Genomic DNA, 61429 nt, shown 5'->3' on the forward strand with positions numbered 1-61429 from the left:
TTTGAGACAGACCCATGATGAGTGACAGGGGCTACATTCCATATGTCAATGGCATGGTGTGGTCCATTATCTTGTGTAGTAATTTGAAAAACCTGCAAATGGCTGGTATGCGATTTATTTGTTGTTGTTTAAAACTGTATACGTTTATGAGCGTCTAAAAGAGACAAGACAGAGACAGATTTAAGGTGGGAGATTTTGTTGACAAAAACCAGATGTTATTTCTTTAGACACTAAAAGGTCTGAACAACCTCTTAAACTGGATCATATCAGTACCATTTTTAAGTTTTTTTTACTTAATCCATTTCATAATGTAATTTTACATACTGATATGCTAAAAGTTTTAAGTGTTGTATGTGCATACAAAAGGTTTTTATGAAATGCAAGATGGCTTTTTGGTGCAAACTTTTTTACAATGATGTCTGTCTTTTTTAGTTTTAAATTATCTTAAAACTCTGATCTTTTTGAGCCTTTTGATGTCTTTTCACTTTGCTTTAATTTATTTTTGAGTCATCTTTCTCTATCGACACCCCACTAGTACTAGCCCCCTTTCAGCACACACAAACCATTTAGTTATGACATGCAGTAGCTAGAAGCACTCCAATGTTTGTGTATTTTACTCATTAAACAAATAATCACAACATCAAAATACAAATGGATGCTTTTTTTTTTTTTTTTAAATCGAATGAATCAATTTGACGAAACGTTACATCCCTCGAGTTTTTAATTATTTTTGTGTACACCCTAGTAATCATGTTAGAACAATGTGGTAACAGTGGTCAATATAATCAACAGTCTGCTTGTTCTACCCAGTAGAAGTAGTAAGTACACAAGAGCTAACATAGGCAAAGAGATGATGAATAAAAAGAAAAAAAGGAGTTGTCGTCAGCGGAAAACAAAACAATTGACGATAAGCAGAATAAAAAAAAAACTGAAGTACAACAAAGCATACATAGCCTTTTGGATTTACCATGAATATGTTAGGAAATGAGGAAAGGCAGGTGTGTGTTTTGTACCATCTACTACACTTTGTATTATCCTATCTCTTTGAGATGCCTTTTTTTTTTTTTTTTTTTTTTTTTTTACTGTTGCTGCAATAAAAACAGTACAGATCTAATCTTAATACAGAGGACGATACAACAGCGTTTGGTTTAGGAGAGAACACAACGAAGCTAATACAAAAATTAAGAAAAGAAATACCACTAGTTTGACAAAAACAGACTTTCCTCGAACCATGGTAAAAACTGAATGTGTTCATACAAATAAATATGTTCCTATAAATTAAACACTGTTAAACACTGTTAAAAAAGTTTGAAATAATTAATTACATTGTAATTTGGGTTTTATTTTAAAAAATGCTCAAACTAATGCAGTGCCTGTTTGAAATGTTTATGGGTCAAGCTTTTTAAAAATTGTATTTTGGAAAAATTAAATGTTTAGGGAAAGCAAATGCAAAGTTGCACATTTATACCGTAGAATAAGCTACGATATAGGCTATATTAGTACAAATTTTGCATTAAACAAAATTTAAAAAAACAAAAAAAACATAGCTCTTTTTAAAAAGAAAAAACGATTTTAATGCTACTGTGCTATGTTTAAAGAAGTGCACAACTTACGGAATCATTTGCACTTTTTTATGTATTAAAATCACAGACATAGGGTTTAGTTCAAATATAAAAAACGAGGATCTTTAATTTGACCCGCTGTTGTACTCCGTCTCAAATTGTTAACATGTGCTTTATGTTTTACTACCATTATTGCTATGTTGACTATTACTATTGTTGGTATATTTATTATTTCTACATTGTTGATACAAATTATTGGTTCCCTTTTAGGCAAAACTGAACAATCATGCATTACATACTATACATTGCCTTTTGTTTTTATTTATTCATGAGAAACAACACAGTGTATCTAAAACATTTTGTTTGTATTCATAAAAAACAACACATTGTATCCAAAACAATTTTCTATAAACTATAAACTATAATCAAGGTTTGATATAAAACAGGTATACCGTAGGTACATTTAATCGCATTATGTAGTTTTTGCAGTTCAAACAAAACGTTAACGGGGATGTTGCGTCGCAGGCGATACATCGTCATATCAACAAACAGAGCATATAAAACAAACACATGACAAGGTGAAGGTTAAAAAGACTTTTCTTTAGACCATTCAGACAAAATCATTTCAAAATGTCAAAGTCAGAAGCATGACAAACAACAGTTTCCCAGGTGGGCTTAGAGCGGGCATAGTCAAGAATGATTTGTAGTTTTTGAGGTTTGTCGCGTTTTAAAATAAATGCTTCTATCACGTCCGTCAATGGGTATATAACAGCGTGGTTCTCGACAAAGTTGACAAGTTTTCCCCAATAATTACCCATCTTTTTTTTAATTCTTCCAACACTCTGTCACCATATCCAAATGTGCCAAAATCGTTTCATCATTTCCTACCACCTCGTTGTACATGTCATCTATAGCCCCCCAAATATCTGTCTCGGATTCCAGTTGAGACAGCAAAGAGTCTGCATAGGCTTCGACCTTTGAATCCTCAGCCTTGATGCAACGAAGCATCAGCAAGCATTGAATGGCCTGAATGAATTTAGGTGTACGCAGACTCTTGATGATTTCGGCGTAGTTGGACAACAAAAAGTCCTGCTCGTACGGTTCCAGGCATGGGTGTTGTCTTTGGCTCGGATGGTTTACCCAGCAACCGTAGCACTTGCTTTGCCTGAAATTGTAGATGGTGTGGCTGAGGAGATGAAACACGGCCGTTTTCACCGTGCTGGCGAAAAACAACCACAGACCCCCGTCGGTTTCGGCGTCAATGTGCAATGTAGGGTCCAAGAGTGACAGTGATGGTGGCTGGGCTGATGGAGGAGTTATGTTTACAAAACAATTCTCCTTTTCCTCCTCCTCCGTATCGTTGTCTGACAAAGACGGTGTAGCATCGCTGGTTTTCGTCCCTTGTCTGCCGAAGCATCTGCTGAGGCGACACGGTGGGATTGAAGGGGTCTCTTTGTCGTTCGCATCCTCCGTCGTCTCAGGCGGGATAAAAATCTCAGCCATGGTTGCTTTATCAGCCGTAATGCCGGATGGTTCATCAGCCGTGTTTACGGTTGGTTTAAATTTGTCCTGTGGTATAAAAGAGGTCTGTACGCGTCTGCTTGTCTTGTTTGGCATTTTCTTGTTTGAGAGGTCCGTATGTTCAGAAAGGAACCGTTGTGGTTTGGTCAAAAATTGCAGGATTGTCTTGTTTTTAAAGGGTACAAAAAAAAAGGAACCGATGCGGATTGGTTAAAAAATTGCGGGGCGTATTGTTTTAAAGGGGGAGGAGTCAAAAAAAGTTTTGACCGATCAGCCTATATCGTAGCTTATTCTACGGTATAAATGTGCAACTTTGCATTTGCTTTCCCTAAACATTTAATTTTTCCAAAATACAATTTTTAAAAAGCTTGACCCATAAACATTTCAAACAGGCACTGCATTAGTTTGAGCATTTTTTTAAAATAAAACCCAAATTACAATGTAATTAATTATTTCAAACTTTTTTAACAGTGTTTAACAGTGTTTAATTTATAGGAACATATTTATTTGTATGAACACATTCAGTTTTTACCATGGTTCGAGGAAAGTCTGTTTTTGTCAAACTAGTGGTATTTCTTTTCTTAATTTTTGTATTAGCTTCGTTGTGTTCTCTCCTAAACCAAACGCTGTTGTATCGTCCTCTGTATTAAGATTAGATCTGTACTGTTTTTATTGCAGCAACAGTAAAAAAAAAAAAAAAAAAAAAAAAAAAGGCATCTCAAAGAGATAGGATAATACAAAGTGTAGTAGATGGTACAAAACACACACCTGCCTTTCCTCATTTCCTAACATATTCATGGTAAATCCAAAAGGCTATGTATGCTTTGTTGTACTTCAGTTTTTTTTTTATTCTGCTTATCGTCAATTGTTTTGTTTTCCGCTGACGACAACTCCTTTTTTTCTTTTTATTCATCATCTCTTTGCCTATGTTAGCTCTTGTGTACTTACTACTTCTACTGGGTAGAACAAGCAGACTGTTGATTATATTGACCACTGTTACCACATTGTTCTAACATGATTACTAGGGTGTACACAAAAATAATTAAAAACTCGAGGGATGTAACGTTTCGTCAAATTGATTCATTCGATTTAAAAAAAAAAAAAAAAGCATCCATTTGTATTTTGATGTTGTGATTATTTGTTTAATGAGTAAAATACACAAACATTGGAGTGCTTCTAGCTACTGCATGTCATAACTAAATGGTTTGTGTGTGCTGAAAGGGGGCTAGTACTAGTGGGGTGTCGATAGAGAAAGATGACTCAAAAATAAATTAAAGCAAAGTGAAAAGACATCAAAAGGCTCAAAAAGATCAGAGTTTTAAGATAATTTAAAACTAAAAAAGACAGACATCATTGTAAAAAAGTTTGCACCAAAAAGCCATCTTGCATTTCATAAAAACCTTTTGTATGCACATACAACACTTAAAACTTTTAGCATATCAGTATGTAAAATTACATTATGAAATGGATTAAGTAAAAAAAACTTAAAAATGGTACTGATATGATCCAGTTTAAGAGGTTGTTCAGACCTTTTAGTGTCTAAAGAAATAACATCTGGTTTTTGTCAACAAAATCTCCCACCTTAAATCTGTCTCTGTCTTGTCTCTTTTAGACGCTCATAAACGTATACAGTTTTAAACAACAACAAATAAATCGCATACCAGCCATTTGCAGGTTTTTCAAATTACTACACAAGATAATGGACCACACCATGCCATTGACATATGGAATGTAGCCCCTGTCACTCATCATGGGTCTGTCTCAAAGAGAGAAAAAAAAAAGACCCCAAATCATGCAATTTGGTCAAAAAACAGTAAATTAGCTCCGCTTCTTCATACTCCTGTCCGAGTGTTAATCTGTAATGTACTTCAATACAACGTTTAGCGTGTTAAAAATAAACTGTGCCAAACAACAATAATAAACAATACAAACTTTTCCTAATGCTAAAACACAAAACAAACATGGAGGCTTTACAACAAGTTTATGTAAATTAAAAAAAGTTAAAATATAAAGTCATATCGCAGTTATTGTAACCAAAATATTGCGGTTATCATTAATTGTCAAATGTGCTCAAAATAACTAACACCTTAAAATATTTTAACAAAGTGTTGTTTAAAATAAACACATGTATAAAACATTAGCACCACACCTATATAATATACTTTCTTTAGCAAAACAAACATAAATATTGTTCTGCTATTAATGTTTTTTCTTTGTTTTTTCTTTATGCTCCCACTATATACGCCCTCTAGATCACTAAGATCTTCTGAGACCAATCTGTTAGCGGTTCCAAGAGTAAACTCAAATCAAGGGAGATTATCATTTAGTCACTATGCAACACATAGCTGGAATAAACTTCCTGAAGATGTCAGACTCTCCCCAACTCTCACTACTTTTAAAACTAGACTGAAGACTTTTATGTTCACCTTAGCTTTCAGCTAAATCTTTTAATCTTTTAACTTTTAACGTCTGCACTGTTTTTATTTTTATTGTCTGCATTTTAATTTTGCTTTTATTTTTTTTTCATTTCACTTTGTTGTCTGTGAAGCACTTTGAGTCTGCCTTGTGTATGAAAAGCGCTATACAAATAAAGTTGCCTTGCCTTGCCTTGCCTATATGTTTTAATTTGTAAAGGTTTTAAAACGTTTATTGTTAGAGGCAAAACGCATGTTGTTTGTAAGACGTTAATGTGTTTTGTATTTCTGATAAATTCCCGAAGCTGTCGTTAGTGTTGTTTTGTTTGTATTTATTGTCGCTATTTTGACCGTCCTCAAAACATGGATTACTAGTTTTTTTTTACCAGCACTTTTCTCGTCATTTTTACCTTTCAATGTTTTCTTAAACCTTAAAAAAGAACTACATGTCTTCAGCTCCTCACTGAGCTTGTTCCATCATTAAACTCCTAAAACTAAAATACATTTGTATTTTATATTCGTTTTTACTTTACCTTTTTTAAAAATCAATATACCCCGTAAATTATAGTTTTCTCCTCTTAATTTAAATAACCTAAGAATACAAGCTAAAAGGCTAATGTTCTTTACACAAAACATAATTTCCATTGTTTTTAAAAACACAATATTTAAACATTTTTAACACCTTAAAACTTATAAATAACAGATTGGTATGTTCATAGTAGCACACTTTGTGTATTATTCTAACGACCCCTTTTTTAAAGTTTAATTAATGGGTCCATGTTTGTTTTATAAACATTTCCCCAAACTTCAACACAATATGTTAAATATAAAAAATAAAACAATAATATAACATATGCAAAATACTCGCCACTTTAACACTCGCACCCAAAAACAAACCCCCACCTCTGAAATCAGACCCCTCCTACTTTTCCGCGCGCCAAATTCATTTTGCAAAAAGACGGTCTAGTGTGAACATCTCCTACAGCCGCTTAAAAAAACATGCAAAAAGCAAAGAAAAACTTGTTAAATGTTGTGTTTGGATTGCGCCCTTACTCATTGCATTACGGTACCTATTGTGTTGTGCTGTATGTTCTATATGTTTACGGTACGTACACAGGATGTGACATCATTACGCTCTCTTTGTGAGACGCGCCATTTTTTTCAGCCGCTACTTGTAATAAATATGCCATTAGGCTAAAGATTAAGAGTATTACTTTATTCTTCGATACGTGTGGACACTGTGCACTGAAACATGACAGGTTATGGGCCCAGTAAGAGTTGGAGGAAGTTTAACGTGACGGGTTAACACGGAGCTTCTGTGGACAACTTGGAGATAAAGTGAGTAAAGCTCGGAAGAAGTTTTTCGCGACGCAATACGCGAGATGGCTAACAGAATGGCGACACCAGCCCCGCAACTTCTTTTTGATGGATCAGATGAAAAATATGACCTGTGGGAAACAAGATTTTTAGGTCATCTACACATTCTAAAATTAAAAGAGGCGATCCTGAATGCGCCATCTGGCAATGAAGAAGCTCAAGCTGAACATAGGAGGAAGAATACTGACTGTTATGCTGAACTGATCAGACTCATTGATGACAAAAGCTTATCCTTAATAAGACACGAGGCTGCAGATGATGGCAGACAAGCCCTGAAAATACTGAGAGAACACTACTCCGGAAAAAGTAAGCCGAGGATCATCAATCTGTACACATCACTCACCAAGCTACACATGGGAGAAGGTGAGAATGTTACAGACTACATTATAAGAGCAGAGAACATTATCATGGCCCTAAAAGACGCTGGTGAAACCATGAGTGACGGACTAAATGTAGCCATGGTGATAAATGGGCTACCAGAATCCTTCAAGCCCCTAGCAGTCCATGTAACACAAAATGAAGATACAGTTACATTTGCAGACTTTAAAAGGAGACTAAGAGTTTATGAAGAGAGCGAGAAAATGAAGAAGACAGAATCTACAGACAATGTGATGAAGACCCATGTAAAACAGGGCAGAGGTCCACCAAGGGCACAAGCTGGCAATAGAAAAGATGAAGATGCCAACGTGACGTGCTACAGATGTGGAATAAAGGGGCACAAAGCAAGAAAGTGTTCCAGAAAAGTATGGTGTGGATACTGCAAAAGTAATACACACGAAGAGTCGCTGTGCAAGAAAAAGGGGGAACGAGATGGCGCGAGAAAGGTCGTGGAGGAACGAGACAGCGACCGAGAGGACCATTTCTTCAAGGCAAACGACGCAAGGAATGAGAGACCACCAGGCAACGTGAAGATGAAAGGCATTATGGTCGACGGAGGAGCAACATCACATATTGTGAATGACATAGAAAAGTTTAAAAGCTTCGATGACACGTTTCAACCTGACTCTCATTCAGTGGAGCTAGCAGACGGAACCAAATGCAGTGGAATAGCACAGAGAAGAGGAACAGCGACCATCTGTCTGCAGGACAGCGCTGGACGACAGCACAGAGCACAACTGAGGGATGCTCTGTACATACCCACATATCCACATGACATATTTTCCGTGGCGCGTGCCACAAATGGAGGAGCGACGATCACCTTCGAGAAAGGGGACAATCGCATGGTCACAAGGGACGGTAGCAGGTTTGACATACACGAAAGTGGTAATCTGTATTACTTGCCTACTGTTCAAACTGATATTGATCTATGTAAAGTGTGTCATGATGTACAAACATGGCATGAAATTTTAGGCCATTGTAATTATGAAGATGTGCAAAAATTACAAGGTGTAGTGAGAGGCATGGAGATAAAAGGGAGTGCGGCTAAACCAGCACAATTATGTGAAGTGTGCACAAAAGGAAAATTTACCCAGACGAGAAACAAGGAGCCTGACAGGAGGGCTAAGAAACCCTTGGAACTAGTCCACACTGACCTAGCCGGTCCCATGCAAACGCCTAGCATTGATGGTCACAAATATGCACAAATATTTACTGATGACTATTCTGGTACCATGATGGTGTACTTTCTAAGGTCTAAAAGTGATGCAGTGCTCGCAACAGAACGTTTTTTAGCTGACGTAGCACCATACGGTGAGGTTCGGTGCATCAGATCAGATAATGGTTCTGAGTATACAAGCAAAGAGTTCCAGGCACTGTTAATAAGGAATAGGATTAGACATGAAACGTCTGCACCCTATTCACCACACCAAAATGGCACGGCCGAGAGAGGGTGGAGAACCCTTTATGAGATGGGCAGATGCTTACTGCTAGAAAGTAACTTACCAAATAAGCTGTGGAACTACGCTGTACAGACGGCGGCCTATGTACGGAACAGATGCTACTCTAGGCGTACACAGAAAACACCATACGAGTTGTTCGCAGGGAAAGAACCAAACATTTCCAAAATGCAAAAATTTGGATCAGTGTGCTATGCTTACCAGCAACAAGCCAAGGGCAAGCTAGACTCTAGGTGTGAGCAGGGTGTTTTTGTGGGTTACGATAAAAACAGCCCAGCCTACCTAGTGTACTACCCAGAACAAGAGAAAGTTCAGAAACATAGATTGGTAAAATTCACAACCAAAACTGCAACAGAAAAAGAAACACAAACATGTGAGTCATACATGGGGTATGGTGATGTACAACCCAGGGTTAATGAAAGAGAAATTTGTGTTGATGATGACAAGGTTGAAAATGTACCAGATCAAGGTTTACAGGGTGTTTCTGAGACTTTACCTGAACAGACTGAACGCACACAGCCGGGTAGAGTCACTGACACTGTAAACAGAAGGAACCCATCGCGAACCAGGAGGAGGCCGGTTCACTTACAGGAGTTTGAGACTGAGGATACAATGGACAAATTTGTAACATGCGTGGACTCTTGCTACAGAGCAGTATGTGACATTCCTCAAACCTACAAGGAAGCGATAATGTCAAACAAATCAAGGCAGTGGAAAAATGCTATGGATGATGAGGTGAAGTCACTGGAGGAAAACGACACCTTTAGCCTCACCCATTTGCCACCGGGCAAACAGGCAGTGGGGGGAAAATGGGTCTATGCCCTCAAGAGTGACATTGACGGAACGGATAAATACAAAGCGAGGTTCGTAGCGAAAGGCTACAGTCAGAAAAAGGGAACTGACTACAAAGAGACATTTTCACCCACAGCAGACATGACAAGTGTGAGGGTGATCATGCAAAAGGCGGCACAAGAGGAGCTAGTGCTGCACCAGCTTGATGTAAAGACTGCTTATCTTCACGCCCCGATCGATTGCGAAATTTATATCGAACAGCCAGAAGGCTATGAGAAAGAATCAGTCACAGGTGAAAAGCTAGTGTGTAAATTGCACAAGTCTCTCTATGGTTTGAAACAGTCCGGTAGAAATTGGAATGCAATGTTGCACACATGTCTAACTGAGAATGGTTTTGTACAAAATTCTGCTGATCATTGTGTGTACTCACGAGAGGAGCATTATGAGAAAGTGATTTTACTTGTATGGGTAGACGATCTCATCATAGCATCTAAAAACAATGGTGTACTCAACAGTGTGAAAATGATGCTCACTGAAAGATTCAAAATGAAGGATCTAGGAAAATTGAAACATTTTCTGGGAATAGATTTTGACCAAACAAATGGTAAAGTCACAATGTCTCAAGAGAGATATGTTCACAAAATCTTAGAGAGATTTGAAATGCAAAATTGCAAGTCCAGAGAGACTCCATGTGAACCAAAACTAGAGTACACAGGTGATGCAGACAAAATGACAGATCAAAGAAGGTTCAGGGAGGCTGTTGGAAGCCTAATCTACTTGTCCACATGCACACGTCCAGACATAAGTTTTGTGGTCAGTAAATTATCCCAATACTTTGCTGAGCCAACAGTCGAACACTGGAACACAGTAAAACATGTGTTTAGATACCTCAAAGGTACAGCAGAAAACAAGTTATGTTTCAAAGGAAATAAAACTGAAAAACTGGGATTGAGAGTGTACAGTGATGCTGACTGGGCGTCAGATGTGTCTGACAGGAGAAGCACATCAGGTTATTGTGCTAGTCTAAGCGAAGGTAGCTCTCTAATCTCATGGAAAACAAGAAAACAAGCTACTGTTGCTTTATCTACATGTGAGGCAGAGTACATGTCTTTGGCATCAGCCATTCAAGAATGTATCTACCTAGGACAGCTACTCAGAGGCATTGACAAATACCCTTATACACAAACAAAGGTATTTGAAGATAATCAAGGCACTATTGCACTAGCCAAAAACCCAGTGAAAAGGCAACGGTGTAAACACATAGATATCAAATACCATTTCATAAGGGAAACTATAAAAAGTGGCAGAGTGATTTCGGAGTACTGCCCTACTGAAAATATGATTGCCGATGTTCTGACAAAGCCAGCCACCAAGATGAAGCTAAAAAGGTTCAAACAGGACATGTTTGGCACTTAGAAGTGCAGTGTGTTTTTCTGTTTATTGGGGAAGGGACAACATGTGATCCCTATTTTCTTTTCTTGCATTGTAATTTTTTCTCAAGGTAACCAATTGAGTTAATGGCGAGTGGGGGTGTTAAATGTTGTGTTTGGATTGCGCCCTTACTCATTGCATTACGGTACCTATTGTGTTGTGCTGTATGTTCTATATGTTTACGGTACGTACACAGGATGTGACATCATTACGCTCTCTTTGTGAGACGCGCCATTTTTTTCAGCCGCTACTTGTAATAAATATGCCATTAGGCTAAAGATTAAGAGTATTACTTTATTCTTCGATACGTGTGGACACTGTGCACTGAAACATGACAAAACTTACAGCAGTTGCATGTAAGACTTTCGCCGTCTTTTTCAATGATGTTACCTGCGAGCAAGCCTTCATGTCGGGGTCTTTGGTAAAAAAAAGGTCTCCTCTTCTTCCACCACAAGCGACCCTTCAATGTCAAAACACTTTTGGGTCCTTTAAAGACCAACGCTCCTTCAAGACCAACCAGCATGCCAGAGGCATAAAAATCTGTAAGTAAATGTATATATATATTGTATATTGTATGTTTTTTCTTGTAAAAATGAAAATCTGACTCCTCAAATTGTGTTTGTAATGCACTCGCTTTAAAATCTTCCCATATTCCCTCTATAAAACAAAATAATGAATACGCATAATATTAAACAACACCCTGTGAGTCATTTTCCAACTTTGTAAGATCAAACGGACATAGTTTTTTTCAGTTTAAATATCTACTGCTCGTTAGTGTTACCGTATCTGAGTTATTATACAAAAATATATTTCAATCGTCCTGCAACTTTACTGGGGCGTTTTGGACATGTCAGCACCCCCGGACTCACGATGCCTGCGGCGGGACTTGTTGGAGTGGTATCCGGGTGTAATTTTTAGACTTTTTGGGGACTTTTGACCACTTTTCCAACTTTTCTCCACATACCAACCATTTGCTGACAGTGTGTGTGTGTGTGTGTGTGTGTGTGTGTGTGTGTGTGTGTGTGTGTGTGTGTGTAATATGACTCTCTCAGTCTTAGGTCCCCCCAAAATTAACACCCACGCCTCTTCCAGAGCCAAGTGTGTGCGTGTGATTTCATCCCGCCAAAAAAAAAAACTAACAATAAAAATGGTAACTTTGTTTAAAAATATTTATTCATACCGTAAGTATATTGTATGTTTTTTCTTGTAAAAATGAAAATCTGACTCCTCAAACTGTGTTTGTAAAAATGCACTCGCTTTAAAATCTTCCCATATTCCCTCTATAAAACAAAATAATGAATATGCATAATATTAAACAACACCCTGTGAGTCATTTTCCAACTTTGTAAAATCAAACGGACATAGTTTTTTTCCAGTTTAAATATCTACTGCTCGCTAGTGTTACCGTATCTGAGTTATTATACAAAAATATATTTCAATCGTCCTGCAACTTTACTGGGGCGTTTTGGACATGTCAGCACCCCCGGACTCACGATGCCTGCGGCGGGACTTGTTGGAGTGGTACCCGGGTGTAATTTTTAGACATTTTGGGGACTTTTGACCACTTTTCCAACTTTTCTCCCCCCGCTCCTCCTGCAACTTTGTTGGGGTTCGCGAGGCCTGCGGTGGGTCTTGTGGGACTAAATAACGGGTGCCCTTGGTTGAGCGTAAATTTCCGCGCAATGAATAACTGTTTTTGTTAAAAAATAAATACTTGTTATTATATAAACTGCAAACAAATATATTACAATCAGTAAAAAAATATACCCTTCATTTTCAAAAGCCTCTAAAGACTGTGTGCGCTAGCAGAGTTTTTTTCTCTTTAAATATGCTTGAGTACCTAATCTAAAAAACATATGTTTGTTAAGAACCTGTTTTAAAAGACATGGTTGCTTGCTTCGGCAAATTCTCCCGCCTTAAATCTGTCTCTACCTATCTCTTCGAGCATGGTTTTGTCAATAAAAACCAGCTGCCAACAATAAACCGCATACCAACCAATTTGCTGTGTGTGTGTGTGTGTGTGTGTGTGTGTGTGTGTGTGTGTGTGTGTGATTTCATCCCGCCAAAAATAAAAAATAAAAACTATCAATAAAGATGGTAACTTTGCTTAAAATATTTATTCATACCCTAATTGTGCTGTTTCTTACGCGTGTATTTTTTAAACATGTTCATGACTTTTGCTGTGTATGTCTTCTCACTGCTGCTGTGCTGCTGTGAAAGTCCCAAAAGGTTGTTCTTACCCCTCCAAACTCTCTCTCTCTGTTTATAATGCATATTTTCTGCTAGATTTACTCTCTATTTAATCCAAAGAAAAAAACTAACCATCAATAGTAAATTTTTACCATCGGTCTCCAAACTACGGCCCTACCCCAAACGCGGTACGCCGACGTCCAAAATCCGGCCCCCTATTTTTTGAGATATGTTAGATTTTTCTGGACATATTGGGCATCCATAGACTCACGAGGTTAGCGGCGAGACTTATGGTAATGGTATCAGTGTCATTTTTAAACATTTTCATGACTTTTGACCACTTTTCCAACAAATTAGTCAAAAAATGAGGGGCTTATTGTTTTCAAAGGGGAGGAGCCCCGTAAAAAGTTTCGACCAATCAGACTAGTAGAAAGATTGTTTTCAAATACTATTGGTTGATGTATTGGCAGGGGAGGTCCTTTTGTACTCCGTCGGGGGTGTGGTCTCAAAAGACAACCTTCTTTTCGTCGTCAGTACGCATTTCCAATTTCGGCTGCTTCGAAACAAGACGTCTATCTTCTCCTTCATTTCTCCCATACACTCTCGCCATGCCGCTATAGGAACCACCACCACCGAGTAAACACCCCGCATTCAGAGTTAAAAGACTCCAAAGAAAAGACGTCTGGTTCGGTCGACTGAGGCTGATAGGATCCGTTGATTTTAGGAGCACGGAGACTGGCACGGAAAACCCAACGACCTGAGGCCAAAAAATCCTACTTTTCCGAGGAGCGTCGTGGTAAGTTTTATCATTTTTATAAATTGAAACTGGCGTTTCGCTAATCATGCCTACTGAAACAACAGCTTTCTCCATCTTTTCCATTTTCTCTTAATGCTCGTACTAACAAAGACTTACCATTCACATATACCAGTGTATGTGTGTGTGTGTACGTACATGTGTTAATACTCAAAAAGTCGTAAATCGCATTTTGACATAAAGTGTCTCCCCCCTTAGCCCCACCTTCCTCTGACCTCCCCTTCACCCCACCCCTCCTCTTACAGGGCCATCAATCACATTTTGACATAAGGTGTCTCCCCCTCAGCCCCGCCTCCTTCTGACCTCCCCTTCACCCCACCCCTCCTCTTACAGGGCCATCAATCACATTTTGACATAAGGTGTATTCCCCCCTCAGCCCCGCCTCCTTCTGACCTCCCCTTCACCCCACCCCCCTGTGACCTTTTGACCTTAAGGTCGTAAATCTTTTTTTGACTAAAGGTAACCCCTTATCCTCTCTCACATGGGCTCAGGAACACTTCAAAAAACCACTGTCAGTAACTACAGTTTGTCACTACATCTGTAAGTGCAAGTTAAAACTCTACTATGCAAAGCGAAAGACATTTATCAACAACATCCAGAAACGCTGCCGGCTTCGCTGGGCCCGAGCTCATCTAAGATGGACTGATGCTAAGTAGAAAAGTGTTCTGTGGCCTGACGAGTCCACATTTCAAATTGTTTTCGGAAACTGTGGACGTCGTGTCCTCCGGACCAAAGAGGAAAAGAACCATCCAGACTGTTATAGGCGGAAAGTTTAAAAGCCAGCATCTGTGATGGTATGGGGGTGTATTAGTGCCCATGGCTTGGGTAACTTACACATCTGTGAAGGCGCCATTAATGCTGAAAGGTACATACAGGTTTTGGAGCAACATATGTTGCCATCCAAGCAATGTCAATTCAGTCAATTAGTGCACGAGGGGAAAAAATGGCGAAATCGTTGGGGAAACATAAATTAGACTCCGAGTGTAGAGTTTTTAAACATCAGTGGACATATGACTTTTGTTCCGTTTAAGGAAAAGACAGTTTAGATTGTATTTATTTATATATACAGTATATATATATATATAGCGCGGCCCCTGGTCAAATTTTTTTAACCCAATACGGCCCCCGGGTCAAAAAGTTTGGGGACGCCTGCTCTATACTGTTGTAATTGAATATCTTAGTATTATACCGTAATAAAGTACCTTTAGAACCATCCATCCATCCATTTTCTACCGCTACCGCTTGTCCCTTTCGGGGTCGTGGGTGATGCTTGAGCTTATCTCAGCTGCAGTTCAATTTAAAAGACAATTTTATACAAGATATATACTAAGTAAGAAAGATATAAATAGGTGGTCCCTGCTTCATCTCTCCATCAATTAGGTGGTGCTTGTCCTGGAAAACTGTTTTAGCTGTAGATTAAAAATCATAACATGACCCCTTTAAAAGTGCTTGTAGTTTGAATTGTCTTCCCAGCTTTCAAAATTGTGTTTAGTTAAGTTTTAAGCTAAGATCGTTTATTGTTACTTGGACGTATCGCATTAGTATGTTGAGACAAGGAACGCCTACTAGCAATTACTGACTCTATTACTGTTGTATTTGAACATCTTAGTATTATACCATAATAAAGTACCTTTAGAACCAGTTAAATTTAAAACACAATTTTATACAATATATTCACTAAGTAAGAAAGATATAAGTAGGTGGTCCCTGCTTCATCTCTCCATCAATTAGGTGGTGCTTGGCCCGGAAAACTGTTTTAGCTGTAGATTAAAAATCATAATATGACCCTTTTAAAAGTGCTTGTAGTTTGAATTGTCTTCCTAGCTCTCAAAAATTGTGTTTAGTTAAGTTGTAAGCTAAGATTCTTGCTTGGATGTATTGCATGTGTATATTTAGACAAGGCGTGCCTACTAGTTTCCATTGCGACACAAAAACAAACACATTTCCCCCTGTACTGGATTCTGGATTAAGAGGTTTAGAAAGGGGATATAAATACCCAAGTGGTTTCTTTTGGTATTTTTCTCTGGCATAAAAATAGTGCAGTACTTATATATGCCTTATAGTCTTATATATTTTTTGAGAGGTATGCTCTCGACATGGTTTAATGTAAAAAAAAACCCATCAGCACAAAGCACAGGCCCACACTTGAAAACCAATCCATGGTACTTGTAGAGATATTGCAAGTTACTTTAAAATACTAACACACACGCAAAAAAACATTTGCATCACAGGCATAGGGGTTGCTTCCCCCAGCTCGTCCATAAAGGCTTTTAATAGACACACTTGGTCTGGAAGCTGCAGCTGCTTGAGTGCGTCCGGCAACGTTTGATCCTTGGAGACCTTTAAAGGGCAACGATGCTATTTTTACACTCAAACTGCTCATTTTAGGTATTGTTCAAAATCTGCATTTTTTAATGCAGCAAAAAAAGTTGATAAAAAATAACTCAGTTGCCAGGCTTGTACCGTAAAAGTATCAGCGACACCGTTTTTGTAGATAGAGTATTGCACTGTAAAACAATGACCCTAGATGAAAGTGGCAGTTGAGTAGATAGAATTCCATCCATCCATCCATTTTCTACCGCTTGTCCCGTTAACCATAAAAATTTGCTGTAAATTTTACATACAAATTGTGGCAACTGAGCTACCTGTTTACATTTTCTTTTTTACATTGCATGTTTTATCTGTAATTGGCTTTTAATAAATCCACTTTAACATTGGTGATCGTTGCACTGTATGGACATTCGTGACGTGTAGTTATTATATAGAGGTGAAGGTCTTTCACAGCTCTCTCTCTCTCTCTCTCTCTCTCTCTCTCTCTCTCTCTCTCTCTCTCTCTCTCTCTCTCTCTCTCTCACTCTCTCTCTCTCTCTCTCTCTCATTTCTCCCTATCTCTCCATTACTTTTCTTCTTTTCAGCTCCTCTTTGTCCACCATTCCACAGCCAGCTCTTCACTGTGCTGCTTCCTCTTTCCTTGCACTTCCCGGCATAAAAAACTGACTCTCGGTACCATGGCCGACAGAGGTCATTCGCAAAAAAGAAAGGAGCGACAAGAGAAAGAAGCCAAGGATGGAAAAGGAGTGAAGAATGAAGGAGATCATGCTCAGGAAAATAGAGAGGTTCCTTCAGATAACAATGCAGCCCTTAATGGTGACAGTGAAGATCTTCAGGTTGAGCCCATGGAACTTCCTCCATTTGAAATAACTGCAAGGTACAGTAGGTCAACCTCACAAAGTTCTTGTTCCATAGTGATGAATGTCTAAAGTGTTTACTGTACCTATCTTACATGTTGTATTTGCAAATCACTGTAAAAAGTGCTTCTTGCTAATTATTTTAGCAAACTTCTTTCCTACTGACCAAACTGAGAGTGCATGAATTTGAAGACACTGAGTTTTGCTCTTCAGCTTTAATTTTTCCCGAAGAAGAATATATTCATAATAAATCACAGAGGGGAAAAAATTGTTGTTGTTAATATATGCATAACTTCATATGTAAAGTGCCTCATTGCAAATTCTGTAGTCAATTAAAACACTTGAATTACTCCAAATCTACCTTGCTGAATAATATCAAGTTCAGTAAAAAGTTATTTGTATGTAGTTTCTGTACACAATTCAGTTAAGTTAACTTTTGCGTTGTATTTTTTTTTTTTTTTTCAACGATAATAAAATGTGCTAAACATTCAAGTAAACCATACGTATATTAATTTTCACAATGTATTATGTTTTACAGCAGTGTTTCTTAACTATAGGGTGGTCGGTGTCAGCTGTGGTCCATATGGGCCGCAGCAATCAGCCAATCATCAATCAAAGTTTATTTATATAGCCCTTAAGTCTCAAAGGGCTACTCAGTTGTACTACACTATTCCTCCACTTGGGGCAGTTTTATTGTGTCCATCCATTTCATAGCGCTTGTTCCTCTTGAGGTTGCACAGGGTGTGGAGCCTATCCCAGTTGTACTTGGGCGGAAGGCGGCGTACACCCTGGACAAGTCGCAACCTCATCGTTGGGCCAACACAGACAGACAGACAACATTAACACTTACATTCACACTCTATAGCAGGGATCCCCAAACTTTTTGATTCGGGGCAGCATTGGGTTAGAAAAATTTGGCCGGGGGCCAGGCTGTGTATATGTATGTATATATGTATATATACTGTTATGTTTACTGGGGGGAGTGTATAGACGGCACAGACCACAAGGGGGCATAGTTAAGCTCTATGTTTTATTTATATATATATATATATATATATATATATATATATATATATATATATATATATATATATATATATATATATATATATATATATATATATATATATATATATATATATATATATATAATAACGAAACATTATTATTTATTTATTTATTTATTTATTTTTTTTGTCCTGTCCAGCTTCTCAGGCAAATCAGTTGATGTAGATGCCCATATCGGCTGTTCAGATTTACTTTACAAAAGAGAAGTGTAGGATACTTCTCTTGTTGCCTTATTGGTATATGACTTTATTAAATGTATTTATATTATCATTTGGTGCAGCCGGGCCGGAGCAGGAAGGGATAGAAAGAGAAAAAAAGGAAGTCAGAGGGGGATATTGTGGGGACAAGAGGGGGATAAGACAGAGAGACAAAAACAACAACAGCAAACACAACAATAACAACAACGACAACAACAACAATAGAGCAACATCAGCAAATACGACATGTACAAATATGATGGTAAAAGTGATAGCAAATAAGCAGTTAGCGATATATATATATTATTAATTAAACAACAAGGGAATGGAGTTTGATGGAATCCAAGAGTGTGTATGGTTGGTGTGTGACTAAGTGTGGAGTTAACTGTTGTGTTTTACCGTGAGTGTAGAAGGAATCTTTCGCCAGACCACAAGGGGCAAGGCAAGAAGGCAGTCCGTGGGCAAGCAAGTGGTCGGGGGCTGCAGAGAAGCAACGAGATCCGTGTCCAAGCAGGGGGTCGAGGATCGAGGGAGGCAGTCCAAAGTCCAAAGGGGAGTCGAGGCACACAGCTCGATCACGGGAGACATGGGAAGCGGGAAGACACAAGGGACATAAGACACGGGAGCTGGGAAGACACAGAGATAGATCAAGTACGCGGGAGGGAAGCCAGAGACGGGATGCTTACTATGGGAAGTTAACTACGTTCCCGCGCCGGATCTTCGGGTCCGCTGGCCTTTATGCTGCCTGCCCTCATTAGTCCCAGGTGCGCTGATTTCAGATCAGAGCGAGCAAAGGCGTGTTCCGGCGTCCAGAAGGCATGCGGGACTGCGCATGGGCCGTGACATATACATATACATACATAAATTTATGTCACCTTATCGATCGGAAAATGCATTTTTAAACAATATGATTTGCCTGAGCGGCTAAGACACACCTCGAGTAACAAGTGGTAAAAAATGTATTAGAAAGGACAGATAAAAAAAATAAAAAAAATGTTTGAAATATATATATATATATATATATATATATATATATATATATATATATATTTTATATTTTTTAAACTTGGGACTTTCGGCGGGCCGGATTTTTGACGCTGGCGGGCCGGATCCGGCCCATGAGCCATAGTTTGGGGACCACTGCTCTATAGGGCCAATTTAGTGTTGCCAATGAGCCTAGCCCTAGGTGCATGTCTTTGGAGGTGGATCTAAACCTCAGATAGATACCAAGATAGTTTGTGATGGTGTCTATCAGTTTTATTTAACAAGACTATGCGATGGCCGCTTATTGGTACCAGTAATAGTAATCATACCTTCAGATACCATAGTTGGTTACAGTGTTTTTCTATTGTTTATAGGTTTTAACAAGACTATGCAATGGTCGCTCATTGGTATTAATAACCATTAATTAAATAACACCATAGTTGGTGATAGTCTATTGTTTATAAGTTTTTAACAAGACTTTGTTATGGCCATTTATTGGTACTGGTATTAGTAATCATAACTTAAGATACCACAGTTGGTGATAGTCTATTGTTCATAAGTTTGCTTTAACAAGACTATGCAATGGCTGCTCATTGGTATTAGTAACATTAATCATATTTCAACATACTATATTTTGTAAAAGTCTTATTGGTTATATATTTAATTTAACAAGACTATGCAATGGCCTCTCATTGTTATTAGTAATTATATTTTAGGACACCATAGTCGGTGATAGTTTATTGTTCATAAGTTTTTTTTAACTGTTGGTCGCTCATTGGTATTAGTAATAGTAATCATGTTTTAAGATACTATACTTGGTGATAGTCTATTCTTTATAGGTTTTACTTAACAAGAATATGTGATGGCCACTAATTGGTAATAGTAATAGTAATCATATTTTAAGAAATCATAGTTTGTGATAGTCTATTGTTTAGATTTTAATTAACAAGCCTATGTCCTGGCCGCTTATTGGTAATAGTAATCATATTTTAAGATACCATAGTTAGTGATAGTCTAGACTGTGCAATGGTTGCTCATTGATATCAGAGGCATTTGTAGCTAACAATCAGTTCTCCTAAAAATAATCTTCGGTGTTCAGTCCATCTATCTTCTGATTGGGGTCATGTAAACCTCATCTAATAATAATGCCTTGCAACTCTAGAGTCTGAGTGTAAAATTAATGTACCCCACTTCCAGAGCAAGTTTCAACCTGACACCCACATATATACCTTCAAGTTTGCTTTGGTCGTCTAACATAACAGGTGCAGATATGTAATGTGGTACACACATAACTATGCGAACTGTTGTACATCATACTGTAACACTCAACACGAGTCTGTTGTTATAAGTAGACTCTCGAAAACAAAGTTTCTATTTGTTTCCAATACTACATTAAGATGCAACATAAGACAATAAGAAGTGTAGAATTTGTTATCATTTGCTGTGTTTCAAACAGGGAGCGGATCGATCATTTTGCATTCAAGTTCCAGTTCAAAAATGTGGAATACTCTTCAGGCCGCAATAAGACCTTCTTGTGTTACCTGGTGGATAAAGGAAACACAACTGAAGGACTTGACAGAGGCTGTCTGGAGGATGAGCACACAGGACCGCATGCTGAGGACGCCTTCTTCACGCAGTGCCTGTCCGACTATGTCCCATCACTGAAATACACGATCACCTGGTACGTTTACTGCATGAAGGAACATTCTTATGTCCGAATGTTGTGTCGGAGGGCCAAATGATAGGAAGGCAGACTTTCAGTTTGTTGGAAGCGTGGCATGTTTATTGTCAACGCATGTCTTAAACGCTTGTAAAACAGAACAAAGAATCAAAGTAGTGACTTAAAGTATCGTAAGTACAAAGCAAATAATCTACGCACTCCAATCAATAAAATAAAGCATGTGTTTTGGCATCAGCACGTCTGAATTGTTCACAACAAAAATGGCCACAGCATATTACCCTTCTGCTCTTTTATAGGGCTTCCAATACTACTTGGAATGTGCCACTTTTGCCCATAGGTTGGTTTACAAACGCAATTTAACATTTCTACACATCAAAACAGTTACCCTACAACAGTGTGTCTTTGTAGTGTTAAAATAAAGGAGCCCAAAGATACTAATGCTATCTAATCTTCATAACTCTCTGACCTAGCCTAATATTAACTACATATAAAACAAACTAAACCCCGGTGAGTTGGTTTGGTCTGATGTCGTCAGTGATGACATCATCAACCCCACAAAACCAGGAAATAACTGCCGGCTCCACCTCAAACATTTCTGAAGGTGAGCTCCCACATGGAAGTATCATGCAACGGATAACTTAATACATCTAACTGAAACCAAAATTAAACCACTACTGCTATAAATGCTAGCAAACCATTAACATAATGACATAATTTAGACCTGTTGAGACGAGTGATGAGTACCAAGCTCATCACGCTGTCACATGTTATGTTTGCCTTTTTTGTATTCAACACATTTTATGTTTTCCACAGGAGTAAAAAACAATCACATCTTGTCTTAGAGAAATTACTTTTCAGGCTTTTTGTGTCTTTTTTGGATTGCATTTGCATGTATCGTATTTTTCGGATTATAAATGGCTCCGTAGTATACGTCGCACCGGCCGAAAATGCATAATAAAGAAAGAAAAAAACATATATACGTCGCACTGGAGTATAAGTCGCATTTTTGGGGGAAATTTATTTGATAAAATCCAACACCAAGAATAGACATTTGAAAGGCAATTTAAAATAAATAAAGAATAGTGAACAACAGGCTGAATAAGTGTACGTTATATGACGCATAAATAACCAACTGAGAACGTGCCTGGTATGTTAACGTAACATATTATGGTAAGAGTCATTCAAATAATTATAACATATAGAACATGCTATACGTTTACCAAACAATCTGTCACTCCTGATCGCTAAATCCGATGAAATCTTCTTCCTCGTTGTCGCTCCTGGTATGCGCCGCTTCCTTTCTTTCTGCTGCTCGATCGCTGTTTTCTGCTGCATATTTCACTACGTCCGGCTTGTAACCTGCAGTATATGATTTCCTTTTCGGTGCCATTTTTGTTCCGGCCTTCTCAGTTTTTATAAGTTACCGCCAATGTTGAAATGGTCCATTTTAATAGCTACGGACATAGCAGCAGTTAGCATCCCATGACCCACAATGCACTTCTGCCATGACCCGCCCCCGCCGAATTCTTATTGGTTGACGTGTGTGTGACGATTGCTGACATTTGCTTCGTCTCTTACGCGAATGAGATAAATAATATTATTTGATATTTTACGGTAATGTGTTAATAATTTCACACATAAGTCGCTCCGGAGTATATGTCGCTACCCCCGGCCAACCTATGAAAAAAACTGCGATTTATAATCCGAAAAATACGGTAATGGATGTTAAGTATGGATGTATAGATGGGAGAGTAGTCAAAAATTAAATTTCAGTGAAAGGAGTTGATGTAGTTAATAAGCTCCTTCTTTTTCTCTATTCCCTTGTTGTGTGGCAGACTGACTCGTAGATGCACATGTATAATAATAATAATAATACCTGGGATTTATATAGCGCTTTTCTAAGTACCCAAAGTCGCTTTACATGCTTTTCTGAACCCATCAATCATTCACACCTGGTGGTGGTAAGCTACTTTCGTAGCCACAGCTGCCCTGGGGTAGACTGACGGAAGCGTGGCTGCAATTTGCACCTACGGCCCCTTCGACCACCACCTATCATTCATCATTCATTTCACCGGTGTGAGCGGCACCGGGGGCAAAGGGTGAAGTGTCCTGCCCAAGGACACAATGGCAGCGATTTTTAGATGGTAAGAGGCGGGGAGCGAACCTGCAACCCTCAGGTTTCTGGCACGGTTGCTCTACCCACTACGCCACGCCGTCCCACATGTATCCTCTGCTGTTGCCATTTCTAATAAAAAATGAGCGTATAGTTCTGTAGACTCATAATGGTAGTGCTAAAAACCACAACATCGATGACTGGTAGAAGACACAGTCAAAGTGGATGCCCGTAAATAAGACCGCCCACAAATGGCACGTCCTGAAGAGATGGTCATAAAGCAGCTTGAAAGCGGCTGTACAGCATAATCTATTCAAAATGTTATGTAGACCACAATGAAGTGTTTTAATTATAGAAAAAAATCTGAATCTGACCCCTTTAAGTACTGAGTAACCAGTGAGTAACTTCATAACTATTTTTATATTGTACATACATTACAACTGTTGGTGGTGTGTCTGTTTGTGTGTGAGCGACAGCCAGACCGTACTACAATATGTAGTACGAAAGATGCACATTTTTCAGTTACTTATGAGGTTACAACAGGGCTAATGTTAGCATGTGTGCAACTAAAACATTACACATTTACAACTTACTGCAACATGTTTTCTCTATGTAACCAAATTGTGGTGTCTAATATTCTAGGTTCTGTAAAAGCTGAGTGTAGTGATATAGCTATAGACACACATAGACTGGATATTGTTTACTGGAACTTTTAGTTAACTTTTTTTAAATCATTTTAAACATACAGCTTGACATATTGAAAATATATTGGGCCCTTTTTAAAAAAATTAAATAAATTGTCCAAAAGTCAGTTTAATCTGAAATAGTCAAAGTTCTTTGAGAAGATAAGAGTTATCTCACTTATAGATCAATTTCCCATTGATACAGTCCTCCCACACAGATAACCAATCCTTTTAATTCAGTGGAAATATCCTGATCACGTTCTTGGTGTCACTGGTTGTGGTTTTGTCCAACTTAAAAAAACCTGATCGAGACACAAAGAATACAACTGACAACGTCACAGGATGCATGAAGCTCCTTGTGGTGTGTGGGTTCGGCTCTTGCTGTGAGATATTTTTTTAAGTGTTTTTTAACTTTACCGTAAACAGACAGACTTCTCAACGTGCGGCGAGGTTTCTATCTGGACAAAGCTTCTTGTGACGAAAGTCGCCACTCGGCTTCCTTTCGGTGAAGCTCGGATCTTTTCGACAGAGCTCGGGTGTTGTCTGCTCATCTCGACAGAGCACATTGAGTCGTCGAAACACAGCAATTACGCTTTTTTTAATCACCAAAGCCCCTCCTTTCACTTTATTTTTTACATATTAGTAACTACATATGTAACTTAGTAACACTTTATTCCTTATTTAACTTTTTTATTTAAACCTGCATTTTGTAGCTATGTTACACCCTCCCCCTCTTAACTGACATAAGTCCCTTCATGTTTTTCTTTCAAAATTTGATTTTTTTCAAAAGTTTCAACAAAAACTCGATTGAAGCCCTCTAGTAGGGTTTGGGCAAAATAAATGAAATTATTTCTGAGTTGGGGGTAGGTGAACTTCTGAGGTGATTTCCTCGAGCATTCGGATTGCCGAGGGTTCTCATAAACTTCGTCTTTCTGAGACTCATCATATCAATCAGACGAACTTGTCAGACGAGTACAATGATCGGTTCCTTCCGTTGCTTCAGTCTCTCCAAAACCGATTGTTTCTCTTTCTCCATTGGTTGCAAATGCCTCCTGTAGAGGTGTGTCAGGTGAGTTTGCTTCAGATTCAAAAGCTTTTCTCTTAGTTTCCGTTTCAACTTCAGTTGTGTACTATGTTGGTTCCATTGCAACCAATTGTATGTGCCATATTTTCCTGAGGTTTGTTTAGTGATAATTTATTTTTAATTTCCACTTCTTTAGAATCAGGACTGTTTCCATTTGGTGAATGTCGCTCTTGGATTAATGAATCAGGTGAGCGTCCTGTAAAGGTGGAGGAAATAATAGCTTTTTAGATGCATCGCAATTCAGACATAGACGATTATAAAATCGATTAGTAAACATCAATAATCGATAATTTATTAATTTATTGTAGATAAAGTAATGTAGACAGTTCTAAAAGTTGGCTGACTGCAGCGAGCCACCTTACCGAGAGATCAGGCAAGCTCTTTTATGTTCCAGTTTTGTACACATTTCTATTCATTTAATAAATGTGATGGGGATTAATTTAACTGTTGTTTTTTTATGGCAAATGCACTCTTTTTAAAAGTTGCAAGTGGTAAATGCTTATTTAGGGAAATGAAAAGAAATGTAAAACTGCATCAAAATACATAAATTACAGAGGCATCAATAATCGATTTTTAATCAAATCATAGCTCCTGAATCGTAATCGAATCGTAAGGTGTCCAAAGATTCCCCCCTCTAGTGTCCAAATAGACCTTGAGACTCTTGTTTCAGGTAAATTTTCATGATTAACAGATGGCCATTCAGCTCCAGCTGGTGGTTTACTTTCAAGAACTGCCTTTCTCTGCATCTTGGGGATGTTCGAGCTTTCAAGGAATGTTGCCTCAATTCCAGATATTTTCATGGGATAGTACTGTTATCATCATCATCCTCTGAATATGAATGATGCTCATCCAACTGGACAGTTGTATGTCTTGTTTTAGGCTTACGTGATGGTTTTGGCCCCTCTAATTCTTCGTCTGTTTCAGTGAGGGATCCACAAGGTAATAGGAGGTCACAATGTAATGTGTGTGTGGGTCCTTCTTGTCCTTCAAGGGCACACTGTGTAAACAGGTAAGTCTCCTGCTCACAATATAAATTGTTGACTCCCTTCAATCATCAATTTTGTGCTCGTTGCGCAGACAGATTACACACAAGGACTCGGTCACCTATTTTCAGTGTGGATTCTCTCACTGACATCTTACAATATCTTTGCATTTTCAGTTGCAAGCTGATAGCTTTCCTTTAAGTGAGACTTCAAGTTCCTCACATATTGCGAATGTGAAGGGAATTAATTGTTTTTTACAGGCAACCCAAATGCGATGTCAATTGGCAATCTGGGTTGTCGCCCAAACATGAGCTCATATGGGGAATAATCAGTTGCATCGTTTCTCGTGCAGTTTTATGCATGAGTGAGAGGTTTAAGGTGGTCACGCCATTTAGTTTTTTCTTTTTCCTGTAGAGTTCCTAGCATACCAAGCAGTGTGCGATTAAACCGCTCCACTGGGTTACCTCTAGGATAAATAGAGGCTTGTCCCAACCTTGCGGATGCCGGCAAGTGTACAAAGCTCTTTTATGGTTTTCGATTTGAAATCACTGCCCTGATCGCTATGGAGGCGTTCAGGAAATCCATAATGGCTGAGAAACTTCCCCCACCGACATTTAGCAACTGTGTTGGCTTTCTGATCTTTTGTAGGAATAGCAACAGCATATCTGGTAAAGTGGTCACTGATGACCAGGATATATTTGATGTTATGGGTGTTTGGTTCTAAAGACAGAAAGCCCATACAAACCAGTTCCATGGGTCTGCTATTTTGAATAGTAACCAAAGGTGCAGCTCTTTTTGGCTGACTTTTCCTCTTCACACATCTTCCACATGTTCTGATCTTTGTCTCTACATTTGCTGCCATCTTTGGCCAGTAGAATCTTGACCTGACTAGGTCCAGAGTGCGTTCGATTCCCATATGTCCCATTTAATTATGCAGACTGGTGAGTACAAATGATCTCAATACTTGTGGAACGACAAGTTGGTCAAAATGACTATTGTTGCACTGTCGTTTTCTGCCCACCCTGCAGTTCAAGACTACTCATCTCCCTAAGAATCAGCTGGCACTCAGGTGACTCAGATTTAAAGCAGGCCGGTATTGGCTCTCTTGACTAAATAGGTTTGAGGATATTACTGATGACTGGGTCTGTTCTTTGTAGTTGAATTAGATCATCCTTACTGTATCTGGGAACTGCGAGAAGACCTTCTTGAATTGTTTCCTCCTCAAACAGCAGGAATGGCGTCTGGATGAACAGAGAGAGACTCAACGAGGCAAAGGGCGGTTGTGTCTTTCTCTGCTTGTTCAGCAATGTGGTTCTGACATGTGGCTTGGACTGCTTCTATGGAATGGAAACTGCTAATCTTAGGGGTCAATTGATGAGAAATAAATTGATGGATTCTTTTACTTTCACTTTGCAATTGGCTGTCATTGGTTAACTCACCATGAGGCCTTCTTGACAAACCATCTACGTCTTGATTCTGCTTACCAGCTCGGTAGGTAATGTCAAGCGTAAAGTAGGATACTGCAGCTAACCAGTGATAGCTAGCAGTATCTAGCTTAGCAATGGTAAGAACATACCTCAGCGGGTTGTTGTCTGTTACTACTGTAAAGGGGTTACCATACAAGTAGTCATTTAATTTATCCGTAATGGGTCATTTCAAGGCTAAACATTCCAAGGTATGCGCTGGATACCTGGCTTCACTGCGTGACAATCCTCTACTCGCATAAGCGATGACTCAACTTTTTCCATCCTGCTCCTAAAACAATGCTGCACCAAGCCCTGTAGAGTTGGCATATGTATTGAGAACATATTAGGGGTGTGGGAAAAAATCGATTCGAATTCAAATCGCCATTCTCACGTTATATCAGTGGTTCTTAACCTGGGTTCGATCGAACCCTAGGGGTTTGGTGAGTCGGCCTCAGGGGTTCGGCGGAGGTCAAAACACACCCGACTCATCGTGTAAATACAAACTTCTCCCTGTCGGCGTATTACGGATACGGCAACAGCTGACTGATTTGCAGGTGTGTAATTTGTTGTGAGTTTGTGTTGGTTTTTTCTTTGAACAATTGGTGATGTTCATGCACGGTTCATTTTATGCACCAGTAAAAAAAACATGGTAACACTTTAGTAAGGGGAACATATTCACCATTAATTAGTTGTTTGTTAACATGCAAATTAGTAACATATTGGCCCTTAACTAGTCATTATTAAGTACTTATTAATGCCTTATTCTGCATGGCCTTATTATAACCCTAACCCTCTAACCCTGACCCAAACCCTAACCAAATAACTCTAAATTATTTTTTACTTACTTTACTTTTACTTTGTTACTTAGAATATGTTCCCCTAGTGTCCAAATAACTCTAAATGTAGTCTTTGTTACATAGAATATGTTCCCTTAGTGTCCAAATAACTCTAAATTAAGTCTTTGTTACTTAGAATATGTTCCCCTAGTGTCCAAATAACTCTAAATTAAGTCTCTGTTACTTAAAATATGTTCCCCTAGGGTCCAAATAACTGTAAATTAAGTCTTTGTTACTTAGAATACGTTCCCCTAGTGTCCAAATAACTCTAAATTAAGTCTTTGTTACTTAGAATATGTTCCCCTAGTGTCCAAATAACTCTAAATTTAGTCTTTGTTACTTAGAATGTGTTCCCCATACTAAAGTGTTACCAAAAACATATAACTTTGTCTTGAATTTGAAATTTTATTTATTTATTTTTCACTAAAGAAGGGTTCGGTGAATGCGCATATGAAACTGGTGGGGTTCGGTACCTCCAACAAAGTTAAGAACCACTGTGTTATATGATTCCGTATCGATTCTCATTTTTCAAAAATCTATTTTATTCCCCCGCTCCCGGCAATGTGTATGTGCCTTCTGGGCTACCATAGGTATTGCGCAATAAGCAGCGTGGCTACCTGGTAGCTAGCTACTAAGGGGAGTGTAGTGTTGTTGTGTTGCCGCTAAAATTCAGGTAGAAGAAAAAGAAACAGAGCAGCCTAAAGTAGAAATACAACCGCCTCCGCGGACTTTGAAAGCAAACGTTTGGAGACACTTTGGATTTTACCGTGGTAAGAAAGGGCTTGACATGACTCATGCAATTTGCAGACTTTGCAACGCTAAAGTTAAGTATTTGGGGAATACTTCAAATCCCCGCGCTCACTTGGACAGACACCCCCCAGAGTTATCAGAGGAAAAGGATCATCCACTAACAACACCGGCAGCTGATCAACACACTTCACCAGTTCACAAAATTACCACCCATGCAGTTCTGAACGGGCAAAGAAGATAACCAGATCCATCGCTTATTTCATTGCAAAAGAGCTGCGACCAATGTTCCCTCTAATTTTTCATGTGTGTGAGCAAACGCACAAACTCCCTGAGCATTCAGTGGAGCACATCTGAGCAACATCAGACGTGCACACTGTGGCTACACCAGCAGCACACCTGTCCCAAACCTGACATCATAACCATTTAAATGTTTTATTAAAATAATTTTCTGATATAAGTGATTTTGCCGGAGGGGTTAGTGCGTCTGCCTCACAATACGAAGGTCCTGGGTTCGATCCTGCGCTCGGGATCTTTCTGTGTGGAGTTTGCATGTTCTCCCCGTGACTGCGTGGGTTCCTTCCGGGTACTCCGGCTTCCTCCCACCTCCAAAGACATGCACCTGGGGATAAGTTGATTGGCAACACTAAATGATCCCTAGTGTGTGAATGTGAGTGTGGTCTGTCTATTTGTGTTGGCCCTGTGATGAGGTAGTGACTTGTCCAGGGTGTACCCCGCCTTCCGCACGAATGCAGCTGAGATAGGCTCCAGCACCCCCACGACCACGAAAGGGACAAGCGGTAGAAAATGGATGGATGGATGGGATTTTGCCCCCTTACAATGACAATAACAAAAAACATGTTTTTCATGACCTATGTGCTAGTATTGTATGTCTGGCTGCGGGTCCTGCCTTTAAAAGAAATGTTACCCCTTTCAGAGATTACATTTAGTTCCTGAAACTTTCTGTCTGTAAAATATATCTTTTTATTAGCATTTTAATAGACAATATTTCATGAATAATATCCTTAGATTAACATTCTTAATAAATGGCAGTAAAGTAAGCACAAATATGATTGAGGAGTCAGAGTGTTACAACCTGGCATTTACACATTGTGTGGCGTTGGGGTTGTCCGACTTTTTGTGTGGCCATAAACACAGCACTGGCTAAGTGCCATGAGTGCGTGTGTTGGTGCAGGTGAGACAGAGCGAGCGGCTTCTGTTGAAACGACGGATGACAGCGTTGGTTTAAGACTGGTTTGTATGACAGAAAATTACCAGTTTTTATAGATAAAAGTTTTTTTTACTCATGTTTTTGGTGTGGTTACAAACAGTTTTGCTCAATAAAGTGATTGATGGAATTCCTGTCTGTAAAGTGTCTCAACAGACGATAATTGAACTGTGTTGACAAAGATTGTTTTATTCATTGAGGCCACTCTTGTTGTCACCTGTCACTCACAGAGTTGCATTGCAAAATCATACAGAATAAATTGTAATGTGTTTATTTTGGTTAAAGTTCAGATGGGGTTTTTGATTTTCTGCGCGGCATTAATTTGCTTTGCGCAGAGGACACGTGAGCAGTGCGCAATTGCGCAGGCGCGCACCTTAGAGGGAACGTTGCCTGGGACCATACAGCACAGTGGAGAGAGAAGGCTTCAGGTTCATGATCAAAACTATTGAGCCACGGTATGACATCCCATCACGCTCGGTTTTTACAGACAATGTTGTACTTTCACTTTACAGAGAGACATAGCTAAAAGTGGGGGAAGCTGTGACTAGAGCTAGCAGAGTAGCTCTTACCTGTGATCACTGGACCTCTAGGACCTAGACTGGGGTAGATCCTGCTAAAATCCTATGTATTGAATGAATAGAGAATCATTTTGAATTGGAAAAATATTGTTTTTGAAGTAAGAATCGAGTTGAATCGAAAAAATCGATTTATAATCGAATCGTGACCCCGAGAATCGATATTGAATCGAATCTCGTGGGACATCCAAAGATTCGCAGCCCTAGAACATATGGTGATTTGCGAACCTTTACACTAGAGACAAAGTAAGCTTGTTGATAATAGTATCAAAGGCTTGCTGGCAAGAAAAAGTCCATCTGTCATTAAATGGTTCTTTGGGAGCCCTGCGATGAGGTGGCGACTTGTCCAGGGTGTACCTCGCCTTTCGCCCGAATGCAGCTGAGATAGACTCCAGCACTCCCGCGACCCCAAACGGGACAAGCGGTAGAAAATGGATGGATGGATGGGTTCTTTGGGATGGAAGTATTTACCATCAATTTTAGAAAACTTGGTTCCTCTTCGCATCGGTGGATAACCAGCAGTTAAATTGGTTAAGGGCATCACAATCTTAGCATAATCTTGTACAAATATTCGGTAATAACCGCAGTATCCAAGAAAAGATTTGAGCTCTTTTAATGTCGGAGGTCTCGTCTAGGTCTTAAGGGGTTCCACTTTCTTTGGGTCGGTGTCAACTCCGTCATTTGATACAATATGTCCCAAATAGCGGACTGAGGTTTGAGAAAAACGGCAATTCTCAGGTGACAGTTTGAGGCCATTTTCTCTCAGTCGAGTTAAAACATTTCTACTGACACAGATGATGACATATAGGTTATTTTTCATACTTTGTCAGTAAACTTTGAAGGATTATGATGTTATGTCAGGTTTTACAATGTGTAGTTTGAGTGGGGTCATGTGACTGCCAGGCCCCGTTTGGATTGGTGAAATGGAGTCAAAGGTCACAAGTGCTTACATTGGATTGGTGAAACAAAGTCATGTGACAGAAGTCTCTCTAACGAGCCAAATGAATATGTCTTTGCAAGCATTAATCAATAGATTATAAATAATTATGATTATAATTCAACATAGCAATCGGAATGTAACTCAGTGCAACAAAGTAAAAGTAGCGTTTCTTATTCACAAAAATACTCAAAAGTAAAAAGTATGTTGCATCAAAACTACCATGACAAGTACAATTCATCTACATAATGTAACTTAAATAAATTTAATGGAGTAAATGTAGTGCATAACTAACTACACACATCTGCTTAATTGGTTGTTTAGGGCTTTAGCTGGTCAGCATCTTGATCAGCGAAGTGTCTTGTCAAGCAGCGACTGGGATGGAGGAAGCGGCATTCGGATCTGGAACCTTCTAGTTACTGGAATGGTTTAAAACAGGGGTTCTTAACCTTTTTGACCTCAGTGCCCAACTTTTCCAGTACAGAGGGGCCCAGGGCCCACTCAAATAATAACACTGAATTAGTAGTCATCTTAGGCTATGTTCACATTGCAGGTCAATTTTGTTTCTTTTTTTTAACCATATGTGACTTGTATCTGATTTTTTCCAAGCCAAAGCCTCTTTCATATGTGGACATCAATCCGATATGTGCAATCTTAACGATCGAGTCTCGTTCGTCCGACCCGTACCTCATCACAATTCATGCAATGATCTGTTTTTTATTGCATGTAAACAAACAGTGTGTGTGTGTGTGTGTGTGTGTGTGTGTGTGTGTGTGTGTGTGTGTGTGTGTGTGTGTGTGTGTGTGTGTGTGTGTGTGTGTGTGTGTGTGTGTGTGTGTGTGTGAGCTAGCGACATTGGGTTTAAGGTAAGATTGGGGGCCCTTCAGGAGTCTGGTGTAAGGGGGCCAAAAGTTGGATACTATAATACTATAATACAGGGGTGGGCAATTAATTTTTACCGGGGGCCGCATTAGCAACCCGAGCACTGCTGGAGGGCCACACCGACAATATTTCAATTAAATTTTGCTCAAATTATTTTTGATATACCGTAAAATAAATAATAATAATAATAATATTTTCATTTAACCTAACTTATCTTTATACAAAAGCAGATGACTTTTGATGGTTTTATTTTTAACACTTTCTTACACAACACTTCCTGATGTATATTACAATGCAAAAATTTCAATTTCTGTCACTTTATCCTGCATCCTCTTTGTTGTGAACGTAGCATGCCTGTAAGGCGATTGGCGAAGAAGGAGGAAGCGTTGCTGTTGCGGAAATGAGGAGTGAGGATAGACGTGCATGTGGAAAGAACGAGATAAGTTGAGCTGTGTTAGTATAGGTTGCTCAATAAAAGTTTAAAAAGAGCGTCAGACTTGGTGTGCACTTCTTCTGGACGCTACGGTGTCAGAAGTGGGATGAAATGCCTCCCAGTTCGCCTTGCCATCAAACCTGGGAGTCTTCATTGAGGGCGGAATTCCCCCATGCCAAGCAGCGTGCGCCGCACCTGTAGACGCTGCCTCTCTCTTCCTCCCTCTCTCTCTCTTTGCGGCGAGCTTCTCACGTCCGGGATACACACATACATCTGCAGTGCTGCCGGCAACTTAAGTGTCCTTCCCCTCCCGTTCCATCTTGACAAAGTCGCCAGGAAACATCATGGCACGTACCTCCCGATGTCGTAGCAGGCTGAGCACATGCACAAGCAGCGCAGTATGCGCACACTATTAAGCAGCGGCAGTATGCACAAAGTTTTACTTATGATACCAATTGTAGCGTCCAGAAGAAGTGCACACCAAGTCTGACGCTCTATTTAAACTTTTATTGAGCAACCTATACTAACACAGCTCAACTTATCTCGTTCCTTCCACACGCACGTCCATCCTCACTACTCATTTCCGCAACTCAAAATCACAACATCAACTTCAGCAGGTCGTTACACTATATTCTTTAAACACAGCAACCTGTGCAGTCCATGTCTTGTTGAAAACACGCCATTCGTCATCAACTTTTCTTTTTTTAGCGTCTCGGGGATAACCGGGCATCACTTGTCGCTGTGCGCCTTCACTCATACGGCCATAAGTAACACTTTTCAAAATAAAAGCAGCACAGTTGTATTGCACGCACGACATAGATGTTTTTTTAAATTTATTTTGTAATTTGTGATTGCAGCTGCGCGCACGAGCATACGTCCACACGGAAGTAATAAAAATAACGCTTTTCAAAACAAAAGCAGCACCGTTGTATTGCACACTCGAAATAGATACTTTTTAAAATTTATTTTGTAATTTACGATTGGCCTCACGCGGCCCGGACAGGGACGTACAAAGGGCCGGATGCGGCCCGCGGGCCGCAGAATGCCCAGGTCTGCTTTAATAGTATTAGCCACTAAAGCAGGGGTGTCAAACGTATGTTTGACACCCCGGTTTTATCCGGCCCGCGGGGTGAGTTTGTTAAGTATAAAAATGAACCGAAGTTTTTGAAAGAAAAAAACTGCTGTTCTGGATGATGCAGTAGCAATTCTTTGTAGATTATGCTACATATGTAAAAAAATAAAAATAAACCACATGACAGAAAATGAGCAAACTACATAAATAACATCCTGTAATTTGATTTTGATATTTTTTTATCTTGATAGATTGAAAATGAACACCAATGAGTTGACTGATGAACAGTATCACATAATGTATTCAGAAATTATAAATAATGACAAATAAAAATAGAATACTATTAACCGCAACATGTAAGTGTAAAAACAACCCCAATAACATTATGATTTGTACATTTTGAGAATGTGCTTGTTCTATTTTTAAAGAAAGAAAACAATATGAAGTTGTCTTTATTTTTAAGTTATCGTGCCATGATTTTACCAGTCCGACCCACTTGGGAGTACATTTTTGTCCAAGTGGCCCCCAATCTAAAATGAGTTTGACACCTCTGCACTAGAGGATACCAAACCAATCAGAGCACGCTGTTCAGTATCATGACACTGATTGGCGCAGCCTCAGACAGCATTACCATAGTGGATTAAAGAGTGTAAAGGTGACTATATGATTGTTATTTCATCTATAGATGGCCCTCTAATGTTGAAAATGTATTTTGAAGATCTTAAACAGGTTTTTATTATGCTGTAGCTATAAAAAATATTTGATAATTAATTATTAATACTTCGCAGAAATGGGTTTATCATTTCATGTCAGCAACTGATTAACCGCGATTAACAAGGGTTTTGTTTTTGAAATACTGTACATTCAAAAGTACATTGACTAAATCTAATTCCATTTCAGAGCCTCACAGAAATATGACAAAGTATAACAAAATGTTTTGCCAAAAGGACATTAGAAACTAAGTGATGGGAAATGCTATAGAAGGGTTACATAACCGCCATAGTGATTGCACCAAAAGCCTTAACTAAAATTACTACTGCGTATACTGCAATAGTTTGAATCAAATATATATTTTCTTTCCAGGTATGTGTCATGCAGTCCCTGCTCTGCTTGTGCTGCAAAGATAGCTGATGAGTTAAAAGCCAAGAAAAACATCCAACTGAACATCTTTGCTGCTCGGCTGTTGGAGTGGGAAGAAGCCGAGATTCAGGCTGGGCTGAAGGCTCTGCAGAAAGTTGGCTGCAAGCTGAGAGTGATGAAGCCTCTAGACTTCTCCTATGTCTGGGATACCTTTGTGGAGAACGAGGACCAACCTCTTAACCTGTGGGAAGACTGCAAAGACAACTATGAGTATTATCATGAGAAGCTGGCAGACGTTCTTCAGTGACTGCATCCTAAAAAATAGAGCAGTGTCTTTTTTTGACACTTTCGAACTGGGGAAGAAGCAGCAGCTCATCCTTGTTAGCATCGGAAAGGAACCTTGGTGTACTAATGTGAAACATCTCCTGCTGTGCTTTTCAATTGTAACCTTAGAATTTTATACAAATCACACATAAAAAACGTAACACAATAAACATATTTTATCCCAACCATATCTCACTTCAATATCATACATCAGAGTTGTTCAAAAGGGGTCGCGACCCCCATGTAGACCCAAGAGGTACCGCAGGGGTATTGTAAAATGTCTGCTTGAGCTATTTAAAATGTATTTCTACAACTTGTCTACAAATTTAAAGGTCTCTAAATACACATTAACATTAATCCAACACACTGTAGTGTTGTTTAGAAACGGGAGTGTCATGACCACCCAACTCACTGTCACTAGGTTTAAAATATAATCATGAATAATTAAACTACAAAATGCAATTTCGATAGAATATCGTCAGTAACAAGATCAGTCTGTTAGGTTTACGCCTGCAAATTGAGCAAAAAAAGCTGGCATGCTAACAGTTGACATGTGTGAGTCTGATGTGCATACCTGCAAAACTACAGAAAAATAGCATGCTAACAGTTATCATGCGTACAGTACCAAAATATTTTACGTTTTTTTCCAACCTACAATGTGTGTTAAAATCCTGATCAGTCTCTTTGCCATACCGGCCTACAACTACGGTTTTCCCGTAATGAGTACGGTTTTTGATAATCCAGTGGTAAAAACTACGGTTTTCCATTAAAAATGATCCCTGGCTTATTTTATGTCTTTTTCATTAAGTTCAAGTCACATGCCTGTAACAGTTAACATGTGTCAACTAACAGAATAGAATGCCAGCAAAATTAGCTAAAAAGCTAGCATGTGAAGGAATGTATTAACTATATTAGCATGCTAATGTCTGATATAAATACAACCCCCAAAACCACTGAAGTTGGCACGTTGTGTAAATCGTAAATAAAAACAGAATACAATGATTTGCAAATCCTTTTCAACCTATATTCAATTGAATAGACTGCAAAAACGAGATACTTAACGTCCAAACTGGTTATTTTTTGCAAATATTAGCTCATTTGGAATTTGATGCCTGCAACATGTTTCAAAAAAGTGGCAAAAATGACCGAGACCTTCAGCGACTTGTTTTTTCTTACAGTTATTTGGACATTTTGGACCAGTAAAAACCTTTTAAGAAAAGTGTTTTCTAGTGAACTTTGAAGAAAAAAAATTGGGTAAATTATTGCTATCTTTTACGTTATCAAAATGTATATTATTGTTTTTTTAGAGAAATGCCTTGACATTTTATTTGTTATTATTAATATTAATATTAGTAAAGGTATTTTAACAAGTAAACAGTACAGTAGGTCCTTTATTTTGATATATGTAATGCTCATAAAACTATTCTAGTACAAAACCCAAAACCAGTTAAGTTGGTATGTTGTGTAAATGGTAAATAAAAAGAGAATACAATGATTTGCAAATCCTTTTCAACTTATATTCAATTGAATAGACTGCAAAGAAAATATATTTAATGTTCGAACTGAGAAACTTTTTTTTTTTTGCAAATAATCATTACCTTAGACTTTAATGGCAGCAACACATTGCAAAAAAGTTGGCATAGGGGCATTTTTACCACTGGGTTACATGGCCTTTCCTTTTAACAACACTCAGTAAACTTTTGGGAACTGAGGAGACCAATTTTTGAAGCTTTCCATGTGGAATTATTTCCCATTCTTGCTTGATGTACAGCTTAAGTTGTTCAACAGTCCGGGGTCTCCGTTGTGGTATTTTAGGCTTCATATTGCGCCACACATTTTCAATGGGAGACAGGTCTGGACTACAGGCAGGCCAGTCTAGTACCCACACTCTTTTACTATGAAGCCACGCTGTTGTAACACGTGACTTGGCATTGTCTTGCTGAAATAAGCAATGATAACATTGCTTAGATGGCAACATATGTTGCTCCAAAACCTGTATGTACATTTCAGCATTAATGGCGCCTTCACAGATGTGTAAGTTACCCATGCCTTGGGCACTAATACACCCCTATATCATGACAGATGCTGGCTTTTGAACTTTGCGCCTATAACAATCCGGATGGTTCTTTTCCTCTTTGGTCCGGAGGACACGACGTCCACAGTTTCCAAAACAATTTGAAATGTGGACTCGTCAGACCACCAAGTAAAACGTTTGTTTCAGTAATTTACCTTTCTATCCCCGACAAAAAAACATGCATTCAAGGTTTCTCCATACAAGAAAATTATTGGTGTAATTAGTTCATAAAATTAGTTGCACCATTACACTAAAAGCTGTTGGTATGCAAAAATAATTTAAATCTACAGATTAATCAAAAAAGTATTTGATATATGAATCGATTAAAGAAATCCAATTTGATCCAACTATTTCAGGTTGCAGATATTGTGAACTTTCTGGTCTCAGAAAAAAAAATTAGAGTATTGCAACTATTTTGTGTGTGTAATGTACAGTACAAGCACTTACTTTTAGTTAGCAGTTGCGTGATAAACATGTTAACACTGTCAATATAAAAGCAATGACCAGTCCTTATTTATCATCAATCATTTTGCAAACAATCCAAAAAAAAGCTGTTACGAACGGGTCGCATCCCCAAGATGCAGAAAAGAGGGTAGGAAGCAGTGAGCAGGTAAGATGGCGATTTATTGTCAAACAAAACAAACATAAACAGTCGTATGTCGCAAACAAGACTGTCAGGCTGAGTGGACCGCGAGGCAGGTACAAATAGCTCTCTGATTAGGGATCAGGAGCAGGTGAGCGTCCTGACCACTAATCAGAGGAAGGTGCAGAAGATCAGTGTCCATTGCAACAAAGGGAGTGCTAGAACAGAAATGAACAGTCGACAAAGGAGAAATAATAACAAATATAAAACAGAATATGAGCTGACAGGTCATAACAAAAGCAGGTGACAATGTAGTCCACATAATTACACATCGTATCAAATGTGAGTGTGAATGTTGTCTGTCTATCTGTGTTGGCCATGCGATGAGGTGGCGACTTGTCCAGGGTGTACCCCGCCTTTCGCCCGATTGTAGCTGAGATAGGCTCCAGCGCCCCCCACGACCCCGAAGGGAATAAAATGGATGGATGGATGGATGGATCAAATACAAAATTAATTGAGCTATTTGAGATGTTACAAACATTATTTACATCAAAATTCAGCTTGAAGCTTGCAATTCATAATCATCTTCTTTTTTCAGACAACTGCTCTGTTTTCACACAACTCTATTGCTACAGAGCACCATCGGAATTCAGCAGTCTAGCAGCTTCCGGAAAGAAGCTGTTTTTCAGTCAAGTGGTCCTACTCTGGATGCTTCAAAGTTTCCTGCCTGAGGGGAGGGAGTCAAAGAGAGGGAGTGCATTGAAGGAGAGAGCCCTCGTTCTGCATCTGCTGATGAGGATATCTGAAGGCTCACCATCATCTGGGCGGCTTTTACGCCACACTGCAATGCTGAGGGTGCCATTCACAACACATGTGTAGAAGCCAGTCCAGCACGTCGCAGCTTCCTGAGGAAATAGAGATGCTGCTGTGCCTTCTTGAGCAGACAGGAAGTGTCGTGGTTCCAGTTTAGGTCACTAAATAGATTAACCCAAAAGTACCTGAAGCTGGAGACCATTCCCACATCTGCTGCTCCGATGTGCAGAGGTTAAGGGGCCAACTAGCCTGACTCTCGCCAGATCCTTGTAGTTCGCTGAGCTCCACACAAGGATCTGGGACTTCTCAATAGGAGCTGTATTTCAGAAGGCGGGGCCTTGTAAAAAAAAAAATCATTGTATGTGATTGGATAAACCACTTGTCCGTTATCTTGAATGACGTGCTACTTCAACCACTCACATCGAAATCAACCCGTGACGCTGATGAGCGCGACGCTGGGAAATCCAAAACAGAACAGCCGACATCTTGGATAACGACAGAGCGAAAAGTTAGAGAACTTTTACTGAAACAACGCAGCAATGTCAGTAGACGATCGATGTCGCAAATGTCAGCACACGACTCCTCGCTGCGTGCCGCCATTGTTGTTTGAATCAAACGTCGCTTCGGTGCTACGTCACATCTATTAAATCCCGCACGGCGATCCTGATTGGTTCATTATTTTTTGCTATCTTGAAGGACTTTGCAATGTCCTCGAACTACAAGGATCTGGCGAGAGTCAGGTTAGGGGGCAACTAGCCCCGAATAAGATATGGCAACCAACCATCAGGCAACTAGCGAGTTCAACAAGTACACTGATTACCAAAGGTGGGAGTATGTCAATGTATTGCAAGTCTCAAGTCTTTAATCCCAAATCAAGTTTCAAGTCACCGGCAATATACTTTTGGTAAATACAATATACTGGTGGCTGCAGGATTAGGTCTCTGCTTTTTGCAGATCAATCAAATAAAAAAGTGGGTGACATTGTTATCACCAGGAAAGATGAGGTCACCTACCTAGGTTCCATTCTAGAGGCTAACCTTTCCTGTGATAAAATGGCAACCAAGGTAATCAAAAAGGTTAACCAACGAACGAGATTTCTCTACAGAATCTCCTCTCTGGTCAACAAAAGCACCATGAGGATTCAGGCGGGAACTCTCGTTCAACCCTTTTTCGATTACGCATGCACCTCCTGGTACCCTAGCACCTCCAAAACCCTCAAAATCTAAACTCCAAACATCCCAGAACAAGCTAGTCAGATTACTTCTAGACCTCCACCCCAGAGCCCACCTCACTCCTACCCACTTCTCCAAAGTGGGCTGGCTCAGGGTGGAGGACAGAGTAAAACAACTTGCACTGAGCCTAGTCTATAAAATCCGCTACACCTCCCTGATACCGAAGTACATGTCAAACTACTTTCTTAACGTAAATGACCGCCATAACCACAACACCAGTGGGAGCTCCACTAACCACGTTAAACCCAGATTACGAACTAACAAAGGTCTTAACTCATTCTCTTTCTATGCCACAACAATGTGGAATGCACTCCCAACAGGTATAAAAGAAAGGGCATCTCTATCCTCCTTCAAAACCGCAATAAAAGTTCACCTCCAGGCAGCTACAACCCTAAACTAACACCCTCCAAGGATTGCTAATAATCAAATGTAAACAATCAAATGCAGATACTTTTTCTTATGCCTTCTGATCTCTCTCTCTCTCTCTCTCTCTCTCTCTCTCTCTCTCTCTCTCTCTCTTTCTCTATGTCCACTACTTGCTGTCCATATCCTACCCCCTCCCCCCTCCACACCCCTGATTGTAAATAATGTAAATAATTCAATGTGATTATCTTGTGTGATGGCTGTATTATGATGATAGTATATATCTGATAGTATATATCTGTATCATGAATCAATTTAAGTGGACCTCGACTTAAACAAGTTGAAAAACTTATTCGGGTGTTACCATTTAGTGGTCAATTGTACAGAATATGTACTTCACTGTGCAACCTACTAATACAAGTCTCAATCAATCAATCAATCAATTCCTTTTATTGTCATTGTCATAATAACACTTAAGTCATACATGTCAACGAGATTTTGTTTTGACTTCGACACTAGTTTACATTTTAGCATTGTCAAGAAGATCGCGAATAGAGGGGTGTGGGGGTGGGAAGAGTCAGATTTCTGATGGGTGTTACGTTGATGTTGCAGCAATGCAATGTCCAGAGCACAATTATTGAGGTGGTGAAGAGTGATGATGTGATGTGGTCCTGATGGCTTCATCTGGCCAGGATCTTCAGCTCTCGCTGGATCGGTTCGCAGCCGAGTGTGAAGCGACTGGGATGGGAATCAGCACCTCCAAGTCCGAGTCCATGGTTCTCGCCCGGAAAAAGGGTGGAGTGCCATCTCCGGGTTGGGGAGGAGATCTTGCCCCAAGTGGAGGAGTTCAAGTACCTCAAAGTCTTGGTCATGGGTGAGGGAACAGTGGATCGTGAGACCGACAGGCGTCTTCAGTAATGCGGACGCTGTATCGATCCATTGTGGTGAAGAAGGAGCTGAGCTGGAAGGCAAAGCTCTCAATTTACCGGCCGATCTACGTTCCCATCCTCACCTATGGTCATGAGCTTTGGGTTATGACTGAAAGGACAAGATCACTGGTACAAGTGGCCGAAATGAGTTTCCTCCGCCGGTTAGGAACCACAGATCTCTTTTTCTACCAACAACAATGCTAATCAAGCAGGCTTTGTGAGAGCCAGCATTGATTATTTTGGGGGAAAAATAATGTTTCGGAACCTAATATTCTTTAGCTCGGACACAAAGACAATTAGTAATACGTTTCAGAAGCCGAGTGCTAAGGGAATGCAGCATTGGCATCGTTAGGCCTATTTTAGGTCAATTTACCATCTGGTCAGGATACCACCCGAACGCCTCCCTAGGGAGGTGTTTAGGGAACGTCCAACCGGTAGGAGGCCAGAGGGAAGACCCAGGACACGTTAGGAAGACTATGTCTCCCGGCTGGCATGGGAATACATCGGGATCCCCCGGGAGGAGCTGGACGAAGTAGCTGGGGAGAGGGAAGTCTGGGCTTCCCTGCTTAGGCTGCTGCCCCCGCGACCCGACCTCGGATTAGCGGAAGAAGATGGAGGGATGGACAATATACTGTTTGTATGAATAACCGCTAACACATCCTTTTGACACAAATTCACCACAGCAATAGCCTTGGACTGACCCCCATTCTCGTGAACTCTCGTTGCTTCTTTTTCCTTGGGATCGCCTCCCCCATCACAAAACCACAGACTCTTTGACCACTTGGACCAGTCTGCTCTTTTACTATAAAGAGAGTGAAGAATTTTTGATCGGGCCCACTTTTGCAGAATGTTGCTTGCAGAGGCACCCGCTTACGTACACAATCAAAGACTTTTGCGGGAATGAGACCAACACTGTGGTATTTACCTGTGACTTGTTTTAAAAAATGCTTGTGAAAACTTCCAGAAAACCCGACCTCTGTCTGTTCAACAAAATAATGCAGGTAGAGTCTCTAACAGGTTGAAGAAATAGGCATGGATTTTTGTTTTTTCTACAAAAATGAGTCAATGTTTTTCAGCCATTTTCATTTTGGAAAAGTAGCTCTCACAATAAAAGGTTGGAGGCCTCTGGTTTAGAGGTAATTAAACAGAGCAGATATCATGAAAAAATATGTGAATGTGATGGAAAAAATACTTTTTACAAGAGTTAGAAATTCAACATCACCACAATGTATGTTTCAAACTATCTGCTCAACCACACTTCCTTTTACGCTCACAAGAAGTAAAAGTATGAAGTATAACTTTTCTTTACATGTGGGTGGTAGATAAAGTACCGTAAACATTATTCCTGAAGGACGTTGTTGGAATTATCAGTGTTTGAGGAACATTGTTAATCTTTGTTTTTTGTTTCTCTGTGTTGTCACACAAATAGCTTATAATATATCTAATACATAGGTTTAGTTTGTGTAGTTTTATACATACAAAATGTACAGTAAAAAAAAAATTGTTTTCCAGAATGATTGGCCAGAAACTGTGATGAGGTGGCGACTTGTCTAGGGTGTACCCCGCCTTCCGTCTGAATGCAGCTGAGATAGGCTCCAGCGACCCCCCGCGACCGCAAAGGGACAAGCGGTAGAAAATGGAAGGATGGATGGATGGATTGGCTAAAAAGAAAAATGTTTTTATTTTTCTTTTAATTTCAGATCCAAGGGAATAACTCTTTGATGAATCTAAGATGCTAACATGTTAGAAGTAATGTTATTTGTAGGGATGTCTGATAATGGCTTTTTGTCGATATCCGATATTCCGATATTGTCCAACTCTTTAATTACCGATACCTATATCAACCGATACCGATATATACAGTCGTGGAATTAACACATTATTATGCCTAATTTGGACAACCATGTATGGTGAAGATAAGGTGGGTTTTTTTTAATTAATAAAATAAAATAAGATAAATAAATCAAAAACATTTTCTTGAATAAAAAAGAAAGTAAAACAAGATAAAAACAGTTATATAGAAACTGTAATTAATGAAAATGAGTAAAATTAACTGTTAAAGGTTAGTACTATTAGTGGACCAGCAGCACGCACAATCATGTGTGCTTACGGACTGTGTCCCTTGTCTGTATTGATATATATTGATATATAATGTAGGAACCAGAATATTAATAACAGAAAGAAACAACCCTTTTGTGTGAATGAGTGTAAATGGGGGAGGGGTTTTTTTTGGGTTGGTGTACTAATTGTAAGTGTATCTTGTGTTTTTTATGTTGATTTAATTTAAAAAAAAAAAAAAAAAAAAAAAAAGATACTGATAATAAAAAAAAAACGATACCGATAATTTCCGATATTACATTTTAAAGCATTTATCGGCCGATAATATCGGACATCTCTAGTTATTTGAGAAGCAGACATACAAAGACATAACTAAGAAAACCAGAAATCTGCTTAAGGTTGTTTTTTAATTAGCTTTAATATGATACACAACATGTGCAAGTGAAGCAAAAGTATACTTTCTTAGGGAAAAAAAACACAAAATGTACATGTTATACTAATTATATTCTATAAATCTGTAAAGATATAAAGGCAATTCATTTACAAAAAGTGCTAAAATGTGAAACCACAAACCTTAATAACACAATGCTGTGAAAGAGGAAATGTTTCAAATGAATTAATTTCTTTCAAAAAGTTAAAAGAAATGTCTTCATGCTTGCTCGCCAAAGCAATCAATGAGAAACCAATGGAAAAAAAGAAGCAATCAAAAGTCATGTCAATCATTTCAGAAGAAAAGCACTTTGAACTGAATCAAGCACTTCATTGATAGCACATATATGTGCTAAGGCTAGCAGTAAGCATGTTGGTTACACAGTCAACAAATACTACATTTCAATTCAATCTCTGTCTGGACATATTTGTGTAGTGTTTGCAGGTTCTCTGTTTGTGTGCGTGTGTGTGTATGTATGCATGCATGTATGTATGCTTGTATATATGTACATGTGTGTACATATGTATGTCTACATATGCATGTATGTATACACATGCATGCATGTATGTTTACAAATGTATTAAGGGTGTAACGATATGTTATAACAATCAATTCTAAACACTTCATCATTTCGTAAGGTTATTTAGAATGATACGATCCGAACGATTCAGTGAGTTGAAATCGATTCAGTAACTTTTTGGCCAAACATTCAACCAGAGTAACTGTGAACTAAATACTGGATACTGAACACTACAGATGAAGTTTCCTTTATTCTTGTTATTTCTTGTAAGGGAACTAGATATAAATGAATTATGGATACAAACAAGCAAGTAAACAACAACTAATGGCCAATGCATTCACAACCTTTTTGAATAAAGTGCAAACAATACTTTAGGTTGAAATAACAAGAGGAAACCTTTTCTGTTCTGTATTCAAGAAATGTTTAATAATAGTACAGTAACCGACATTTTAACAGTAGATGTACCTGCTACAACTGCTTTAGTTTTCCAAAATAGAAATTATACAATATCAATATAAAAAATAAAGTGCAACCCACTAGGGTTGTGTTGTATTTACATATTACTGTGATATTAATGAAACATATTCGGTACTATACCGCCTCTAAAAAGTACCGGTCATCCATCCTCCCGCCCCCCGTCGTGTCATTGCTGGTTTACGAGCAGACGAGCATGTTCGGCAGCGCACAATCACGGAGTACTTACAAGCAGACACAGTGTGTAGACAGTAAAGGGAGAACGGACGCATTTTGGCTTATAAACTAACAATAGGTGAAGTTATAACACTGAAACGCCCTCAGGAAGAGGTGCTTTAAGACATAGCTAGCTAGCGGCTAAAGTCCATCAGCAGTGTTTTAGCTATTTCTTAATCACTAATCCTTGCCTCCATGGCGACAAATAAAGTAAGTTTCTTACAAGTATCATCCCTGCAGGACGAGGAATAGCTAAACATGCTTCACTACACACCGTAGCTCACTAATGACGCCGTTCCTGAATGTAAACAAACGCCATTGGTGGATCTACACCTGACATCCACTGTAATGATACCAAGTACAGGAGCGCATCTAGTCGATACTACTATGATTGTTTTTTTAGCATCACAAAATCATCTTTTGTTTTTTAAAAATGTTTATAAACTCAGGAAATATGTTCTTGGACACATGAGGACTTTGAATATGACCAGTGTACGATCCTGTAATGACAAATTTGTGATATCCTCCAAAACTAATCCAAACAACATTTTAACAGAAGTGTAGATAGAACATGTTAAATGAGAAAATAAGCAGATATTAACAGTAAATGAACAAGTAGATTAATAATTCATTTTCTACCACTTGTCCTTAATAATGTTGACAAAATAATAGAATGGAAAATGACACAATGTGTTACTGCATATGTCAGCAGACTAAATAAGTAGTCTTTGTTTGCTTACTTACTAATAAAAGACAAGTTGTCTTGTATGTTCACTATTTTATTTAAGGAAAAACTTGCAATAAGAAACATACACTACCGTTCAAAAGTTTGGGGTCACCCAAACAATTTTGTGGAATAGCCTTCATTTCTAATAACAAGAATAGACTGTCGAGTTTCAGATGAAAGTTCTCTTTTTCTGGCCATTTTGAGCGTTTAATTGACCCCACAAATGTGATGCTCCAGAAACTCAATCTGCTCAAAGGAAGGCCAGTTTTGTAGCCTCTGTAACGAGCTAAACTGTTTTCAGATGTGTGAACATGATTGCACAAGGAGTTTCTAATCATCAATTAGCCTTCTGAGCCAATGAGCAAACACATTGTACCATTAGAACACTGGCAAGATAGTTGCTGGAAATGGGCCTCTATACACCTATGTAGATATTGCACCAAAAACCAGACATTTGCAGCTGGAATAGTCATTTACCACATTAGCAATGTATAGAGTGTATTTCTTTAAAGTTAAGACTAGTTTAAAGTTATCTTCATTGAAAAGTACAGTGCTTTTCCTTAAAAAATAAGGACATTTCAATGTGACCCCAAACTTTTGAACGGTAGTGTATGTTTAATGTACCCTAAGACTTTTTGTTCAAATAAAGCCAATAATGCAATTTTTTGTGGTCCCCTTTATTTAGAATAGTATCGAAATACATTTTAAAATATTGGTATCGGGACAACACTACAACCAACATATATAGAGGTTAAATTAGCAGTAGATTTACCTGCTACTTCTGTTATTTGTTTTTGTTGTTGTTTGTTTTTTGTTTGTCAATGTCTACTCACATTGACTCACATTCAACCTCCTACGACGTCATCCTTGCGCAAACACAGACATGACAAGTCAACAAATATTGAAATTGTTACGCTATACTCTCATTTTAATCAACAGCAGCTGCAGTAATATTTAACAACAGACCAAGTGAAACCGACTCTTACTTTGTGCTGCTGCTCCATGAATGCTGCTGTGTGAAATCCCATGGTGGTCCGAGTGATTTGTGGTGAGCGACGAAGTCTATCAAGAGCATCTATGTCATTGCAAAAGCCTAAGTGTTTCCACCAGAGGTGGGAATCTTTGGGCACCTCACGATTAGGACTCAGGAGCCACGATTCGATTAAAAATCAATTATTGATGCATCATTAATGTATGTATATTGATGCAGTTTTACATTTCGTTTGGTTTCACTAAATAAGCGTTTATCACTTGCAACATTTAAAACAGTGCTTTTGTAGTAATAAATCAATCCCCATCACATTTATTATGTTATATTAAATGTGTGCAAAACTGGAACATCGGTGCCCTGTTAAAAAAGAGCTGGTCGTATTTCTCAGTGTCTGCATTACATCCATCCATTTTCTACCGCTTGTCCCTTACGGCAGTGTTTTTCAACCACTGTGCCGCGGCACACTAGTGTACCGTGAGATATTGTTTGGTGTGTCGTGGGAAATTATGCAATTTCACCTAATTGGTCGAAAAATATTTTTTGCAAACCAATAATTAAAATACGCAAACAATATGCCGTTGTAGAGTGTCTGTGCTGTCTGGAGATCAGTAGAGTAACCGTGTAATACTCTTCCGTACCAGTAGGTGGCAGCAGGTAGCTCATTGCTTTGTAAGCCTACTTTGAGACAAGAGAATTAATTATGGTTATGGTTTGAAGTCATATCGAACAATTGCGTCAGGTATTTGACGAGAACGACTTTATATTGTCAATATAGGCTATTAAGTTTTGTTTTCAACATTTTCTGCTGGTGGTGTCTGAATGAATGAAATATGAAATCTGTGCTGCAGTCTGCAGGTGTACCTAATGTTGTGGCCCTGCAGTCATTCACAACTCCTCCAACACGAACATTATTGTTTTTGCACTTTTTGGCTTCTTATTAAATAACTTAAATTCAATCTTGCACGTAGAAAGTTTAAGTGTGGGCTTTAGTTGCTATAACACTCCCGTCAGGCGGTGCATTCTACGGCGGGGGTGCATTCTCTACCACCAGGAGGCGGGATTACTGCGAGCCTCAGCCAGTGCGTCTTCGCAGTCGTTTTATGATTGCTCAGCACAAGAAATACTTACACACATACAGTTGTTGACAAAATACACTGTACATTATATACCTCAGCTAACTAAACTATGGAAATGTATAATATAGTTCATATAGCAATACGGTCTCACTGCACAGTAGGCCAGCAGTTAGCCGAGTCCGCAATCCATGGTGAGGCACAACGCAGTGACGTGCCTCAACTGGCTGCTGATCACCGCACCGTCTCTTCTCAGTATTTGAACGGCAAATGTGAAAATTCAGCGATTTTGAATACAAATAATCTAAAACTGGTGAAGTTAAATGGAAAATAACTTTATAGTATAATCACTGGATACATATAACAATTTAATAAATTTTTTTTCTTTTTACATTTTTTTTCTTTCAATGATGGCACGTGAGGCCCCGCCTCACCTGCCTCCCCTGACTGCACGTCACTGATATATATATATATATATATATATATATATATATATATACATATATATATATATATATATATATATATATATATATATATATATATATATATATATATATATATATATATATATATATACATATATATATATATATATGTATATATATATATATATATATATACATATATATATATATATACATATATATATATATATATATATATATATATATATATATAAAATCTTAGGACTATAAAAAGAATCTTAGGACTATAAATCGATCTATCGATCGATCGTTACACCCCTAATATGTATGTTCAGTACTGTATGTATGAATGTTTGTATGTACAGTACGTTTACCGTGTATGTTGATGTACTGTATGTATATATGAATGCGTCAAACTTACTGGATCACTGAAAAGCCTGATGGAAGCGTGGCAGCGTGGTTGTTTTGGAGGATTGTGGGAGCAGGAGCAAAGGTGTGTTGTCTTGGTGGAGCGTGTGCTGCTCTGCACTGCCCCCTGTTTGAATGTACGGAGGTCCATTTAGCGGCAGAAAATTGAAAAGCTGGGAGAAGTCCATCAGCGACGAGGGCGAGGCCATCGAGTCACACGTCGGCGTTGATGTCGGAATCCTGGACAATTCCTGCCTCGCTTCTTCCATCATGGCGGCGTGAGAATCCATCTCCAGTTTGCAGGTAGAAAGTTGATATTGGCTTGCGGAGGACGACGAAGGCGTGATGCTTTGTAGCGCCATTAGGTAGCTCTCCAGTTCTCCCTTTTGGTTCTGTTCCAGTCCCTGTGAGGAGACAGCGTATGAGGTCATGTTGGAGCCTAATGGGTATTTATTTAACGCGGCGTTCGGGAGGGGATCTGAGTCCAGGAGGGCGGTGGTGTAAATGTGCTGATGCGGCATTGTCGTCAACATGTCTGGGAGCTCAGCCATGGACTCAAAGACCGGAGGCTGCACCAAATCAGCTGGCTCACTTTTCACTCGCAGCAGTTCTTGAGCGTGACTCTTCTTCACATGTCGGGTCAGGTGGTCCTTCCTGCCAAAGCGCTGCGCGCAGTATTGACACAGGAAGTCCTTGCGTCCCGTGTGGACCACCATGTGGCGCCGTACGTCTTTACGGGTGTAAAATTGTCGCTCGCAGTGATCGCAGTGGTGCTTTTTCTCCTTCGTGGCACCGGCGGACTTGCCGGCGTGGGTTCGGAGGTGTTCCAGGAGCACCGCGGTACTGGGGAACGCCTGCAGACACACCTGGCAGGTGAGGTCCCCGCTGTTGGCGGCGTGGAGGGCGAGGTGGCGTTTGAAGCCCAGCTTGGTGTTGTAGTTCTTACCGCACTCCTCACATGCAAAGGCTTCTTTGTACGGGTCGTGGGTGTGAAGGTGATTCTTTAAGTGATCCTTGCGGTGAAACATTTTTTCACAGTACGAACACCTGTGGCTTTTTTCTGGCGAGTGAGTTGCCATGTGCCTTGGGAAATAAGACACATTCTATGATTGGGATATGTTTTGTTTTTTTACGGCAAGTCAACAAAACACATGGTAACACTTTAGTATGGGGAACATATTCTAAGTAACAAAGACTTAATTTAGAGTTATTTGGACACTAGGGGAACATATTCTAAGTACCCTAACCCTAACCCTAACTTTATTGAGGGAAGACTCTTAGGCCATGTCTACACTAAGTCGTTTAACCCCTTAAACAAATAATTATTTAGCATAAGCCCCGTTTCAGCCACACTAAACCAGCATTTAAGGTTCCCCTCCTCGGACAAATTTTTACAACTGTAAGTCAGCCGTGTAATTCTTGAATCTCCGGCTCTTAGCTTTGTATGGACTCATTGATCGTTTAAGAAGTGAGTTCGGAGAGGAAGTGACGCCAGAAAGACCTTGCCCACACAGAAAGTGACGTCAGAAAGAACGCACCACAGCCAGCTTCATAATAAAGCTCGGAGCTAACCACTGGACATATGAAGGCGAGTCATCCAGACATGCCCGTGTTTTTCATTCTTCTACATGTACAGACGCTTGTGGAAATCACACATGAATACCTTAAGAGAAAGCGATTGCAGCTATTTGGGATACAACACTTCTCAGACGGCAAGAGAACTTTCGAATGTCAGGGTCAGCTGTAATGCTACTCAGCAAAAAACTTTGTCCATTTGTCGGAGGAGAGACAACGAGAATGCGAGCTCCCGTGGATGTGATAATAAAGTTAGCGTGTGCTTTGTAATACCTGGCCGTCGAGGGAAGACTACGGAAAACGGCGAATGGATTTGGACTGACAAAGTAGACTGTATCAGTTACTGTCTGCCATGTATGTCGCAGACTCAACATCTAGGTCCAGAGTATATAAAGTCACCAAAATGGACAATGAAGGTGAAGGCAAAAGAGTGAGGAGTGTCCTGACCAGATATCTAGATCCCTAGATTGATTGATGTAAAATGTTCTTTATCACATTGTTTACGTGTCTAATAAAATGTGATTAATTTCTGATGGCTCAGGTGTGATTCACTACAATAGGTCCCCACAGCACACTGGATTCCAATTAATTGAAATACCACAACACTGGATATTGTTCAGATAAGTTACATTTAAGAACTTGCACACAAAGCAACACTGGAGGTGACTATGACGTGCGCATTTTCCGCGCATGCGTACTAGGTCGCGTTGCGCCGGCGGACGGAGGGCGGCGGGGGTCTTAAACGGTGGCATTGTTGTGTGTGGACACGGATAAGGTTAGGTGTTATTTACCCTGGATAACCTTATCCGGCTTAGTGTAAATGGGGCCTAAGTCTTTGCTGTCGTCCAGCATTCTGTTTTTGTTTACTGTATAGCCAGTTCAGTTTTACTTTCGTTTTGCATCACCATCCCTATGCTTCATTGCCTTTTCCTTTCCCTTTTGTTCATTTTCAGTTTAAGCATTACATACCTTTTTACCTGCACACTGTCTCCCGCTGTGGTCTGCATACTGGGATCACAACAAACCATCCTTGTCTCACCCGACACAATCCGACTTTTACAAAGCATGCGTACTAGGTGGCGTTGCGCCGGCGGACGGAGGGGGCCGGGGGTCTTAAACAGTGGCATTGTTGTGTGTGGACACAGATAAGGTTAGGTGTGATTTACCCTGGATAACATTATCCAGCTTAGTGTAAACGGGGCCTTGGTTAATGGCTTACTGGTTGTATAATAAGGCCATGCAGAATAAGGCATTAATAAGTACTTAATAATGACTCATTAAGAGCCAATATGTTACTAGTTTGCATGTTAATAAGCAACTAATTAATGGTGAATATGTTCCCCATACTAAAGTGTTACCAAGCACATCATTACAAGTATAGCTGCCATCCACAGATGTTTGCAGATACCTTAGCAGCTTGTATTTGGAGACAAAGGCCTTGGTGCATCCAGGCTGGGAGCAGAAGTATGGTCTCTCTCCGGTGTGAGAGTAGGAATGCACCTTCAGCTTCTCCACACTGTTGAAAGCTTTCTCGCAGTCTTCGCAGGGGAAATTCTTCTTGGGTTTTCCTTCTGCTCGCCTGCGCCTCCCCATGGGTGCCGCCAGCTTTGCCGTGTCCAGGACCTGGTCCAAGTGGACCTGGGTTCCTGCCGCCATGGCGCCCCTAAGGCAGGCTAGTTGCACATGGACATGTTGATGACGTCATGCAGGACTCATGAGTCTGAGAGACAGGATGTAAAACATCATCATGCAATACTGTCACTAACCATTGCAAATCATATACATGTTGTCAATGTGTGCTCGTACCACAAAAATGAACTAGAAAATGGACACATTTTGTGGTGAACGTGGGATTTGTTGTCGTGGAAAAAGGTGGAACGTCAGCAAAGAAGGAGGAAGCACTTATTAACTCACCAACACATCAACATTTGGCTGTTTGAGCATTATTATTATTATTTTTAAAGCAACTGTCAGGATGTGTCAAGGCTGTGATGGATCAAAAAAATGACACGCATCGGGAGACGTTCCGAGAGGTTTTGAATCGATCAGAAACGTGAAGTGAAACCGAAACGTCAACTAAATTGACAGCAGGTATCAATAAGCGAATAGGTTTGTTACTATCAAACGGGACAAGTTGAGCAGGCTGTGATCAACTTTCATCAACTTAATTCGGATCTTTTTTTATATATTTCCACAAAGTGCACATACGTGATTGTCGCACCGTGACAGTCATAGCAACTTTGACACAATTAGTTGTGCACGTCTTTTTTTACAATAATATAACTTGTCCGCGGCGTCCAACTTTTTCCCCCTCAGCTCACCCGTTTCTCATAATTTGAATAACCCCGATATTTTAATTCAACAAATGAGTAACGGTATATCAAACTGACATGAAACTTACCCTGGACGCTTTGGCATCCTTTCTGTTGTGTTTTTCTTGACTTTCAACTATTTTTAGAATTTTTAATAATTTTTTTCTCATATTTTTTGCTAGACGCGACGGGCCCGAAATTTGTTTCCTTTCCTATCTTTAGAGCAGCCATTGTGTGTGCGCTGCAATGCAACCGCACTATGGTCTAAGTCACGCCCCTTTAAAGTTCCAAACTTCCTTTACATTTTTGAATAATTCGTTTCTGCCCTCATATCAAAGTGATTTGGATTAATTTGCAAAGACAACATTTTCAGAGTCCCGTTACATTTTTTTCAAACATTCCAAACCTGTTTTATTCGACTTAAACGTGTAGGAAAACCTACATCACTAACTCAATAACCATTGGCTAATTTCCTTGTCCGTCGGAAAAGACAAGATAGACGGGATTCTATTGGCCGACGTTGCTGTCAATCAAAACTAGACGTGCTGTTGCGTTTCCTGGTACACAGTGGAAGCAGTGCAGTTAGCATTAGCTTGAAGCGGACACTCAAATCTGAGGATTAATATCACATATTTCATTTACATTCAACACTCAAACCTGTGGATTGATTTTAATATATTCATTCTACACCAGACACTGAAGTCCATGGATTAATTTGATAAAATGTTTTCTTAACGTTACAGACTCGTCCTTGCCCTTCACTGGTAAGTCATTTACTGAAGTAACAGTTAAATAAATACTACTGCATGAAATGCATAAATATATTCTATATACATGTTACTTATGTCATGTATAGACTACATATATTCAACCATACGTTTTGAAATAAAGTCAATCAAATATAGTTTACTCATGTCCATGAGTATGTACTGTCGTGGTCAAAAGTTTACATACACTTGTAAAGAACATAATGTCATGGCTGTCTTGAGTTTCCAATAATTTCTACAACTCTTATTTTTTTGTGATAGAGTGACTGGAGCACACACTTGTTGGTCACAAAAAACATTCATGAAGTTTGGTTCTTTTACGAATTTATTGTGGGTCTACTGAAAATGTGACCAAATCTGCTGGGTCAAAAGTATACATACAGCAATGTTAATATTTGGTTACATGTCCCTTGGCAAGTTTCACTGCAATAAGGCGCTTTTGGTAGGCATCCACAAGCTTCTGGTTGAGTTTTTGACCACTCCTCTTGATAAAATTGGTGCTGTTCAGCCAAATTTGTTGGTTTTCTGACATGGACTTGTTTCTTCAGCATTGTCCACACGTTTAAGTCAGGACTTTGGGAAGGCCATTCTGAAACCTTAATAATAGCCTGATTTAGCCATTCCTTTACCATTTTTGACGTGTGTTTGGGGTCATTGTCCTGTTGGAACACCCAACTGCGCCCAAGACCCAACCTTCGGGCAAAGATAAGACCTTCTGGAGGAAAGTTCTGTGGTGGTGGTAGTATTATGCTCTGGGCCTGTTTTGCTGCCAATGGAACTGGTGCTTTACAGAGTAAATGGGACAATGTTAAAGGAGGATTACCTCCAAATTCTTCAGGACAACCTAAAATCATCAGCCCGGAGGTTGGCAAGAATTTTTGTTCTGCTTTTCAGCATTCACACCCACTTTCTACTACAATTGTTTTTTCTAGTTTCTAATCATGTTGTCAAATGGTTAATTTATACTTTATTTTATTTCAACAAAAATACTACAATAGTTAACAAAATAACCTGTTTGGTTAAAATAAAAGACTCAGTATTATAATCCCGGCTTGTACATTTATGTATAGGATGATGAGGTGTTTCATAATATGTATTGTTATGCCCCCAGCGTAGTTTAATGTGTCTTGTGGTCGGATTCACTCACTGCAGGTATCGCTGTTTGGTAGTGTATTTCCTTTTTGTTGTGTACCCTAAACCGGAAGTAGGTTGACCGGATCATATGCCAAGCTGTCTGCCATCTTGCGGCAGTCCTTTGTCAAGACTTCAGCAGCAGTACTGTGTCATTGTATGTCGTGTAACTTATAAATGACTGGTTTTTCATTGTCTTGACATGAGCCACAACACCTCATCAGCGGCTAATGTCCCTCCACAGTGCAAAGCCACTCCTAAGACAGCAATCCTCGCCTCCGTGGCGGCAAATAAACTATGTTTCCTACACCTACTACTATCACTGGAATAGCTAAACATGCTACACAACACACCATAGGAGGATATGCTAACTGTAAGATAGAGCTCTTAAAAGTAAACAATGGTGGGCGGATCGATAACATTTTGACAATAACGCTATCGAGTATACAATAGTATCAGTATATGATCATGACTACAGTAGTTGGATCAATATTTTTTAATATCAACAAAAAGCTAGCGCGCTAATGGCTAGCTAGCTTAGATGCTAACATGAATGCAAGACACATTAACTTTTAATAAGTAAAACTTGGTTAAGTTATATCAGTGTCTATTCAAGTGCTTTTTGAGCAAATTCAGCAATACAGCGATAATGATGATAACTGTGATCCTTTAAATCACAATAGTCGTGGTATGAATTGTTACATCCCTATTTTGTTTCAAATTAATACCATCATATACAGTCGTGGTCAAAAGTTTACATACACTTGTAAAGAACATAACGCTTGCCAGATATCGCCAGGTCACAAAAAATATGTATTTTCTGTGTATTACTGGGATGTTACTGACGTCACGTGCGGCTCACTTTCCACCCAATGAATACTGGTGGTGGTCAACCTAGCTCTGTTCTCAACGGGTACTTGGTGCCATTTAGCTTTTCTCAAAGAAAAAATGCCCCATACTTGTGTTGTTTTCGCCTGTATGAAACGTTTAAATAGCAGAAAGGATCAACGTTTCTTCAGAGTTCCTCAAGAGGTTATCATAAAGTGTACCGTGTTTTTTCCGTCTTTATTAAAATATAACGATAAATGTCAACATTGTGTATGTGCTGAAAGCTTCATTTATAATTGTTGCCTTTGGTAAAAGCTTAACTCTTTTAGGTTTTGCTCACATCTGCTTTCTTTTATTAGACACGCTGAGTAGGTGCTTTATGAAACACTCATAGCAAACATGTGTTTAAGAAATACAAATAATATCAAGAACATACTTAAAGGGGAAATAATATACATTAAAAGTATATTAAAAAAAACATTAACAAAGTGATCACTGCAAACTCTTGCGTTCTTCGGCTATGTTCCCTTGGACTGGAGTGTAAGCTGCATGCTTTTCTCATTGTTGTTTTGTAAATTCTTGCACTCTTCGGGGCCTTTTGATTACCTCTCCAGGGACTCTGAAGAAACGTTTATCCGTTTCGCAATTTGAACAATTCGTACAGCCGAAAACAACACAAGCATGCGGCATTTTTTCTTCGAGAACAGAGCTAGTTTGACCACCAGGCATATTTAATGGAAAGGACATGAGCCGGCCGGACGTGACGTCAGTAAAATCGTAGCAATTGACTAAAACTTAGCAGGGAGTATTTTGACTTGGGAACAATTTGAACCGGCTGAAAAATGTGAACCGTTTACAGAGAAAAAGTGGGAAAACCGGGAATATTTTCTGCATTCACACAATTAGGTCAAAAGTAGTAGTTAGTGACAACATAGACATTTCACACTTCACATGCGGTTATTAAACCAATGCTGTGTTGAAAGCACGTTACAAGTAATAATAAACATCTGTTTTGTCATGTATGTGTAACAGATTTTTTTTTTTCAGAGTTCCAGATACAAATGGACAGAAATTCCAGGAAAATTCGGAATCAGGACTTAAATCCATGCATTCAAGTGAGTGCTCCACATTTTATCCTAGGAATCAATATAAAATGTATGCGTTCTATACAGTATATAATGTTGTAAAACTTATTGGATTATCTTTCTTTTGTATTTTTTAGGAAAGCGATGCCTCTCAAAAGTGTTTGGATGCTTACAACTATGATAAGAACATGTGCAGCGCCTACTTCCAGTCTTACAAGAATTGTAGAAAATATTGGGTATGCATGATTTTTTTTCTGTCTTAGAAGAAACTATGAAAGTAAGCTACTGCCGAGGTGCCTTTGAGCAAAGCACTAGTGATGGGACCAAATGTGCAGAGGCTTCGAGGCGTGTGTTGAGTAATAGAGGGGGCGTGTATCGATCATTTAGGGGAGGAGCCGGAAATGATGACGTGTGAAGCCTCGGTGCCAAGTTGTACCACGTGACCACTTCGGGAAGCGGTTCAGATTTGCCGGGAGATTCGACAACTCATAAACCGCCCAAGCTCCATTGAAAATGTGAGCTTTTGAGACTTGTGGTCAGTTTGGAATATGGATAAAGAATACAAATATATTTTTTAAATGCCGCCAGAATCAAAGAAGGACGACAAACTGAATCCATAAGACAAAATTGATGTCCATTTGATAAACATAACATTTTCCACCTTGGATCGGTGATGTCATCAGAACTTTGGTAGCACAATGGTTCGCACATTCGCCTTTTATTCTACAAGACGTGGGTTCGATTCTTGGCAGCGTCAGTTCTCAAATGTGTTTATCACTGTAAACATTACATTTGTTAAAGTAAAGCATTCTGTGTTTTTTTTTTTTAACTAGCTTCCAGAAATTAATAGCCGGGTAGTGGAAAGGTTTTGTCAAAAAACAAAAAGAATCGCCTAAAACCAAAACTAAAAATTAACTAAATCCCCTCTGTTCTGTACATCATTGTCCAAGTTTCATTGTATTGTCATCTTCCTCTTTATGCCATTTCCTCAAGGTGACAGAAAAAACATTATACAACCTGCCATATTAATATGATTCTACCATGTTGGTAAAATATAAACACAATAATATATGTACAAATATAACACATGAAACATATTTTATTATACTTTGTTGATTTACCTAGCAAAAGTATTTTGTCAAACATTTATTGTGATTCACTGACATTTCCAAGAGGCATAATAGACGCCACATTTCAATGCATCACACATTATGTGGTTAAGATGCAGTTGTTTGTATTCATACATTTGACCAGCAGGTGGAGTCTTGTGCCGAAGCATGTATTATAAATGATAAATGATAAATGGGTTATACTTGTATAGCGCTTTTCTACCTTCAAGGTACTCAAAGCGCTTTGACAGTATTTCCACATTCACACACACATTCACACACTGATGGCGGGAGCTGCCATGCAAGAGCGCTAACCAGCAGCCATCAGGAGCAAGGGTGAAGTGTCTTGCCCAAGGACACAACGGACGTGACTAGGATGTTAGAAGGTGGGGATTGAACCCCAGTAACCAGCAACCCTCCGATTGCTGACACGGCCACTCTACCAACTTCGCCACGCCGTTTCCCATGTATTGAAGCTTCAGAAATTCTACAACCAATTGGCTCAAGTGTTTCAATGCCTCATGAGGCTTCATCTGACCATCACTACAAAGCACTGAATCAGAATAAGAAATACTTTATTAATCCTCGGGGGAAATTAAAATTTTAAATTTTAAAAGCCTCTCACACTGATTTTCAGAGACTCAATTGAATTTGAAAAGTGAAATTATTACATAAATCTGGGCCAGCCCTTGAAGCAATGCAGCTCATCTTATAGTTCTTCATATTCATGATGTATCATGAATGTTATATCTCATAGGAAGAATATAGCTCACAGTTGCTAGTCTTAAATACTTCTAGCATTATATCACCATCTAATGGTGGTTTCTCAGTATGCACTGTAATTAGGTGTACCTTACCAAAGTTGTTGTGTGGATTTGTGGTAAGAGTGTTTCTAATGTGGTCTTCACAGCACAACATCATGTTGCAGAGGAGGAGAGAAGGGGTGAAACCTGACATGCCAACAGCTGCAGAAAGGCAGGACATTCTCTCTGCACATGGAGGAAAACCCTATTGACCTGTATGACTTTATCATGGATGGTAATATTGTTATGTAAGTGACGTGAAGGACAATGTAAGATGATTCTTTTCACTGTAAAAAGACACTTTTTAAGCATTCTGCGCTTTTTTTGAAGATTAAAAAAGACTGCAAATGTTTTACCTCAGTTTATATTTCCACTGTTATTGTTTTTTTATTTGAGTAACACTAAGTGTGGTTGACTTTTAGCACTGCTTTCCGTCACTAATTTCACTTTATGATATAATTTCAAGGAATTTAATCCAACTAAATTGAGGTTTGTGTACTGTTCTGACTGTTTATCAGTACCAAAACTTCAGTAATCGATACTGATACCTATGAATTTCCATTAGTTATAAAACACCTTATCTAACTCATGTACTTTTACATTCATAAATATATTTATTTCCTTGTTACGTTATGCCTTTTTGCTTTATTTTTCACGAGCCCATAACAAAAGAGGGCCGTTCAAAGTGTTGCCAAACAACAGGCAAGTTTCTCCAAGCGGTGTTTTCTTCGCACTTATGGAAGTGATAAAGGTTGGCTTGCATGCTTCTGGAGGTTTTTTGCACGCATGTGGTAATGCACACTCCCTGGGCTTGTGGTGGCGGATTTCCTGTCACTCGGTGAGCGCTTGTATTTGAATATTGAATAAATGCACGACGCAATGTACTCCTCTCTTTCACTTTAAATACGTAGCGCTACTCGCCAAATATAGCAACAAAGTGGCTAAAGAGCATCACAAATCATTTCTGCTACGTCTTTGGAAGTGCAGGTGCATTTGGGTTATGTTGTGAAGCGGAGTTACACCACATCTACAGTTACGCTACACTCGTGCTTCTCAATTGTTTTCGGTTACGCCCCCCTTAGGAAGTAGAAAACATTTTGTGGGACACCAATGCATCGAGTCTAAGATGAAAAGCAAAAAAAAAGTATTTTTTTTTATCCTGCTTCTAAATGTATGATAATATGATATATGTTTTGCCTTGTAGTTGATTCGGTAGCACATAACAGAATAAAAACTTTAGATTTCAACGCAACTTTTTCTAGCTTTCTCACCAAGTAAGAAAACAACAATGAGATATTTTGTACTCGGACCTAAAAACAATTAAAAATAATTAATTATCAAGCCAACAAAATTGCGCTTAAAAAAATTTAACATCTTGAAGTGTAATTGTTTTCCCTACTTGGGAAAAGTCAGTCAGGTGGTTTGTTTTATTGAATTTTTTTTTGTTGCCATCATTTCTCAAAGCAGCAAAATTTTAACATTTCACATGTCTTTTAAGAAGTACTAACTTTTAAATAAGAAATATTAGAATAATGTACAGCGTTTACCTCGAGAGTGGACTTCTACAGTATCTCCTTCCAGCTGCTTCTCCGTCAAACACACCATCAGCAGCTTCTCCATATTTTCATAGATACATGTCTGGGTTTAGAAATTGTTTAACCTCATTGGCTGGAGTCATCGACTCATTCTGATTTAGTATGGTGCAGACTAACATTGCTATGCTCCAAATGCTTCACAAAGTTAGCTAGCTACACTGTCATTTTGTTGATGATTTATTTCTTTAATTCAATGAATATCATCCACTCCTTCTTCTCAGCACTGTCTTTCATTCTCACTTGGGGCGGTAGCACATAACAGAATAAACATAGCTCGGTTGGTAGAGTGGCCGTGCCAGCAACTTGAGGGTTCCAGGTTCGATTCCCGCTTCCGCCATCCTAGTCACTGCCGTTGTGTCCTTGGGCCAGACACTTTACCCACCTGCACCCAGTGCCACCCACACTGGTTTAAATGTAACTTAGATATTGGGTTTCACTATGTAAAGCGCTTTGAGTCAATAGAGAAAAGCGCTATATAAACATAATTCACTTCACTTCACTTGTGTCCTTTTTGAAAATGTATGTCATCTCTAGCTATAAGCTAATGCTCGCGAGTAGACCCAATGTTTTGGTCGGATCTTACGCAACCGTCGTGACACCAAGGAAGTTAGTAACCCAAAACTTTGCACATGACAATTAGTGGAGAGATGGCTCATATCCCAAAAACTTGGGATGACACACTGTATAGCACCATTGCACTATACTTTCATTGCACAAATACTAATATCGGCACTCAGAGTTTAGGTTCCTAAACATGTTTTATTATAACTCTGATAAATTCCATCCATTTTCTACCACTTGTCCCTCTCTGAGTTGCGGGGGTGCTGGAGCCTATCCCAGCTGCATTCGAGCAGAAGGTGGGGTACACCCTGGACAAGTCGCCACCTCATCGCAGGGCCATTCAATGTTTCAAAAATAATCCCTGGACATATGCAATGATAGAAATAATGTCTCTTCTATATAAGGAAAAATTGTCCTGTAAGAAAATGATAGATCTTTTTATGTCCGACTGAATGAAAAAATAGTATTAAATCACATTGTGTATATTAGTAAATCTAGCCTTAACAAAATCGTTCTCCCAAACATTCAATGTTATGATGTTAATAATATATTACCTTAATGAAGAAAACACTTTTTCCCTCTAATAATACAAATTAATTCTAATGCTAGTCAATTTATTGGCCTAATAAAAATCAGGACATTTGTCAGGTTTTTGTACAATATTGGTGTTTAGTATATTTCATATCACAGTTATTGTGAAAGCTTAACACCTTTTGTGTGAAGATCCATTGCTCTGTTTTAGTAGTTGTGTGTTTCTATTGCACTTCAAAATAATCTTTTCGAGTTTTGGTTGTTTGGTTTAAAGAAAGACTCAAGTGACCAGTCAGTCACTTACTCCAGACTTGAT

At 39.1% G+C, this 61429-nt stretch overlaps 3 protein-coding genes across 3 annotated transcripts; 2 read left to right on the top strand and 1 right to left on the bottom strand.

Moving 5' to 3' along the window:
* The first annotated feature begins 16885 nt into the window (after positions 1-16885).
* On the top strand, positions 16886-35672 carry LOC133653530 (C->U-editing enzyme APOBEC-2-like). The gene is made up of 3 exons (XM_062052946.1): positions 16886-17144; positions 20830-21054; positions 35177-35672. Exons 1-3 carry the CDS (start codon positions 16945-16947, stop codon positions 35478-35480), a joined length of 729 nt encoding a protein of 242 aa, XP_061908930.1. The 5' UTR covers positions 16886-16944; the 3' UTR covers positions 35481-35672.
* A 13078-nt stretch (positions 35673-48750) lies between these two features.
* LOC133653590 (zinc finger protein PLAG1-like) lies at positions 48751-52932 on the bottom strand. Its single transcript, XM_062053070.1, has 3 exons — positions 52793-52932; positions 51800-52111; positions 48751-49899 (listed from the first exon to the last, which is right to left on the bottom strand). Exons 2-3 carry the CDS (start codon positions 52045-52047, stop codon positions 48834-48836), a joined length of 1314 nt encoding a protein of 437 aa, XP_061909054.1. The 5' UTR covers positions 52048-52111; positions 52793-52932; the 3' UTR covers positions 48751-48833.
* A 306-nt stretch (positions 52933-53238) lies between these two features.
* LOC133653643 (coiled-coil-helix-coiled-coil-helix domain-containing protein 7-like) lies at positions 53239-59310 on the top strand. The gene is made up of 4 exons (XM_062053199.1): positions 53239-53467; positions 56477-56544; positions 56652-56750; positions 58534-59310. The coding sequence occupies exons 2-4, from the start codon at positions 56491-56493 to the stop codon at positions 58636-58638; spliced, it is 258 nt and encodes an 85-aa protein (XP_061909183.1). The 5' UTR covers positions 53239-53467; positions 56477-56490; the 3' UTR covers positions 58639-59310.
* Positions 59311-61429: the final 2119 nt, after the last annotated feature.

The sequence above is a fragment of the Entelurus aequoreus genome, linkage group LG01 (assembly GCF_033978785.1).
Source record: "Entelurus aequoreus isolate RoL-2023_Sb linkage group LG01, RoL_Eaeq_v1.1, whole genome shotgun sequence".
Taxonomy (NCBI): domain Eukaryota; kingdom Metazoa; phylum Chordata; class Actinopteri; order Syngnathiformes; family Syngnathidae; genus Entelurus; species Entelurus aequoreus.

Excerpts from the sequence above, each read along its gene's own strand:
- LOC133653530 (XM_062052946.1), top strand. The coding sequence starts at position 16,945 with ATGGCCGACAGAGGTCATTCGCAAAAAAGAAAGGAGCGACAAGAGAAA. Across the intron at positions 17,145-20,829 it reads CCATTTGAAATAACTGCAAG|GGAGCGGATCGATCATTTTG; the intron begins GTACAGTAGGTC and ends TGTTTCAAACAG. Across the intron at positions 21,055-35,176 it reads CTGAAATACACGATCACCTG|GTATGTGTCATGCAGTCCCT; the intron begins GTACGTTTACTG and ends TTTTCTTTCCAG.
- LOC133653590 (XM_062053070.1), bottom strand. The coding sequence starts at position 52,047 with ATGGCGGCAGGAACCCAGGTCCACTTGGACCAGGTCCTGGACACGGCA. Across the intron at positions 49,900-51,799 it reads TCCAAATACAAGCTGCTAAG|GCACATGGCAACTCACTCGC; the intron begins GTATCTGCAAAC and ends TTATTTCCCAAG.
- LOC133653643 (XM_062053199.1), top strand. The coding sequence starts at position 56,491 with ATGGACAGAAATTCCAGGAAAATTCGGAATCAGGACTTAAATCCATGC. Across the intron at positions 56,545-56,651 it reads ACTTAAATCCATGCATTCAA|GAAAGCGATGCCTCTCAAAA; the intron begins GTGAGTGCTCCA and ends TGTATTTTTTAG. Across the intron at positions 56,751-58,533 it reads AGAATTGTAGAAAATATTGG|CACAACATCATGTTGCAGAG; the intron begins GTATGCATGATT and ends TGGTCTTCACAG.